The following is a 72,089-nucleotide window of genomic DNA, read 5'->3' as shown; positions in this document are numbered from 1 at the left end:
TTGATTACGTAAATATCACTGAAACATTTGTTAAAATGGTATTTATTAACAGAAAGAAATAGAAATCATTGCTTAGAGTAAAAGAGAAACGAAGTTAATTTACAATTCGCAACTCCAATAAACTAAAGGGGGCGCTGCAGTCAATGTCTAATGGCGGATGAAAAAGGTAAAAGAAACCAATGCCGTAACGTATAACTTACTTTGAAGCTTAGTGACTGGCAGTAATTTTTCGTCATGTTTCTGGGAAGCTTTCTTTTCTATTGCTTTAAAATTACATTACATAACAAACTGTCTGAAGCCTCTATTTCACCCCATAGAAAACACTTGGAATGGAACGTTTTACCTTTTTCAGTTGTATTGTTAATCTCCGCATGGTAGCGTATTCGCAACTCCAACAAACTGTAGGGGGCACTGCAGTCACCGTCTAATGGCGGATGAAAAAGGTAAAACAAACGCACGCCGTAGCTTAAAAAATGCTCATATGCCTAGTAAATTTTGTTCTTATGCATGATTTTTTCGCTTTATTCTTCTCAAATTAATTGTCAATGTCTTGTGGTTATTCTGGCCCGCGTAGAAAGAAATGAGAATTCAAGAAGCATTACTAAACGTCAAAAATTAATGCAAACCACGTAGTTCGTAGTTCTAAGCAGCCATTTCCACGATGTTGAATTCGATGTTTATCAATTCTTGATGAAACTAAATAATAATTATGGCCTGACAAGAATAGCAATTATTGCTAGATAATTTAATTATATGAAATTACTAATTATTATCAAAAGAAGATGATACTTCTTTGCCTTGCTTGGCTAGCACTAATTATTTTGCATTTGTAGCTGAGTTATTTTTCTCAAAATGCCGAATCGGTTAATTTTAAATTTTTCTGTTTCGTATTTTTCTAACTTCTGCGTTATAACCTAATGATGTCATGCCATGCAAATCATCACCAAACATTCTTACGGATATATGGTGGTAGTTTTCTTTTCAATTGATCCAACATTATTTCTTTAAACTTATCGAATTCTGTTAATATTTCTACCATTTTATTCCACTCATGATAAAAAATAAAAATGGTTTAACCGACATGCGAAATCTCGCCAAGTGTCGCCTTTGCTCGCACAATACTAAAACTATAACACTAAACAAATTTGGCGAAACCTTTTAGCTGAGAATGCAAGCAAAATAAAGTAAATTCTTTTTCGGTTAAACATTTTTCATTTCGTTCTACGATAATATATTCAAGAAAAGATTTTTGCATACTGTCCATTCCAACTAAATGCTGCTGTAAAATATGGTTAGTTAAATAAATTTAAGATTAAAAAAAAAAACATATACTTACAAATTCACACAAAACAATAAAAAATTTTACCTGGTATAACGTTATCCAAGTTTGTTAACCCAGAGTTTTATTGTGTTTACGCTTTCACCATTTACGACAATCATTACACTTTTTAGAGGGAAATAATGAAAACTAACATTATTTTGAGAAGATCGAGGATACCATTAAGGGACGAAACAATTTCTGTTGCTGAAAGCAATCTAAGACACATCGAATGCGAATAAATACTCAGAACAAACTGCCTGTGTTTACGTCAACAGACACACATGGAACGCAACGTGGCAATGTTTTAGTTTTTTCGGCAGTTTTGTAAATCACCGCAAGGTAGCGTATTCGAGCGCTGGAGTTGCGAATTCGAGCTCCGGAGTTGCGAATATGTTTCTAAACGAAAAAATTCCTTTAAAGAGTAGTTTTGAGATTTATGTATCAGAATGAAAGAGAAATTAAACTTTTTTAAAATAAAATTTTAAATGGAAACATTGTTGTAAGATTTGGACAGCAGCCAAAAAAAACCTCTTTTAAAACAATTATTAGAATTTTATTTGCTCACCCATATGCAAAATGGCAACAGGAAAGAAATAAAAATTCCTGAATAACGTAATATTAATTAACGTTTTAATTAATATCTCCGCTAATTAAAGTCGTACAATTACGAGATTGGTCCTATTGTTTTCGTTGAAAAATTTCGAATTGATCGGTATCCCGTTCGACTCTTGATTCGCAACGATTCTCAAGAAGATCGATCCTCAGATGGACAGACAGACGGACGCAAACATATTTTAATAGTATGGACTATAGGTACATCATATTTTAAAATATCACTATCGAAATGTTAATCTTTTCCTAATATTGAATGAAACTGGCTGAGGTGGTAGCTGTCAGAGATATAGCTAGGATGTTTCAGGTAGTGAAAATATTCCTTGACATTTTTGGGAAATGTGAAATTTATTTTAAAAGAATGAAACACGAAAACAGAGAAAACCATTTTAGAACCAACTCAAACTACACTCAAGTGGCTATTCCAATCAGTTAATTCAGTTTTATTTTGTTTGTATGTATAAGTAGCTAAGCTTGACGTGATCCACTCTGCTCATGCTGCGAGCGGAAAGAAAAATTACACACTTCCTATTTTCTCATACATTAAACAACAGAGTGGAACTGAAAAGAAAACATTTTGACTATAATTATACCAGACAATTTAAATTTGATTCATTAAATCACGAAGAATCTTCCTTGCTCTATAATTGAAATGTTTAGCGAAAAACAGTCAAAAACTTTTTAGCAGTCATTGACAATCTCGTGTCTCACATTATAAACTAACTACAAATATTTCAAGCTGAAAAGGTATTGAAAAGCAACTATAAGTACTGAATAGACAGTTAACTTAATTTTCTAGGCAACAAATAGTGTCCGTGACACAAATTCTTACATGATACTTTTACTTAGTTTTTCACAATCTCATTATTAGTTGGATAAAGAAGCAATTATTATGAAAGAGAATAACAGTTTTATCAATGAAATAGTGGAAGCGACGTCAATAACGTGCTCCATTAATACTCAAACAAAAATCATGATACTAACAAGTGGGAGTGATGTCACCAAAGTACTCCACTAACATTCTGACATTAACCAAGACATTGTCTATGGGGAGTAATGTCACCAAATTTTACTCCAGTAATACTCAGGAAAAATCAAAACATTGACAAATGGAAGTGATGTCACCGAATTTTACTTCAGTAATACACGGGAAAAACCAAGACATTAGTAAATGGAAGTAATGTCACCAACATCTTTATTAATGCTCTGAGAAAAACCAAGACAAGGAGGGGAGGAATGAGGAATGTCAACAACGTACTCAATAATAGGATAAACATTGACAAGCGAGAATTATATCACCAACATACTCCGTTAATACTCTGAGAAAAACCAAGATATTGTCAAGTAGGAGTAATGTCACCAACGTAATCCATCAATACGCAGACAAGAACCAACACACTGATTGCCAATTCAAAAACACAGAAAGGCCTACACTCAGGGTCCTCCGTTTGAAGGTCACCGGAGGTGACAATGAACTCCAAAACAATTTTCTTCCTCGCAAATTTTGCTGATTATTCGGTAAATCTGGAGACAATATCGGAATTTTGAGATTCTTTTTATTTTAGTTTTTAATTTTTTGAATGATACCGTAGGTTCCTCCTCACATGTTGTGTATGAATAATCTACGATAATGCTCGTATTTTATCGTTCGGTAAAATTGGAATTTCATTCGGAAATTTGAGAATTTTTCCTATCCCAAAAATTTTAGTTCGAGGAGTCCGTGCCTACACATATGATGGGTCGCAGTTTGCATTGAACAGAAAAGATTGAGCTTCCTCATTTAATAAAAATGTAAACTTTTCGTTTTAAAGGGGATCACCAAAATGGAGTTCATGCGTGACCCTGCATCTGCGGGCTTTTTAGTTGGCGTTAGCTCATAGCAGCAATCTGAACAAGTTCGGGTTACCAAGTAAAGCAAGATTTACACAACTGCGCCGCGGGCGGTGTTTCGGAAGAGGACCGAAATTGATTATTCCAGGCCAATTACGCAGAAACACTCGGAGAGAAAGTGTTTACAGCTATTTTGCTATGTAAACGTGATTATGATTCGACTCCCGTTGAGATGGGTGATGCGATATCGAAATCAATTAGTTTCATGTTGGTCCTTTGCGAATGACGGGGGATTTGAGAATATCATTATCCGACATCGCATTTCGTTTTCAATTTAACCAAAAATTGAATACCGATGAGAGCTCTTCAAAATTGAGGATTTTTCGGCATAATGCTGTCTTGAAAAGAAGTTTAAGCAGTACCGTAAAATACTGTCTTGAAAAGAAGTTTAAGCATAGCGTAACATGGGGTGGCCCCTAATAAGCGTAAAATGGGGTGGGTTAATGCATAAAACACACACAAACACATAAATATATTGAAGTTTTTTTTTAATTATCATTATTATTATTACTATTATTATTATTTATTTATTTTTTTGGAGTAAAAGTTATTTTTTTGTTTCTGCATTTTTGAGCGACAACAAAATATTTCGAGCAGTTTTTATTTTTATTTAGTGTACTTTTTTAGTAGTGTTTCGCTTCACACACAGGTGAAGGTGAATCGGAAAACATGTTAAAATCGTTTTTCTATCTGATTTTGCCTTTAATATGGCTAATTAAAGCAACTAATAATGATGGGGGCGAATAAATAGGGAGTTCCTATTAAACAAAACCTTTATTTGTGATACAAGCGGGGCTTAATTTGCACGGGAGCTCACGGGAGCTAAGCTCGTGCACTCCTTTTTAAATTTCTGTGAATTCTGGCATATTGGACAAGATTTAGAATATTTGCGCATTAAAATAAGTTTTGAACACTAGAAAACTTTCGCCAGCACTTCTTTTGTTAGTAACTAAGCCCTGAATACAAGCAAATACGTACATAATTTATCAAACATTCGGTAGCAATTTTAATTTAATAAATAGTGAACATTTTTCGTTTTAAAACTGTTTAAAATGACAAGTTTGAAGATTTAATTCACTCACATTTCTCGAACAGTTATCATGTCCTTGAAATGAGCAGATGCTTGGATGCTGTCATTTGACTGAAGTTTCTGTATGAGAGTTCTTCTGGAAAGAACGCTGCCTTATTCTCCGTTTCTTGAAATCTACAGGTTTTGAAGAGCCTATAGTAAAAATTGTCCGCATATTAGTCAGCGTCACTCTATAGTCCGTCAACAAGAGCACTTTGTAACTCTAGAAACGAAAAATTATTGTTGAAACCCTTGAATGATTGACTTTGATTTGCACCAATAAATAAAACCAACAATAACATTCTTGACCAGGCTCCCTACTGTTCTGATAAATTCGTAATCAAATAACATTTTCTGCTTTTGACACGTTCCTCTCGAACTCATTATTCTATAATTAAGCTAAAGATCATATGAGGCACCGAGAAATAAAGTGACCGTAGTGGACTTATTTAAATTTTGACTTAAACGCGTGCAAAGTTCAAACCTTACTTTTTTTAAGGTATACTTTCATTGAGAAAACTTTTCCGAACCATGCTCTGCAGCAGTACCCACCAGAGGGCTACCAGTAACATCTCTTACCCAAAACACAAGAGAGTTACGTGTACCATTTGTGGCAGTGAAAAGCAATGGGAACTTTTTTTTAAGTGGAGGACATTTGTAAGTGGTCTTTTTTTAGGTTTTGAGAAAAACGCATTTGAAGTTCAGATCTGAAGCAGACTTTCATTATTTTTTCTACCAGGGCTACTAGTACTACATCCCTTGCACAAGCACAGAGGAGAATTTCTTCTGCCATTTGTACAGGTTATCTCGAAATTTTAAATTTTGGTACTTGCATTCCTTTTCCCTCTCACTGCCTTATTTGAGGTAATTATTTCCAAATTTTTAACTTTGGCACTTACATCTCTTTGCTGCCAGGCATTTCATATGCTGTTAAGACTCCATGGGAAAATACCGCTTGCAAGTATTTACTTTGTCTTGTTTATTTACTTACATATTACTTTTTTTTTGGCAATGGAGTGGAATGTTTTCGCAAACTGTCATTGCATTACGTTGAAATCAGTGAAACAAAAATGAAACCTGGAATTTGTTTAAAGTTTTGAAACTTTGAAACGCAGCCCACTTCAACAGAGAAGGCAAACATTGAATGAAAACAAGTCAAGATCACCAGCGTATAGAAAACAGAGGTTATTTAGAAATCTAAAACAGTGCTTCGAAAAATCGTAAACAGTGCTCGTTCACACGGTTAACTTTTTACTTGCATTTTCCTGCCCTCCCGCAAGAATACCAACAACATCTCGAAAACGAATTGTAAAGCTACCAATTTTAAGAGCAGCGCGCCCGCCCTTGAGTAACTGGGAGTTTTATTTTTCTTTAATTGTTATTTAGTCTGAGATTTAGTTCTTTTGCTTCTTGCATTCGCGTTTAGAAGCGGTTTTTCTTTTTCTTCTTCTTTTTTTCTTTCCTTTTGTGGCCTGCACCCTATACTTTTCGCAAAGCGCTATGTCGCTGATTTTTTTTTTTTTGCTTTTTAATATTGGCGATCTTTCTTTTCGCCAAAAAAAGCTCTCGAACTAAAAAATCTTTTATCTTAAATGGTGGAAGCAGGGATGAATGACTTAAGTAATACAAGTAACACAGAAATAAATAAACAGCGGATGCACTAAAGGGGTGTATTTTACAACCTCGCAAAAAGTTACCTTTTCTGCATATTTTTTAAAATTTATTTTTTAAACTGGAAATGTGAATCGATGGAAATCTACGTAAACAGATATTAAACAGATTTAAACACATATGGCAAAAAAAAAAGAAAAAAAAAACAGTTAAAGGATTAACCAGCCAGAAAATAGCACTCACGGGTCATTCCATAGTGACTAACGTAACATTCGCAGGTGATTTTCAAATTCTTTTTACTTACACCGGGAGTAAAAATAAATGTGTTTTCGTTTAATATGCAGATTTAAAATGTACAAGGTGACTATTTTTCATTTCTACCAAGAATTTGAAGAAAAATAAGCGCTGGCAGGTGTTTTTTCACCAAAAAAGGCATCGTGACTAACGTAACATTTTTGCAACCCTTAGAAACAATGCTTATGTTACGAGACAAATTTTTCTGAAACTTACGCAGACATTTAAAATTGGCCGTTATATTTGTAAGAGGTAAACAATCTATTTTTTAAATCGTACTACAGATTTGTTACAGACGAATCTTTTCTGGCCCTAAATGGTACTTTTCCGAAAAACTGTGTGTGACTAACGTAACGTGACTAACGTAACCATCGAATAACAAGCAATAAATGCATATAAAAAACTTTTTATTATTAATTTTTTGCTCTTATATTACTTTTACACTTTTTAGGAACCTTCTTTGTGTTGTATTATGGTTCTTTCTTTACTTTTTTTTCTATATTAGTGTAAAAAATTGAATGGAAGGATTCAGTTCAATTAACTCGATTTGAATGTGCGAAAAAAATAATAAACAAATAAAAAAAACTGCTTTTACAAACTGAATAACATCATTCTTGGACTAATTAAATCCTAAATATCTATCTTTTACAAAATTAATTTTTTGCAAGTTGGTAGTTTCACTGAATTCTAGTTTTCTGCTGATATACTAGTTACCGTTATAAGAAACTCCGTAGTACTTTTCAATGGCATATTATTTTTTAAGGTTTACTGATTCATCGAACGAATAGTGTTGTGCATCCTTTTGAATTAAAATGTAATATTGAGAAAAAAATATTCGAACGTTTTTGCAGAATGCCGAGAATGCATTTAAATTCCAGATATCACCGCAAATGTTTGAATTTCTAAATGATCATTCTTGTATTTTCTGAAATATATGGCAGCAGCGCTTATCGTCACTGTATCATGTGACATCTTCAAATGTTTTCCAACGAGCAGCCGTTACTTCATTTTAATAATAGGTGGAGATGTATTTTCTAAAAAATAGAGACGTTCTCCTTTGTTAAGACTGTATTTCTATTATCTTAATTCTTAAGCTTGGATTCTTGTGTTGAATGCACATTCAGCAGAGTACTCATTTTGCTTTACTCACTTTTTTTTCTTTTTAAATAATTCTTAAAATTGGAAGTATCTTTATGAAGACCTTTAAAAATGTATTTTTCTAAGTAAACAGAAGGTCTACAATGTAATATTACTGGTATTTTTCACCCTTTATATTTTTAATCAATATAGAATGTCTACATAATCAAAATTGTTGATGAAAATTTACATTAAATTAATTAAGTTTTAAATATTAGCAGTCATTTTAAAAATGTTACGTTAGTCACATGCAAACTGTTACGTTAGTCACAGCTCAAATGTTACGTTAGTCACACTAATTATTTTATATCTACTGATACTAAAATAAATATTTTGCACTTTTTAAGTAGATATGACACAGATGTAAGAAAATAAAAAGTACTGTTTTGTTCAATCATCTGGTTTAGTTTTTAAGCAGAAAATAGTACATTTTCGTGACTAACGCAACGTAAATATTTTCATTGAAATAACCAAACTAATTAAAAGACTTATCTTATAATGTATGCAAAAAGAACAGTCAATTTTATTGGGCCAACATCTAATCATTTAGAATAAACATAGTTCTTTTAAAAATTTGCAAAAAATTTTATATTACACAAGAAAACGTAGACGCATGTTTTTTGCACATGCTAAGCCTTTTCTACAACTTCGCACGTTTAGAGCCAGAAGAAAAACACCGAATGAAATTTTTGCAAACTGTTATTGGATTTGTGTACTAGAAAGTATGCTGAATGAAAGGATAGGTCACAATTAAGGCTTTGTGGGAAAAAAATTTCGAAGGTTGAGGTTGACATATCTATGGAATGACCCTCACTTCCCAGGAAATAAACAATTCGCAATTAAAAAATAACTAGAGAATATGGCGGATGAAAATTGCTTCTGCATTTGTTAGAATGATTTGCTGCTGTGTGGTGATATTTTAATAGTTTTAACCGTAACTCCGGGGGATTAACCCTAAACTGCAGTTGATAATGTTCATTATTGACCACATATTCATTTCTTCATTCCCCTGAAATGACAGTCTTACTGTAAAACAGTTACCGGATCCAGTTCTGCCTCGTCACATTAAAGCCTTTCTCTGCATCTTAAACATTATCAAAACATTTCATCAAATTATCATGCCGTTCGGCGAGTTTCATTGTTGATGACGGCAGGAGCGTTACTCGATCATTGGCTATTATCTACATGATGATAATGAAAAATAAATTTTAAAATGTGCTCCTGAGATGAACAGATAACAGTAACTTTCTTTTATACAAATCGGAAAAGAAAATGACTGCAAAGTTTTGTGTTCGTACTGGGTCATTCCATACGAAATGAGCAAAATTCGCAAAAAAGTGGTGGCCGCATGGTAACAGATTTTTATGAAATTTGGTATACAGGTTCCTTTTACGCCTATATAAAAATATCTAAAATATTTTTGCTTAAAATTTTTTATTTGAATAGTTACATGCGATTGAAAATTGGTCAAATTGAACAGCATTCTTATAAATGCTAAATTTTGCACTTTTAAAGGCTTGTATCTTATTAACTATTCAATGAAAGCATAAAAGTTATATGTTGTTGCAATCTATGGAGTAGGATAATTAATCTGATATCAGTAAAATTTTCAAAGTTAGTATAGTTAACTTTTAACCGAGTTTCAAAAACGGAAAATATTTCAATTTTCTCATAATTAAGCATTTTATTTTTTAATCTCAATCTTTAAGGAATGCATTAGCTTTGATGAAATTAATATCCAATAATGTGCTAAGTATCATAAAAGAAATACCTAACTTTTGAAGTTGTATTTTAACTCCTTTGTCTTCAAAATCAGTTTTAAATTTAGTGATATTTTGTAAAATGATGATTTTCCCCTTCACATAGACACAAAAATTCAAATGAGGGAAAATTCAGACAACTTTAAAATTTTACAAGAATATAGAGCTGTGTTTCTACTATTTACTTGAAGAAACTTGAAATTGATTTTTGATTTCCAAACGTAAAATAAAATTCAGACAAATAGCATTTTCTTTCGGTTTTATGGGTCAATCCATAAAGGTTCAACGGATGGGTGCGCTTGACCTTTTTAATTTTTTTGAAATTCATATCCCTAAAAGCTGGATATGAAAGATGTTTAAAACCACTTTGATTTTTTCTCTCAACTGGACCTTTGATTTTTTAGAGGTCATCAAAAGTGATTTTCGTAGTCAAAAATAGGACTTTTAGACCTTTTAATTTTGTCCAAAATCTATTTGAATTACATTTATGACAGTTAATTTAACGCTTTGATGTTAAAGTGCATAAGTTGATAGTCTTACATACTGAGTTACGTAGCCGTAAGTTAATAATTAAATAACTGGCAACAGGTTAAAGTTCAAGGCCAAATGTAAAAATTTTACTCATTTCAAAGGAGAATAACTCACGTAGGGGATGGAAACACAAATTGAAATACGGCAAAAACTAATCACTGGAACCATGGTAAAAAGAATATGTAACTTGCTGTGTGTTTGTGTACCCTTTATAGATTACAGCACCTCAAAAATCGGAAAAATGACATTTTTAGACCCCTATAAGCCAAAAGGGGATGGAATTAAAAATAAAATTTCCTGGCCAATTGAATATTCCATTGAAATACTATACATGTTATACATATTGTTTTTGTATTTTGTTTGTAAAAAAGATACAGGTCTTTGAAATTAAGCAATTTTGCTAGTCAATTCACACACAAACAGAAATATAGTGTGAAAACTTCATGGTACCTTCTTAAATTACGTATTTTGTGCCCTATATAATACATTATACTGAAAAAACATATCGAAATTTTCAAAATAATTATTTTAATTTGATAACTTAGAAATATTTGGACATGAATGAGTAAGATAAATTTTCTTAATAATTAATCCTTTGTGCTGATCAGTAAAATAAGAAAAACAACGTTTTTAAAAAAAAGCACAAATTTGCCAATTACAGATGTAATTAGCAAGTTTATGAATGAGTAGTTTATACTGTATGGAACCAGTACGGATTGACCCTTCTGTGAAATTACGAGAATGCAAAGAACTAGATAAATGACTAAATGATGCAAAAGCGAGTAAAACTAACATTGATTTCATTAAAAAAAATGTACATTTCAGCATGAACTTCATAAACATGCTTTTGAGAAAATGAAACACGAAAGAAATGATTAGTTTTGCTAAACTTATAAAATAAAAAGAAGTAACTAATGAAATTTTACCTTAGTTCAAGTTACTCTTGTAACAAAAATACGCTGATACCAATGATTAAAATTAAGTAGCATCTAAAAGACACTTCAGTATGTTACGTAAAAAAATTGAGTAAATTTAGAGCTTTCCCTCATCTTCAAAAAAATATCTGAAATAGAGAAAAAAATGAAATTTTTGGAAATTTTCGATTTTTTTAAGTACAATTTCGTCATTTAGAAATTCATAAACAGTTACTAAATAAGAGCAGATAGTTAGTTATAGATAGTTTTTCAATCTGAATCATTTTTACTCTTATTTTTTTTATTAAAAGAACTAGAGGAGTGATTTAAAATCTGAAGTAAATTGGCAAAATTTCAATCTTTGTTAATATCTCAGATTCAAAAAAAGATGCGAATAAATTTTACTTTGCTCTTTCTCAATAGAGATTTGTTTGGAGAATGCGGAAATATTTATTTTTTAAGTGTACGTTTGTAACTTATGAAGTAATTGAGTCACAAACTGGCAGCAATGGACTCTGAAAATTTAGGTTTAGCGTAAGCATCAACTTCTAATTTCAATAACAAAGCAACAAACAGTTTTTAAACTTTCATACTTTGCCTTCCCTCATATATATGCATGGTTTACCTAAATAAAAATTTTCATTGAAATCTGTGACATGTCAGCCACAGCTGATTTGCTCATTTCGCATGGAATGACCCTACTCTGTTTGGCCGTTTTCATTCACAATCCCACTCTCTCTTCTTTTTTTTTTTTTTAACTCCTCAAAAAACCAGGTGACGAAGCAAGAATGAGATTCCAACTGCTTTTAAAGGTATAAATTACACACTTTCACGATATTAATAAAAGGTTTTCATCAAATGCTAGTTGTGCTTAAGCAATCGCTTACTGGTCACATTACCTTACTTCAGATTCCGAACATAGGATAATAATAATAATAATAATAATAATAATAGAACGAAAGAAAGAATAACGAAAAAAGAAAGAGAGAAGAGAGAGTAAAAAGGAGAAAAAGAAAGAAAGAAAAAGAAAAAATAAAAGAAAAGAGAAGAAAAAAGTGAATTTCCGAAAATATTCTTTTTTTGCACCATTTCTCAATCCTAGAATACAGAAAGTAGATAATTTGAAAATTCGAATTAATAAATGCTTATGGCTAATTGAACATTGCTGACAATAAACACTCTTTGCATTTCACAATTTATTAGTAAAAATTTAACTACTGGAAATTCACTCAAGGTTGAAATAAATAAGCAAAAATTAAAATCAGTGCGTAGTACTTCACTACTTTCAGAAACTTTTTAAAACTCTTGCTTTCTTTTTACTTCCTTTTACAAAAAAGGAAGTATTGTATTCACGAAAAAATTTTTACTCAAAAATCGACCTTAATTTCCATTTTACTCACCCCCAAATGAATATTGAGTTTTTTTTTTTTGACTCGACCACACGTGGATATGCCTAAGAACGTATAGACACGCAAAATATCCATAATGACGAGATTCCCGAGTTCATTACAACGAATTTTCTCGTGACGTCTGTTTGTACGTATGTATGTATGTGCGTATCTACGTATGTGCGTATGTATGTCGCATAACTCAAGAACGGTCCTAGAAAGTTGAAATTTGGTACGTAAATTCCTAGTGGGGTGTAATTGTGCACCTCCCCTTTTGGTTGCATTCGGGTGTTTTTAAAGGGGTCTTTTGCCTCTTTTGGGGGGAAATCATTGTTAATTTCGATGTAAACTCAAGTGGTGTTATAATTTGGCGGACACTTGGCGATATATCGCCAGTCTTTTGGTTGCCAAGTTTGGCGACCGATTTGGCGTTTTTGTTTTTTTTAAATCTTTATTTTATGATTTTTTAAGCTATTTCAATTTGGCCACTGTTGGTGATATTTCGAGAGTAAACTATTGAATCACATTAAAATTGCCAGTAATGGGGAAATGACATTAAATTGGAGCAAAAGGAAGTCATGTGATGCACACATCAGCTCGTTTATATTAAGACAAATAATATATTATTTTATTTTAAAACATTTAACTTGAAGAACATAAAAGTAATTCTTAAACAAGAGCATTCTTTTAATTTGCATCACTGACGGTTAATTATAACAGTGAAAGTTTCTTCATTCGAGCAAATAACGAGCAATAAAATCACGTTTCATTTTTTTGCTTTGTAAAAATCAAAACAATACCAAAGCGCTTACTATTACATGTTCTGTAATTGAGAATGATATTTTCTCACGTTCTTTAATAATAGAAGCTTGAGGTACGATTACTGTTAAATTACTTAATCACTTGGTCTAACAATAAACATCTAAACAAAGCATGATCATTGGAAATGAGAGCCAATTGTTATCTTCACTAGAGCATGTTTGAAGAAGATATAATTAAAAGTTAACGAGTCTTGCTTTGAAAGATTACGATTTAAGACTAAATGCAATTGCTCTTCCATTTTTTTTTTTTTTTTTTTTTTTTTTTTTTTTTTTTTGTGCACAAAATATATTTAATTTATTTTTATGTTTCAAAATATTTAACTTTGTACTAATAAAAGGAAGGTTGTTTGAAAATATTTGTCGCATCTTTAAATGTTGGGTAAAAATGGATACGTATACTGAGGGCCGTCCCGAAGGGAGGGGGGGCGAGCGAGGCAACCGCCCTGGGCGCCACGAAATAAGAGGGCGCCGCAAGGCATCCCTCGTTTCGACGGAACACGACGACATTCACACGAAATGAGGGGCGCTTTGCGGTGCCTCTCTTCGTATAAAATGTCCCGATTGTATAAAATTAGGGGCGTCTTGCGGCGCCCCCTCATTTTAGGTATCATAGATACGCAGCGATAGACACACAAAATAGAGAATCATTGCAATGGTTCTCTATTTTGTTCTATGGCACTAAAATATCCCTGTCTCTCAGTCTCCAAAGCATTCCTTTCCTTTGTATCATTGAAACAGATACAATTTCTGAGAATATCTTCTTCTTCTTACTTATCTCTCTGTTCTGAATCAGATCAGATCCATGAGGTTGTTCGCCTTAATCAACTTCAAGACAAAAGCAGGTCTCTTCAGTAGGTCCTCGCGTACCAAACTAACACAAAAAATCAGATGTTCTGCAGTGGTCTCTTCAGTATGACATTTGGTGCAAATTGGGAAAGTCCTATTACCATGGGAAAATCTGAGGGTTTTTAGATGACCTGTTGTTCTCAGGCGAGTCAAAGCAGTTAGATCTCTCCTGTCACCCTCAAATCCAAGGGAAGCAAAAGGACATTCGCAAAAATACCATGGATGCTCAGGAGGACATCTCCAAGAGCTGTTTATAGTAGCCTTACATCTAGAGTATAGTTCAAGGTATATCAGAGGATCCCCACTATTATGAGTCATAGTAGAGCCCTCTTTCGCCAGTCCATCCGCAATATCGTTATATCTCAAATTCACATGAAATGGAATCCATTGTAAATGGAGGTCACAAAAACCGGACAGACTCGAGTTATTTAACAATTCTTATTACCTTTTGATCTGTAATGAATCTCCAATTTTGCAAGTAATGGATTGAACTGCGACTGTCTGATAAGATCCATGTCTCTCTAGGGAAACGTTGCTCAGCAATATAATCCAGAGCCATGTCAATGGTGATCAATTCAGAGCAGAACACGGAGCAGTAATCAGTATTTCTACTTTTAAGAGATATTTCTTCATCTCCAAACTTAACAACAACTTCACTTCCAATGTTCCCTTCAATTCTGCTGCCGTCTGTGTAAATCAGTACAGTCGCAGTAGGAATACTATTAATCACTTCTAAAGCAACCTGTCTTGAGCATTCAGGATGTTGAGTTGTCTTATTTGTGCGGATAAATAACTCTGTATGAAAATAAACCCCAGGCATCTGGTCCAATGGGGATTCGATGGGCTTTAAAGAATTGAATTCCACAGTAAGTTTTAATGCGTTTAACTTCTCAGCACTGCTGAGAGGACTATTCCTTTTCAATCTTTGGTTATTTTGCCATCCACATACAAAGTTTGCAGTACGATGCTGATCACAGTAACTACTGAGCTTGCTGAAGTATTTAATTGAGAATATAACTGTTTAGAACCAAACAAAAGGCACTTCTCTTTTGTCTAGTTCTCACCAAATTTGCTTGAGTTCTGCCCCTGCATGCAGTGACGTAACGATAAAATTTTTTTAAGGAGTCACTTTAATTTTTTTTTTATATTGATCGGATAGGAAAAAAGGTCAAAAGGTGTCCGGTCAAAATTTTTGAAACTTTTAGTTTTAAAAACGCAATTTCAGCCTTAAAACGCGATTATAGGCCATGTTTATTGACGTTAGGGTAAGGGAGGGAGTTCAGAGACTGTTTCCGATCGATTATTTTTTTAAATAGATTGAAATCAATTACTTCTCCCCCTGAAATTTTCGAAATTGAAGTTTCAAAAACGCAGCTTTCGACAAACTTTGAAGATTTGATGGATATGAGAATCTGGAGTATCTCTCAGGAAAATTGTTCAAAATTATGGTCAAAAAATTTAAGCAGTGTTTTATTTTCAGGAGCTATCCCACTTAAATTTTTTGTAACTGTCGTTTGAAAAACCCATTGCTTGTGATATTAAAGAAAGGCGTCATGGGGGGGGGGATATTTTCTTAAACTCAATTCTTAGGAGCAATTCGTAAGGCCATATTTTGTAATATTAGGGCCAGTGATTTTTCGAAATTATAGCTCCAAAAACGCAATTCTGAGCGATTTTTGGTGTTGTTGAGTATTTGTGGGCTTCTCCCTAAAACTTACAAATATTTGATGCAAAAGAATAACACCTTTGTTTATAACAAATAAGAAAGCTAATATTAAATTAGTACAAGTAAAACCAAAAAACTCTTGAAAAGAATCATTGGATGAGTTCAGATCGAAATTTAATTTTGATGTAATTTACTTCGATAAATACATTTTCTCTTTATAATCAGCAAATTATATTCGTGTTCTTAGTTTGATCAATATGAATAACCAATTCAGTTTTAATTGCTTGTATTTTATCTTGTGGGATAACATTTTACTAGATAAATATTAGGATTATTTACATTTCCGTTTTTCGAAAAGTTTTTGGGCATTAATGTTTCACAAATATTATTGCTTGTGTTTTAATTTGTACCATGCATAGCCCTTTGATTGTTCTGTTTATCAATATGTAAAATATTCAAGTATGTACTATGCACTGATGTTATAACTAACTTGATTTTTCTCTGTGTAAAGGGGGGGGGGCGCCAGGAAATTTTCGCCCCGGACGCCGTTAGCTCTTCGGACGGCCCTGCGTATACTATAAACTATATAACTATCTATTTGAATAGCTGAAAACTTTTAGTAAGAAGAAATTTTAATCCATCCAAATTCGAGTTCATCTAAATCTGAATAACACAAAATGATACCTGCATTTTACGGCATTATTATTTTTATAATATGTCTCCTATTTTGTAAGTAGAAATTGTAGAACAATTTACAATGTTAATACCCAAGGGTTCCGCTTATCTATCCCAAGAGCAATGGCGCACTGCCTCCCTCAAATACTACCCTCCCCCTCCAAGAACAAAACCCCTAAGAAGAGACCAATGACAAAACGTCCTTCCAAATTTTCTCAATTGCGCAGGCTGCATTTTGACCTCCCTCCCTCTCCGCCTTCGACATACATCTTTTATTGTTCCATGGAAATTATGACGACTAATGATAGTTAGCTCGATGCAGACACGCAATACTATTAACACTGTGATAAATTTTGACAATATTTTTAATAGGGTCAAAATGCACCGTTTTTTAAAACTTTTTGAACTGTTTAATCATACCTCAATGTTTCTACACTTTGAAAACAAACATGCTGAATGTTGTGTATTTAACGTTAATTGAAGTTCCGCTACTTAAGTTTAGCCTTGCTCTGAATTGAATAATAACGCAGACGATTTTTTATCAGCAGACGATTTTTTAAAGCATGCATTTTTCATTCTGTCTTTTTGTTTAAGTTCGCAATAAATGGTGGAACAAAGATGATGTGTTGTCAGTTGTCTTATTTTATATATTATATCGCATAAATTTCATTATATCGCATAAATATGGACATCCCCGCATCTACCAGCACCTTACTGCATAAAAATACAGTCCGCTATCGCAAATTATACTTCTCGTTTCAGAGCTGAGCTTCGTTATGGTGTCTTGGATAAAGATTAATAAAATGTAGTGGAATTTCTTTCACAGAGAGACTAAATTTTAAGAAAATGTCAACGTTTAGATTGCAATGATCTTCATATCAGCTAAAAGCTTCTGTTCATTCGAAAGAATATAAAAATATGATTGAGAACGTTATTTACTAGTTTGTCCCAAAAGTTTGTAAACACTTGATAACAATGGAATTTTTTTGCATCCAAGAAAACTTTATGTTATTTTTGTTGTTATTTGCCAAGTAAAATTTCATTTTTTTTTTCAAGTGTTTATGAGTTTTTGGGACATTCCTAGCAATATGCTCCAGTCAATTCATTCAAAAAATTTCTGTAGTAATTACTAGCTGCTGTTATATTTGTTCTGTCGTTGATCGATGGGACAAACTTTTTTATCGTTGTCAACAACATAAATGAATAACAATAATTGAAAAGCTAATTTTTAAAAACTTAAACAAGTTCATTTCAAGGTTGAACGTATGTAAGCAAAGATATGTGGATTTTGAGCATTTGAAAAATTTTCAGATAATCTGCTCCGAAGTTCTCTCAAAGTTTACCCTGATGTTTAAGAGCATTATTAAAATGGTGTGAAGAAGTTTTCTTTTAAATTTTCCATTGATTTTTTCTTTAAAAAGTTGTTGACGACGTTTTACTAAAGACCATAACGCATCGCTCTTTTTTGGCTTCTTTCTATAAAACGGCAACCCCACTGGCAAGAAAATGCGAACGCTTTTTTACTTTTTTTGTGACTTCACCTTGTTGACTGTCATCCAGGTAAAAGATTTAGAGAGGCGGTAGGCTACTGCACATTTGATGGAGAGCACTAAAATGAGAGTTTAACGACTTAAAGAGGGGTGTTCCGCTCAGGGAGGAGGTCGACATACCCCCACCGCACTAAGATTTTTTCTTTTTTTTCGCTAGGGGGTGGCAACACCGCTACTGGTCGCATTCCGGTATTTGGATAAGTTTCTAGCTAGGTAATACATCAGAATAACTGTCGTCGTCTGTGGACAAGAAAGGGGGATTTTTTTCCCCTTTTCTTTTTATTCCTGTTATGTAATTTAGCTCGGCGTTTGAGTTTTATTCTGCTGTGGAGTACGTTTATTTAGTTTTATTGCTTATTAATTCAAAGCATTAACACCGAAAACGCATAACTGTGGTTATAATAATGTGAATGAAGGTTTGCATTAGGAGAGATTATCTGAGTTCAATGGATAATGGTTGGTGGGTTCAAGCAACAAGATTAGAATCATCAGTTCTCCGTCTCAAGAAAATTACCATTTGCTCATCTTAAGCAAAATGGTAAACTAATGGTAAATACAAATTCCACTACACAAACTACGCGTTATTAATATTAATGTTTGTCTTTACATTAAATCAGTATTTCAACACTACAAATACAGAGTCAGAGATTAGTAATTTGTTTACAAGTTTTTCAGCTTCATCCAAAGTTTTTTTTTTTTTTTTTTTTTTTGAGGGAGGGGGAGAAGCATTTTATTCTGAAGTAGCGTAATGATTTATAAAGAGTTTATTGTGGAATAAAAAATAAATAAACAATTTTAAATACACAAATATCAAAAAACGAATAAATAAATAAGAAATATCCGTACAGGTGCTTTGAAAATACAAGAAATCTCTTTTCCAATGTGTAAAGATGTGAAAAGGTGAAAACGTCGTGTGTGTGTTTTTATTGCTGTTTGCACGTTAAAGTTTTTTTTTTTTTTTTTTTTTTTTTAATGTAAGGAATTCCTGTTTATGAAAAGACAATAAAAAGTAAAGTATTTCTAAGATTTTCCTAAGCTGCATCAAAAGGTGTTAATGTAAATTATTAAATTTCTGCCAAAGTCTTTTCAAGTGTAACTATGTAACTTGTTCACGCTTTTGAAGCTGCACAATTGCGAAATTGTGAATAATTTTCTGTAGTCACATGATAATTACTTGTTTCCTTTAGTTTTTTAAGAAAATACATAATTATAGTTTAAGTAATTTCGACAGTTTCCTTGGAAACATGAAAACGTTAAAGTTAATTGTTATATATCTGTACGTGTATAATCAAGTACAGCTCATTCATGCTTTCGTAATTATGTGAAAACAAAATTATGAATATGTAACACAACGCGATTTTAATTGCATTTATTTCGTTTTACCAGTTTCTGAAAGAAAATAAATAATAATTATAATTAAAGCACTTCTTTTTTCCCATCATGAGAGTGTTATTATTAACCTTTTAAGCTATTGCATAAATAAGTACGGTTTATTACACATTTTGTAGATTATCCGCTCCACAAAATTTATGTATTCGTGACTACTGTGCCACCCTGCTCCGCGAATAATCAGAAGTTTATCGTTTTGCTTTCTCCTATGTTTACTCATTTACATTTGTTCAAATAAAACACAATAATACGAGGGTCGATCCAAAAGTAAGGTTCCCTTCGATTTCATATATACAGCACTGTCTATTCTCATTGAAATTTGCATCCTTGGAAAGAAAAAACGTTTCTCCTTTTTTATATATAATCGCCATCTTTTCCTCCGCATTGTTGTCGACGGTGCTCTAACTTCTGTATCGAGAGTCACAAAAATCCACCGCCAACCCGTTGAGGAGGCGTTTGCGTTTCACCTCTTTTTTGACTTCGTCGTCGCTCCGAAAACGTTGGACATCAAACTTAGGAAACAAGTGGTAATCACTACACTCGAACTCCGGACAGCAATCAAGAACGGGGTGATTTCTTGAATGTCATGTCCCACTCTGGCGATGGAATTCTGTGACACTCGATACAGAAGTTACGGCACTGTCGACAATAATGCGCAGAAAAAGATGACGATTATGTATAAAAATAGAGAAACGTTTTCTCTTTTCAACGATGTAAATTTCAATGAGAATAGACAGTGAAGTTTATTTGTAAAATTGATGGGATCTTTATTTTTGGATCGACCCTCGTGTGATCGATTTTTATTTCGAGCAGGAAAAGGCTGCTTAATGCTTAAAACTTATCTCAAACTAAATCTGCATTTATCTGAAAGTGCATTATGAATCAAGCGACCTTCCATGCCAAAAAAAAAAAAAAAGATGTTGCGGAATTTTCTCTGTAAAGAGGTGGTAGAACTAACAACTCACGATGAATGCCCATATTCCGAGACATGCCTAATTTCATCAATTATATACGATATAGGTCAGCGATATTGCCTTGTAATAAGAGGAGATAGAAATAATTTTATAAATTATATGGGCAAAAATTAACGAAGTGTTTTGCAATACTTGGTTCTCTTTTTCTAGAATTTTTAAAAAATAGATGCGATAATTATGTTCGTAAAAAGGGCAGTATTTTTTAGCCTACTTTCCTGTAAAGGACTTTCTAAAGTGATATAGTTAAGTGTGAAAAAAAGCTAAATGACTCAAAAAAGGCCGCAAACAACAAAAAGGAGTGAAAAAAAAAAAAAATTGGATGAATGCTGAAAACTAATAATTTTAATTTGTGTTTATAACATGGTGTAATGCATGTCGGGAAATTTGTCAGTCTGTCCCCACTAATTTAAAGGATCCGATTCTAATGCAACTTTTTTGTCCCAAAATCTTTGCCAGAAAACCTGCATTCCATATTTCATTATTTGGTTTGTGTAATTTTTTGTTCAATTTTGAACAGGTAGCAGAAAAAAAAAAGAATAGAAAAAGAGAAAGCTTAACCTTAACATTAAGCTTTAATGAAAAATAATAATCGTGATATAATAGGAGAATTTTCTTCAAAGAAACTTTATCGAAGATAGCTTCTGATGTAAAAAATAAACGAGAAGGATTTCCTTTTTAATTGATGGTTTCAGCCTATTTTTTAAGCGATTCTTAAATATTTAATGTAACTGCCAATTAAAGAAATTTAACACTTTTTATATATAATATGCATAAAATACAACACACACATATATATAATAACGTCTAACAGATAATTAGCCATATGGTGTGTGCATCAGATTTTTTAGTCATACATCCTGTCATCAAAGCAGGTTAACACTTTTCTGCAAACGATTTTTATACCCTGTGCCCCCTGATTTTTATACCTTTTATACCCTGTCAATAAAATTGATGAAAGCTAAATTATTGTGGGAGCGTTTCTGATAATATTATCTTTTGCTTTTTTTCCATGCAAAAATACTATTTTATTGCTTCCTGTTTTTCTTTTTTCCCTTCTTCTTTCTTACATTCTTTTTTCTCTCTTCTTTTCCTTTCGTACTTACTTAATTTTTTTGGAAATTTCTTTTACATGGAATATTATTTCTACTTGTAAAGTAAGATGATGAACTATTACATTCATTACGATTTATTTTGTTATTTTTGTACTATATTTAGGTGAAAAAACCTAAACAAAATTTATGGAAAACTACCACTTGAAGAAACACTGAGCAATTAATTATAAAACATAGAATTTCGAAATAAATAAATAAACAAAAACAACTAAATTCAAAAATAAATAATTAAAGTATGAAAAGCAATGTTTCTAACTCTTACTTCAATCTTCGCAAAAACGTTAATCTGTCAGAGTCAAACTCGATACTTTTCTTATTATTACAATTTAATTCCATCATTTTTGGTGCCCAATTTGAAGTCTGAAAAGCGGGTTGAGGAATTTTTAAAGAGAAATAAAACTGATAGATCATCGAATATAAATAGATAAAAGTCAGTTAATGATGGAAAACTTTGGCACAGGCGCTGAAAAGCGAATCCAAACAGAGTAAATCTTGAAAAAAAAAAAAAGAGAGAGAGAGAGTTGGGGGGGGGGGGGAGTTTATTGCCACACGGCAGCGATAAAAGAGCACAAAGCCAATACTGTTAAGATCAATCGTCATGTTTACATATTTGAACAGATGTAGCGAACTTCACAAATAAACAGATCGGGAAAAGAAAAACGCGAGTTCATGGGCAGAAAATCGATATCATATTGACCCTGATTCATCGATTAAACGTCGGCAATCGAGCATCAAAGAAGGCACTCGAAAAACGGAAATGGCTCTTTAGATTATAATGTGACAGGAAACGTGTTTGTTATCAGTTACCGACATTTTTATTTGTTTTGATTTATTTATATTTTTCGCAGAGTTTTAATAAATTACTTTTTTTGAAGACACAATCTTGCATTAAAATGAGGCAGTTTTCTGTAAGTAAGAATGTAATGAAGTAATGAAAGGGGAAAATGCTTTAGCAGCGCTACTGCATTTACTTAAACTCTGCTACAGGTGCGGGTGCTAATCTTTTGTAATAAAATAAACTGAGGGGTTTTTTAATTAAAAAGTTAAATGAAAATGTTTTCAATGTTATAATACTTAAATATTTTTTGGTTATAAGTTGTGCAAAAAATCCCAGTAGATAGAAATCATTCTATGTAAAATGTTACTTTGAACTCAATCTTTTCGGCTCAACGCCTCCCTATGAACACTGACATGAGGTCAGTGTTAACCCCTCCTCATTCCTATCTTACCATAGTTATGTCTTGTTTATCCATCGCTAATTCAAGTTGTACAATAGGAAACTGAAGCTTATTACGATGATTCAAGATTTATTTAGTAGTTTAGTACACACCTAGTTCTGAACCTCAGAATCAGAATGGGGTAAAGTCACATTATGATAATTTTGCAGGATAGAGGAAAAACTTTTCTCTGGCGCATGCAAAGTTTGGGACGCGCGCTGTTTTAACCCTTTTTAAAAATTAAAAAGGATTTTGTTTTAAGGGAATTACGTTCACATGGCTCGATGCGGTTTCGACATACAATGCATTAATAAATTGAAAATCGCAATTTTTGGACTTACGTCACTCTGGCTCTGAGGTACTGAGTTGATTTCACACACCAAGTTTAACATTAGGTACAACACAAAACTGTATTTTTAACATACGAGTATTATTGTTAGAAAATATGAGACCCAAAAAGCAAAGGAATAAGTACAAAAAAATTTGAGGTAATCTGGAACCTAGGTGAGGTGTGTGTGTACATCAATCACTTTAACAACATTTATGAGAGGGATGAAACTGTCATTTAATATTCCCAAGGGACCAGATAATTTCGCAAATTATTGTCTGCTTTACTTTTTACTCCATCTTTTACACGTTCACGCCTTGATTGAAATTCTTCTACGCCCGCCAGGTTGAGAGCCACTGACTTGACACATTCCATTTATAACCACGCCATTTGAAGGAGTGAGAAGCAAAGGGATGTAAGTGAGAAAATCAAAAATTTAGAGATAACCAGTACAAATGGTAGGTGAACCTCTCCTCTGCTCTGGTGCCAGAGATGGTGCTAATAGCCCTGGTAGGCACTGCTATACAACATGATTTAGAAAAACTTTTCAATAAAAGCCTACCTAGGACCACAGCTTTAAACGCGTTTTACTTAAAAATTGAAAATATGAACTTTCATTCTTTTGCTTCTCTGTGCCTCATTTAAACTTGGTGCATGAGATTTTTTTTTTTTTTTTTCACGTTCTTCTTCTTTTTCAGACGATGTCATGAACCACGATTGTGCAGCAAGCCTTCACTTGACCGCCATGTAAGCGTTGGCTGAAGGATGCTCGTGATGTGTGGGGACAAAAGGGGGCGCCCGGGGTGCGAGGCGCCCCCTTCTTGCGCTGGTTGTGGATCGGGAATCTCAGACAGATACTACCTGTTGGCTGTGGACCGGCAGTGGCACGCCCGCTGTCTCACCTGTTGCCAGTGCAAAGTGCCACTCGACTCGGAACTCACTTGCTTCGCCAGAGAGGGACACATTTACTGCAAGGAGGATTACTACAGGTTAGTTCCTTCTACGTTCACAACACACTTTTCGACCCCGTAAATCTCCACTCCGACTCCGCAAAAAAAAAAAAAGATTGAAAAATTTCCCGTTTCCACGTAAAAAGAGGTTTCCCATTGTACTAGAGAAAGTGGTTTCTACATAGCATCCTTAACGGCTATACCCAGCAAGATTACGAACTCGTTTAGCTTAATGCATTCTGGGTAAAAACTCCGCTTTGACTCCAGAAGGAAGCAGGAGGAGAAAAATTCCACATATACCCCGCGAATAACCAGACCCCTGCCCAGGGCAAAATTAAATCCCTAGTGCAGTTTTGCATCGAAGAGAGCTCAGATGCCTCCACCTGGTAGAAACTGGGCGTCAAAACTAGCTGTGCGATTGACATCAAGCGCTTTAATGGTTTCACATGAAAGACAGTAAGCATTATCGGGGATCGCACTCTGCCTGCAAAATATTTATGCCGAAGCGGCTTCTTTTTGTGATACGTTACATATTTTCAGTGTTCTTGGTTTGTGTATTTTTTTTTATTACACCTGTTGGTATGTCTCAGGTAGCTACTATAGGTAAACTGTGAATTGACAGTTACAGTTAGCTATAACACTGAATCATTTGAAAATTTAGAAATTAGAGTATTATTTGACCTCTTTTAAGTCTTAAATTATTTTGTGCTGTTGGAAATTGTTCTTAAAATTATATTTTGCTATACAACTTGTGGGAATTACTGATGTCAAATTCTAACATATCTTTCCCCATCCACTCTCTTCAACTTCAACTCAACTCTGCACTTGGTGGTATGGGGGTGAGATTTTTGGAAAGGGGTTTTTTCCTTGGTGGTTTGGCAACAGGAGGCAGAAAAAAGAAAAAAGACAAGGTGAGATAGAGGCTGGAAGAAGGGAAAAAGGAGAAATGAGGCAGCCATGTGGAGAGTGTGATAAAAATCCCAAGATTTGAGAAATGGAAGTGTCCTAACAAGAAAAATGTGGTAGAGGCTAGCATATACATGAGATAAGAAGGTTGAATAAGAACTAGAAAGGCCCCCTTGAAATGGAATTGTCCTGATGCAGGCAGATTACAGTGTGGAACGTAGAGCTAGGGTGGCCATTGTGTGGAAAGTCACACAGGAAAGTATTCTGGAATAACCTACCAAGTTGCCTCCTTACCCAAGCTGAACCTTCCTCATAAGGTATGTCATAATTATTAATATCAAGAAAAAATGACAGAACTGCCATAGACTTGAATCATGATTTATATACCCCCTTTGTAAAATTTGTGTAGGGTTGAGACTTCTTTGACTTCCTTTTTTTTAATTAAAAATCAATGCAAGATGAAAAAAATAAATGTTTGATGGATTCCCTCATCTTGATGATCCTGTTTGTTTTTTTTTAATAATGGAAACACAACGCAAGGTTTTTTTTTTTTTGTAAATTTGTAATATAATATTGCTTAGAATTAGAACAAAATGGTGCCATGTGACCAGGATATGGTGAGTGAGTTCATCAAATGTTTTGTATAATTGGTGGTAGAAGGTGACCATATTTTGATATATTTTTTTTTAATGCATACTGATTTTAATAATTTTCTTGAATCATGTCTTTAAATAACACCGAAGTTAATAATGCTGTAATTGAGACTCCTGGGAATGACCAGGTACTGCAAAATCCTGGGCTGATAGCCTTGTTACCTGATCTTACCAAACAGAATGTATCAGATTTTTTCTCTAAGCTTGATATTTTCAAAAATTTAGCCAAATGGAATGAAGTACATCTAGTAAATATAGTAAGATTGAAAGCTGACATAAATGTGAGGCTGGTACTAAATTCAAATGAATTGTGGCTAAGTTTAGTCAATTATGAGGAGTTAAAGAGCAAACTAATTGCTCATTTTAGTGTAGATAAGTCTGGTGCGGATATCCTAAACGAGTTTACATCTGCATGCCAGGCGCCTACTGAATCGGTACAAGATTTTATAACTCGGGTAGAGAGTTTGGCTTTAAAATGCTTCAAGAAAGAGGACGGGGAGGATGTAGTCACACCCAGCTTTAAAAGCAAACTGCTTCTAAATCAAGTAATTAACGGGGTGAGGCATGAGATAAAGGCAGAATTAATAGTGCATAACCCAAAAGATTTCACGCAGGCCAAAGAACAGGCCTTGCTAATCGAGAAATCCCTAAGGTTGCAAAACTCTCACATTAATGTGGTTCAAGGAGCAGAGGTTGGGCTTACACATGCACTTGTCGAGCACACATCTAAGTATGCTCAAATTGTTGAAAATCTTGGTAAGCAAGTTGAAGCACTGCAGAAGCAGTTTCAAGAATTTTCTGTGGGTAACCAAGGTGCTGGACAACAGCAGAGTTTTCGCCCAACACATGGAGGGGATAACCGTAGATTCTATCGTAAACATGAAGGTCAACGAAGGCCCATAGTTTGTTACCGATGTAATCAGGAGGGGCACATTGCTCGTTATTGTAATCAACAGCAAAACTTCAGGAGGGATCAGGAAATGGATAGGGAACTAGAAAGAAATAAACCAAATTTAAACATGTAAAGGGGCAAAGTGGTGGAAGACAGCCAGTTTTGGAAGAAACCCCATATGTCTTCGGTCTTTTCGACGAAATAAGTTTTTCATTGCCAATTATTGAATTAGAAATAAATAGGCTTAGTACCAGAATTTTATTGGATAGTGGGGCAAGCAGAAGTCTGATCGATATGGAAACATGTTCTGCTTTAAAATTAGAAATTCAGAGAAATGGTACAAATAATTTGACTGCAATTGGGGGTGTGAATATTAAAGTTTGTGGGAAGGCCAGTTTAAAGATGTACTTACAAAAGAAATCTTTTGAAATAGAAGTATATGTCTTAGAAAATAAATTGTCTCATTCGTTCAATGTGTTGCTAGGCGTTGATTTTCTTACAAAATTCCATTTCGTACTGGATTTTGAAAGACAGTTGGTGACAGATGGGGAGACAGAAATTTCCTGGTCGGATGAAAGTAGAAGCCCTCGGTTACGTTACCTAGTAAATTCTAATTCTCATCAATATAATACTGATATTTTTGGCATATTGTTTAATAAGGTTGAAATACCACCTAATTCAGAAAAAGTGTTTTCGGTTAGAGTCTCAAGTCCGTATAGTGACAATAACAAAAAAGAAATATTTATAGAGCCAAATGATAATTTTGTTGATAAAAATATCTTGGTCGCTAATTCCCTGTCAGTCATAACCCCTGACAACACATGTTTAGTGCAGGTAATAAATGTCTCAGACAAAATGGTGGTCTTAAATAAAAATTTAAAATTGGTGAAGGTAGTACCTGATATAAATGAGTCGGTTATTAATCATATACTTGAAAATGATGATAGCTTAGAGCCTGATTTCACGGCTTGGGGAGGCAGTATTGATCTATCTCATCTTTCCTTATCCCAACAACAAGAGATTAATAACCTTTTGGGGAAATACACCGATATATTTGCGAAGAATGTATCAGAGCTTGGTTGTTGTGATTTAATCAAACATAGAATTAGACTCACTGACGACCTTATCGATAATGACGAAATTCGTAAGCGTCAAGAACGCGATGAGTATTGCAAGAACATTTTGGGGAAACTAGAAAATAAGGAAGACACAAATGATTTGCACCCTAAATTTCAATTTTTTAAGAACAACGACAATCTTTTAATGTGTCTTCCCAAAGGTGCTAAGTATGATACGTACTACAATAGAAAACCCAAGTTGGTTGTACCTGCATCCTTAAGATATGAAATTTTATTTTTATGTCATGACAGCAAATGTGTAGCTCATCCGGGGTTATCTAGAACCTTAAGCCGGATCAGACAGTCTTTTTATTGGCCAGGCTACTTCAATGAAATCAAAAGCTATGTGGCATCATGCCATTCTTGCATTTGTCGACGGGGATTTAAGCGGAACCAAAAGGCTCCCCTGCAGCATATACCCGTGCCAAATCGTCCGTTTCAGAAGGTCTCAATGGATGCGGTTGGTCCCCTAGTGACCTCCAGTCAGGGTAATAAGTGGATTTTGGTGTTAACCGACTATTTTACACGTTGGCCAGAGGCTTACCCTGTACCTGACATAAAGAGTAGCACTGTGGCTAAGGTTCTTATTGATTTCATATCACGTCATGGAATAATGGACATGCTTTATACGGATAGGGGACAGAATTTTATTTCTGAAGCCATGCTTGATGTGTGTAAGGTGTTGGGAATTCAAAAGAGACAGACTGTTAGTTACAACCCGCAGGGAAATGGGGTGGTTGAAAAGCTAAATGCTACGTTAATTAATAACCTTTCGCATTTAGTGGAGAAAAATCAGGCGGACTGGTGTCAGTGTCTTCCACTTGCACTTTTTGCTCACAGAACAAGTAGACACGGTGCACTTTCAGATAGTCCGGCATTTGTAACCTATGGTCGGGATTTGAGAACTCCGTCGGATCTGTTGTTAAATTCACCGATTAGGTCCTATTCCGATGTTCAGACGTACTCGCAGGTTCTAAGTAATAGATTGCATTCTGTGTATGCTAATATTAAGGAAAATTTAGAAAATGCTGCCAAAAGGCAGGAGGAGACATCAAATGCAAGGGATTCTTTTAAGAATATAGCTGTAGGAAATTTAGTGTACCTACACTCCGAGGTAATTCCGGTGGGGCTTTCAAAGAAATTGGTAAAACAAAATGTAGGACCTTACCGCGTTATTGCTCAGAAGTCTCCCGTTTTATTTGAAATTGCCCTAATGGACAATGTAAAGAAAATCCAAACTGTGCACATGAACCGACTCATTCCGTATGCAGGTCGTAATAGTTATGACACGACAGCACCCTTAGTGGTAGATGTTAATCAAAATCTGGTTGAAAGGAAAAGTCCTGTCGAGTCTGACAAGTCAACTATAGTGTCCGAGCATACTGTACAAGCTCAACCTTCTGTAGATCTTTTTCACCCAATTTGGTCAAATGATAACTGTGCTCTACCTTCATCGCAGACTGTTACAAACTCTCAAACTGGTGAAAGTCAAATAGACGATGACCTAAATGTAGGAGCAAATGTAGAGGTATCAACCTCTTCCGACAATGACATATCGCAAGTACGTAACACGCGATACAATTTGAGGCAGCGAAACAATCAAGGATTCGTTGCACACTCTTGAACTGTCCTAATTGTATAGTTTCTCTGTTTATTCAAGAATTATGTTGTATTCTATTTGGTAATCCATATGTATTATTCATCTTACTATGTAAACCCTTAGTGTTTATCCTTATGATATTGTGTATTTGTATGTATATGTGCTTGTTTGGTAATTTTGGAAATTGGTTCTGGCTGATGATATTTTTGTGTATTTCAACAAAGCTCAGAGTAATAGAAGTGCATCTTATAAATTGTTGTGTTCACAAAATAGAAATATGTGACCATGCTGTACATAATTGTCATATGAGGTTATTACTTAATATTTAAAATGTTTGTTGGTCACTTTTGCCACTGGTTATACTATTTCAAATCAATGCCACATTTGTGCCATCCTTCTTGTGTTTTCCTTTTTTCGTAGCAGGTTAAATTTTCTCGCAAACGTATTCCATTTTGACATAACGTGTTTAATTAAGTTCCGCAACGGTGTTTATCATGGGGCCCCGATTTACACTTTGTGGTGTTAACCACAGTGTGAATACATGCTTGGTGTTCCATGTTGGGCTGGTGTTTAGCTTGTTTGGAATCCTGGGTATGTGCTTACATTTGTGTTTGATACTTCCGCGGTTAAATTTGGTTATCTGTTTTTGTTTTTTGGGATTGTGTATTCAATGGGGAAAAGATTCTGTGTCGAATTTAGTACTAATTATCTTTACGCGCATTCAAATTTTTGCACAATGAAAGACTGGCACATCTGTTTTAAAAAAAAAATGTTATTTTTTTTTCTTTCTGTGGGGGAAGATATGTTGGTATGTCTCAGGTAGCTACTATAGGTAAACTGTGAATTGACAGTTACAGTTAGCTATAACACTGAATCATTTGAAAATTTAGAAATTAGAGTATTATTTGACCTCTTTTAAGTCTTAAATTATTTTGTGCTGTTGGAAATTGTTCTTAAAATTATATTTTGCTATACAACTTGTGGGAATTACTGATGTCAAATTCTAACATATCTTTCCCCATCCACTCTCTTCAACTTCAACTCAACTCTGCACTTGGTGGTATGGGGGTGAGATTTTTGGAAAGGGGTTTTTTCCTTGGTGGTTTGGCAACAGGAGGCAGAAAAAAGAAAAAAGACAAGGTGAGATAGAGGCTGGAAGAAGGGAAAAAGGAGAAATGAGGCAGCCATGTGGAGAGTGTGATAAAAATCCCAAGATTTGAGAAATGGAAGTGTCCTAACAAGAAAAATGTGGTAGAGGCTAGCATATACATGAGATAAGAAGGTTGAATAAGAACTAGAAAGGCCCCCTTGAAATGGAATTGTCCTGATGCAGGCAGATTACAGTGTGGAACGTAGAGCTAGGGTGGCCATTGTGTGGAAAGTCACACAGGAAAGTATTCTGGAATAACCTACCAAGTTGCCTCCTTACCCAAGCTGAACCTTCCTCATAAGGTATGTCATAATTATTAATATCAAGAAAAAATGACAGAACTGCCATAGACTTGAATCATGATTTATATACCCCCTTTGTAAAATTTGTGTAGGGTTGAGACTTCTTTGACTTCCTTTTTTTTAATTAAAAATCAATGCAAGATGAAAAAAATAAATGTTTGATGGATTCCCTCATCTTGATGATCCTGTTTGTTTTTTTTTAATAATGGAAACACAACGCAAGGTTTTTTTTTTTTGTAAATTTGTAATATAATATTGCTTAGAATTAGAACACACCAATGAAAGATCAGTTTTGACGTAAGGGGTAAGCGTGACATTTGCTCGAGGCAAATAGCAATATCCACTACCTATCCCGTGGTGCTTTCTACTGACTGTTATTACTCGATTCCAGTGTTGCCAGATGGTCAAATCCAGATTTCCCCAATTTCCTTCCAGCTTTTCCCCAAAAAGCGATGTTTTCTATCAAAATTCCCCAAATTCAAAAATTATTTTTCCACTAATATTTTCTTCAAATGAATCGACTTCCTTTAATATTTTTGTCTCTTGAAAAATTTTTTTTTACCCAAATAACCAAATTTTCTTATAAAATTCCCCAACACTTTTTTTTTCTTCCCATTTTCGCTTTTTTTTTTCCCTCATCTTTATCTTTCTTTATCTTTATCTTTACTAATAATAAAGCTGAAAGTCTCTCTGTCTGAATATCTCTCTGTATGTCAGGATCTCTGTGACGCGCAAAGTGCCTAGACCGTTCCGCCGATTTTCATGAAATTTGGCACAAAATTAGTTTGTAGCATATGGGTATGCACCTCGCAGCGATTTTTCGAAAATTCGATTTTGTTCTTTTTCTATTCCAATTTTAAGAACATTTTCTCGAGCAAAATTATCATACGATGGACGAGTAAATTACCAAGCTATCATAATGTGGAACCGTAACGTGGGCAAGCCAATTGGCGAGAAATTCATCATGCATTATTTGTAAATATACAGGGGAACCAAAACACTTTTTAATTTTCTACTGCGGGCAAAGCCGTGCGGGTGCCGCTATTCATAAATACAAGCGCCTGAATGAAAGATAAGAAATAGCCAAATGTTTATTTTTCTACTTGCATTTACTACTCTGTTTCTGTATGTACATTTAAACTACGATTTTTGTATATATTTATCTAAGAACATTCTTCACCACACTTATTTGTACCTGTTTCACGTATCAACTAGTTACTCACGCAGAACATTAATGCGAATTCCGTAGCATAATATTCCACATAATGCGAAATGCGAATTCCATAAAGTTGACAAAGCTAAACCAACGCTATTTGATACAAACAATGTAACTACTACTTCTTGTCGTGAATCTAAACACGAAAAAAATTATTTTTTCCCCGAGGTTTTTTCTTTCCCCAGGTTTTTCCCAAGAAAAAAAAAATTCCCCAAAGAATTCCCCTCAAAACTCATTTCCCCAAAATTTCCCCAGAGAGCACCAGATTTCCCCAAAATGGGGACATTTTCCCCAATCTGGCAACACTGCTCGATTCCCTCAAAAGACTGGCTCTCTCTGAGTCAAAAGCTTAATTTATATTATAACAGTCGCTGGCTTTAGAAAAAAACCTTATTCACAAAAAATGTACGGGATACAATACTATAGAAGAAGCTGTTTCACGACTCTGAAGATCAGAATTTTTATCTAATACGTTGTGAACCGTTTCCAGAGTGCTGAGGAATGGATACAGTGTGTTGTTTGTAAGAAATGGTCATACGTGTGACCGTGTGAGACGTGCTGAAGAAAATGTATCTTACGTGTGCTTGACTTGTAAAAGTAACTTTTCAGACTATGTGCTTTAATTTTATTTCATTAATTTTTTTTCCCCTAAAAGTGGGAAAAATTTTATGTTTCATTGACAAGGCATGTATTTTATGTTATATTAATTGTATAAAGTTTTTTTTCTACATAATTAAGATTTTGTACATCTTTAAATTTAGAAGTTACCTATTTGATGTTTTTATGAGGAATAAGTAAACAAATACTTGCTTCAATGAGGCACGATACTACTGCTCCATAAAATATGTAACTATTTAAAAACTGGGTTTTTTAATTTAAATTAAGAAAAGAAACTGTGATTGTTCATAATTAAGAAATCTTAGACTCAGTTCGTTTTTGCTGTCACAATTAACCCCCGGTATTGCAAACAACCAAGCCCGGTGGCGGAGTTAAAAGCTACACCACACTTTTCCTCGAAATCATTTCCTCATACGTAATGTTCTTTTTAAATTAAAAAAAATAGAATAATTATTTATTCAAACAAACCTTTATTTACTTAAATCGATCGATTACACGAAAAGTTATTTCGATTTGTTTAGAAAATGTCATAACCAATCCCTGTCTCCTCTATTATCTAAGTATTTTGAAGTTTTGAAAGATTGTCTGGAATGCTGATTTCAAGTTGATAATATCTCTGTCATTATACATTGTAACGTTCTATGCAACTTATAATGAAGCTATGAAATAAAAATGGGAGCTTTCAAACACTTGCAGTTTTTTTTTTTTTATCTACTTGAAGGGTGCAACCGCGCATTAAAATAATTTAGCTTACATCCTATTTGTCATATGATTTTAAGTGATCCTGGTGACCTAAGTTTCATGCTAACTTTTAACCAGATCAATAATTAGTTTTAAATGAATTTAAGAATTATTTAATTTTTGTTTCAGATAACTATTCAAAAAAATTAGGAATTACTAAACCAAAACATGTACTCATCCAATGTGTTCTGAACAAGAAAAAATATGCATGAGAACATACATTATTGACACGAAATGACACGGTTATTTCACTTGATACAGTGTAATGTAAAAATAAAGCAACAAACAGAAGCAAAACAAATCATACATAATTGAAAGACGAAGACAAGCGAAATAAGACAGAAGGCGATATATCTCATTGCAGTGTTTTTCTTTCCGTCCCGCAGCATAACGTATCAACAAATTAGGATAGACTTCTCAATAAACCAAAATCTAGGCTAGCCTCAGTCACATATATCACTCATCTCTCGACAAGGGTTGGCGGTTAAAGTTGTGATTAATAAGACAGAATTAATTTTTTCTGGCGAGAGGCACAGTCGCGGAGAAAAATTGAAAAAGAAAAGACAAAAAATGTCGCCAACCAGATACAACATTCGCATTCATCAAACATTTCTGATCTTTATCTGCCTGTCGTAAAGTTCCTTTTTTTTTTCTTCGTTCGTTTGACTGAAAAGGGAAGTTTGGAATATGCCTCGGTCAAGAAGCCACTTTGGACTGACGGGAAGTGTTATTTATTATTTGTTGTCGAGTGTTTATGCTCATATTTCGACCTGAGGGTCCGAGATGAGAAGGGACATTTGAAACAGGACGACGTATCGTTGTCTTTGTCTTTAGTTGTGCTGCTGGGATAGTCATTTCGATTGCTGCTATTACGCGGTTTTTTGTGTTGTATTGAATCTAATTATCTCTACAGGCCATTTTGAATAAGATAGTCTGGCAAGATTTTTTTTTTATTGGAGAATGAGATTTATCGTGAAGCGCCTTTCAATGAAAATAATAATATCTTACCACCCTTTTAATTCTAACTTATTTTATGAACTTCGCCAAAATGATTGTTTATGAACCAAAAGAAGTGCTGTAGTGAATAGTTATTTGACCAAAGACTGAATGTTTAACTTTTCAAGTCATACGTTATCTCTCTCTGATCAACAAAACTTTGTAAGGGAGAAGTGACATTTTATCCAGACTCCAGAGTTCCTAATAAACTGACATATTTCATATGAGTATCCAGTGTAAAGGGGATGCAAAAGAAACAGCGTTTCGGTTTTTGTTTGTCTCTGGTTTGGAGACGTTTTCACACCAGTTATTTTATTTTTTAACTTTTTTTGAACTTATTTAACTTTAAATACTTAAATACGGTAATTACGAATGATTTTCATTTACCAAACTTAAGAATTCTTTATCTGAAAGATGTTTGAATAAATTCATTTAAGGTAGGTTTTTCATTTTTATTTTGTCTCCTTTAAAACAACAAGTTTTTTTTTGTAATACAGCAATTTTTTAAGAGTATCTATTTTTTAACATAAGATCAACGCTTTTTTTTTGGTGAATAGATCATTTATTTTTTAATGAATTAATGTTCATTTCGTATAATATTTAGCATGAATAAAAAATCTGAATAGATAAACAGAAATGCATACACAATTACAAGTTTTAAAATAACGAAGCAACAGTGAGTAAAAATGGGGGGGGGGAATCAAAAAGGATATTTATAATAAATTAGAAAAATAAAAGAAAACAGAAATGAATGAGTAAATAAATTAAAATACAATAAATAAAATAAAATAAAGGAATTAATAAGTTAAAAAATAATAAGAAATAAAATGTATAAATAGATAAAAATAACAAGGTCTCAAAATCGGTCTGAAATCCTCGATAGCGAAAATTTTCATTGCTCAGAAACGATTCCAAGTTATTTTTATTTATTTTTTTCTTTGACCACAGGCTCTTTTCGGTGAAGCAATGCACGCGCTGCCACCTGAGCATCAGTCCGAGCGAGCTGGTGATGCGGGCGCGCGAACACGTCTACCACCTGCACTGCTTCACGTGCGCCGCCTGCAACAAGCCCCTGACCAAGGGCGAGTACTTTGGACTGCGAGAGGACGTCACCTACTGCAGGGTGCACTACGAAATGCTGCAGCAATACGAGCGACCCTACCTCAAAGAGGAGGAAGAGGACCTCGACGAAGACAAGGACGACCAGGACGTCAGTGGGACGTCCGTGGGCAGCCAGTCGACTCTGCATCTTCCAGATATTCCGGCGTTCCCTCAGCAAAGGCCTGGTAGCAGTGGACCCGTCATGCCGAAGACCCCCGGACAGAAGGGACGACCCAGGAAACAGAAGAGTTTCTTGTCGGCCTCACTTTTGCTGCCGCATAGGGGTAAGTTGTTATTGTTCTTTCTCGTCCTTCTGCAAGAAAGCCTTCACCAAGTTCAAAACCAAAAAGCTGCAAAATTCAATTGTAGACCTTTTCTTGTTCATCCGTTTATCGACTTATAACGTAGTACCAGCATAGTGTATCTCTGATAAGTTGAACCACAAACATTTTCTTCTTTTTCTTCTAACGGCAGATTATGAACAGTTACAGCAAAAAAAAAAAAAAAAAGGTTACAAAACACAGAATGCAATTTTTAAAAAAATCTGAAACCAAGTTCATTAATCTAACACATCAGAGATCTACCTCCTCGCGGCGCACCCTGGAAGCACTTTAAAGTGGCTAAAAGATCTACAGCTGGCACTATGTTTCTGCCTCCTCAGATCTACGACCTTGACAATGTTTAATTCTTTTGGGGGTGATAGGGGTAACCCCAAATACAAGGGTAATTGTACTGCGTTGAGTTGGGCAACTTTTGCAATAATGTTGCGAAAGCATTCCAACCAAATCCGCTCAATAACAGCTCCTTTTTTTTCCTGAACTCCAGATTTGGTAGTAATATTTTAGCCAGATTTAAAGAAATTGATTGAAACTTCTAATATTTCTAAGTATCCAATTTTACCAGTCTTCTTAGGTTAATGAGCGAAATCATGTGCTTTATTAATTGTTGCAATTTCTGCCCGTAAAAACCGAGCAATAATTCGAGCCCCTAACACTACAGTTAACTTCACCTCTTTATCTCTGAGGAAGGGTTCCTCTGCCTGTTCGCTCCGAATCCGTCTCGCTTCCATCATCTTTAGTGAGGGGCTGAGTTTACAATTAATATAATTTTTAAAAAATAAAGAAAAAACTAAAATGCTGAGCTAGAACTCAATTCCACGCAGCGATTGCTATGAAATCAGATTTTTAGGTAATGGAGTCACTTATTCCGGCAGCATAACACGACGTTTCGGACCCCTACCTTGAAAAATACAACCGTAAAAATTAGAATGAGTGCTCGTTTCGAAAGATTTAGATACTCGGTTTGCGTTTGTACTCCAAAAAATGTGTTCGAGGAACTTCAAGGATGGAAGAGTAAATTTTTTCTAGATTTTACTTCGAAAAAAATAAAATGCTCGACTGGAATTCAGTTTCACGCAGTGAATACCACCAAGCCAGTTTTTCAAAGGATGGAGTCATTTATCCTGGCAACGGAACAGAGTATTTTTGAACTCTGGCGTTGAAAAATACAGCAGCAAAAATCAAAATCATAGCTTTTAAAAAGAAATTTTAGGAATTATACTTGCTTTTGTACATTTATACCGGCCACGGAAAAGGTCATTTTGAACACTGGGCGTTGAAAAATATAGCAGCAAAATATCAAAACCATAGCTTTAAAATTTAAGAAAAAAAAGGAAGAAACTCTACTTTGTACATCTTAGAAAATTGTTTAGAACGTCAAAAACGTCACGGAAGAGTATAATTTCTGATAAGATTCTTCTCAAAAAGAAATAAGATCAGGATTATGGACTGGAGCTAGTCCCACCACTGACTGCTATGAAACCAGATTTTTAGAGAACGGAGTCACACTTGTCCCGGCAAGTGGAAAAAGACGTTTTGGACGCTGGGTGTAGAAAAATACAGCAGCAAAAATCAAAACCACAGCTTTAAAAAAAAAAAAAGCTTTGTTTGCTTTTTCACATTTTAGAAAATTATTTATGACATTAAAAACGTCACGGAACAGCATAATTTCTGGCAGATTCATCTCAAAAGGAAAGAAAACAAGATGAGAACGATGGACTGGAGCTTAATTCCACCAGCGATTGCAATGAAACCAGATTTTTAGAGAGCGTAATCATTTACCCCGGCAACGGCAAAGAGAATTTTGAACACAGGGCGTTGAAAAATACAGTAAAAATCAATATCATAGCTTTAAAATAATGAAAAATAGAAATTATACTTTGCTTTTGTATCATCTTAGAAAATTGTTTAGGAGATCAAGGACGTCACGGAAAAGTAATTTCTGGCAGATTTATCTCAAAAGAAAAAAAAGCAAGATTAGGACAATGGACTGGAGCTCAATTCCACCAGCAGTTGCAATGAAACCAGATTTTTAGAGAATGGAATCACTTATCTCGGCAACGGAAAAGGGTATTTTGCACACTGGGCGTTGAAAAATACGGCATCAAAAACCAAAAGTTATAGCTTTAAAAAAATGTATATCTAGAAACTCTGCTTTCGTACAGCTTAAAAAATTGTTTGGAACGTCAAAAACGTCACGGAAAAATATAATTTCGGGCAGATTCATCTCAAAAGGAAAGAAAACAAGATGAGGACAATGAACTGGTGCTTAATTCCCCCAGCGCTTGCAATGAAACCAGATTTTTAGAGAGCGGAATCACTTATCACGGCAACGGAAAAGGGAATTTTGGACACTGGGCGTTGAAAAATACGGCATCAAAAACCAAAATCATAGCTTTAAAAAAATGTATATATAGAAACTCTGCTTTCGTACATCTTAGAAAATTGTTTAGAACGTCAAAAACGTCACGGAAAAATATAATTTCGGGCAGATTCATCTCAAAAGGAAAAAAAGTAAGATTAGGATGATGGACTGGAGCTCAATTCCACCAGCGATTGCTATGAAACCAAATTTTTAGAGAACAGAATCACTTATCCCAGCAACGGAAGAGGGCATTTTCATTCGTGAAACAAAAAGATGAGTTCCATCCTTTCAGTTCGGATGATTCACCGGAGTGCTTTCTGTCACGCTGCGTAGAGCAAACTCGGGCGACAAATTAGCCTTTTCCTCCAAAGATTGGCTAAAGAAGGGGGTGGGGGGTCCTCCTATCCGAAATAAGTTGTCATCTTCTCCAGGAGCGGCTCCGAATCCGATTACGACGCCCTACCCTTCCAGGAATTAAATTTTATCTCAGCAGATAAATCTTCCTAAATCCGGGAGCGCCGCTCTCTGTAATTGGGACTCCGGGCTCTGCACATTTTGTCGGCGTCAGTTCCCCGCTTTTCTTTTTAACTTCTTTCTTTTTTTTTTCTCGACCTGTTTCTCTGTTGCTGTCTGTGCTCTGAGCGCCTGTTTTTCATGCCATAAAGCGAAAAACAGGAGTTGGCTGATGCTCCGTCGGTGTTTTTCTTTTGACTGGATAAAGGAGGGAAAGGATTAGATTTTGTCTGCTTATTATTGGATGGGTTGCTGGGAGCTGAACGGTGTGAGGGCATTTAAATCGGAAATTAGCGATTCCGTTTCGATCGAGTTTTTCAATTAGTTTCGACTGCTGATTCGTATTACAATTCCATTATTTTTCTATCTGATTTTTTTTGCGAGTATAGTCAAGTGAAAGGGATTATCACAGATTAACCAATATTTGGGGTGCAATCGAAGATAATTTTAACGATTTCAGCAAGTGTATTTAAAATTTTGCAAATCGGAAATACGCCTCAAAAAAGCTTTTGTCAAACATATTTTCAGTTTTATTTACTTAAAAAGTTATCAACATGGGTGGAGGGGGGGGATAACAATTGGAATTTTAAAGATTATAACATTTGATTTTTTTTTCAGATACAAAGTGTCAAACATTCTAAATGTCAAAAACGAAAATAGAACCTTTCCCAACCATCTTCCAGCTCATTTTTAGAAAGTTAGTGCAATTGTGAAAAAATTTCGCTTGTTTACATTTTCATCGATGGTAGCAAAAGTATTTTTGTGTTTCAGACGCCAATCAAGGAGATGAGATCAAATTTAAGCAAGAGAACAAATGACATAGATTGATTCTTTTTGATCGATGTATCGATCCCGAGCCTACTAAAGCTGGTTCTTAAAAACAAAGTATGCCTCTCTCACTTAAAACAAAAACATGTGAAATATGTATGTGACAAATAAATAAACAAACATACAAAGTAGCAGCACCCCTAAACGATGCAAATGCAGCTAATTCCTTAGTCTTCCCCGAAAAAATTCTTCAACCGTTTTCAAAAAATGAAATAAATAAATAAATAAAAATAAAATTAAATTAAATTAAAAATAAATAAATAAATAAAATTAAAATAAACACATGGAATTAATAAATTTATGTTGAATGAATATATTTTGTCAAGATAAATAAATAAATAAATAAAATCGCTTGCAACTCTTTCTTTTGCGTAAAAAAAAAAGCGCTTCGAGTTTTACTTCCCTTCGATGCAAAAAATTAAAATAAATAAATAATCTTTTTAAAGTACGGAAAAAAAAAACAAGCATAAGTAAAAACTTTTTTAAATAAATAATTTTCATTTAAAAAAAAAGAAAATTGTTTGCAGCTCTTTCTATCTTTTAAAATATAAAGCACTCCACGTTTCCTTTTATTGTCCGTTGCCAAAAAAAAAAAATAAAAATTTCATAAATGAAAACAAAAACAAAACGTCTTAAGTGTTTTTTCACTGTAAAAACCACGGCTGTGGATTCGGGATCGGAGTGGGGTTTGGAGTCGAAAGCTTTAAAATTCTAACTATCGGATTCAGTCAATTTCTCTCCGAGTCAGCATATCCGCTAAGGCTACGGAGTTAGAGTCAGAGTTATGGAGTTGGAATCGGAAGTCGATGGATTTAAAATTTCCTTCCAAGTCCACTTTTCTGCCGAGGCTGCGGAGGCAGAATCGGAGTCACGGAGTGGAAGTCGTACTGATTATGGGGAGTAGGAGTCGGAGTCGGGAGCTGGTCATTTTCCCACCGACTCTGCATCCCCAATAAAGACACTAGCACTTTGAGTTTATTTCACTTTGATTGAGCCATATTTATCTCTATCTTGCGTGAATGCTAAATCTACGAGATATGTTAATTCGGTTCTTAATAATAACTTTTTTCATTTCTAGAAACCAAAAATTGAGAATATATTCAGAATCTGCATAATTTTTTGGTGCCAAAAAATAAATGTTCCTTTTGTCGTTAATGTCAAAAATATATTGTTCAAAAATATCCTTAAATAGCTTAACCAAAATATTTTTTTCTATATATGTTCTTCATCAAGAACTTTTTCCAACGAAGTTATTTGACGCAAATCTGCCTCCAAGTTCTGGATCTACACTGCTCAAAACAATTAAAGGATATTGATGTTTTGGGTTGATTTTAAACCTGGAAAACTTTTTGGATGATTGATACATTATCGACAGGCGTTAGTAAACACAGACCATTGGTCGACGAGCATACAGACTTACAGCGAAAAGGCAATTTCGGACAGTTTGTGTCAAAATTGTGGTGCCAGTACCCGAGCGAAGGTGTCGTTCTAGTGGGGTGGTATCCATACTTCGGTGCCTCGGAGCTGTTAAAGCTAAATAACGGTCTTCGTTGAACGTTGTTGACCGTCTGCGACCTTGCCCTGATCTTCGGCCAGCATTTCCAGTCTCTAAAAACCGTTTCCATCTCGCAGAAATCATACTTCCAAAACTCCAATAGCTTCTGCTCCGTTGGCTTGTGTTTGGCTTCCCTCTACACTGTTAAAACTACAGGATGCATTCGGCACCTTTCAGGGGAGAAACGCTTGTTCACCAACGATACCCAATACGGAGCCGAAATCGCACCTCTAAATAGGGTGAAAAACAGGCACCTTTTAAAAAATAGACAGCCGGAGTGAAAAAAAGGAACCTTTGGAGAGAGAAATGGCACCCTTACTACAGATCTTCCTCCCCCCTCCCCCGTATTGTGTGCGTTTTTGAATACAGTTGTGGTTTTTTTTTAAAGTTTTGTTTTGATTTATGATATTCTTCGTTTTGGATATTTTTCACATTGAACTCGATACTGGAAATGATTAAAACATGTAATTACAGCATTTGATCATATTTCAGAGTTTTCAACATAGTTAAGAAGTGCTCATTGCTCTAACTCAGTGTTTCTCAACCTCTTTTGACTCACGGGCGCGGTAAAAGCAAATGAAAAACTTTGCGAACCAGTGAAATCTTTATCGTTTTCTTTCAAATTCTTAAAATAAATAATATTAATAATAACTCTGGGGCCGTTAAAAACATGTGAAAAATTCAGAGTTCTGACGAGGTTTTTTTTTCACAAAAAGTATAATGTTAAGCATTAATAAAACAATAAATATCTACCCCTTTACTTGGTATCAAAGATCTGTCACAAATCGTTATAATTTAAAGACGAGTAATTATTTAAATAATGTGAGAAATTATACATTTACTAAAACCTTGACGCATTCCGAAAATGAAGCATAGCTGTACTCATGGATTATTTACATGAAGATCCAAAAATATTCAGGGATATTACAGTTACGGAAAAACAAAATCGTTTCATAAACGTTAATCAAGAGTAACAAAATAAAATGCACATGAAGTTTTTCGATAGTTAAAAAACCAAACGAAATTTATAACGCTATCCGGACATTAATCGCTAACAGGAAATGATTCTAACACTTGAATGAAAAAGCTAGACTGAGAGAGATTTTTTTTTCGCTAGCTTTCTGTTATAATCTACGTAGCACAAGAATCATTTTTAATAAGATTCTCACTTGTTGATTATTGATATCTTATAGATTTTTTTTTTTTGGTGATTAATAAAAGCTGCTTATCTAGTACTCAAGAAAATAATGACAGATATTTTTAGTAGCGTTTTGAATGATGGAAATTTCACGATAGTAACGGTTAACGGAAACTAAAAGACAGTAACGGTAACTGAAAAGCAATAAATGTACTTTTAACCACTTAACTATGTTTGAAAGCCCTAAAAGCTACAAAGTGATCAAAAGCTGTACTTACTTGTAATTTCGGATAATTAATCCAAGAAAAATTGTGTTTAAATCCAATAGTGTACTTCATTCAATGTGAAAGACACACAAACGCAATCATCATTTGTCCGCCATATTGAGGTGCTTGAATGTATGTCTAAGGCAAAAGCGCATGCGCAATGAGTCTTTTTTGTGATTGCATGCTGTTTCGGCTCCTCTGCTCTATTTTCTAACTTGCATTGCACCTTCAGGCACTGTGCTTTCACCTTAGAGGGAATATTTTCACTCGTCTGGAACCCCTGGTTATAACAGTGTAGATTGACAACCACTTCACAAGCTTCTGATTCCGTTAAATGAGTTCGTTGAGGCATCGCATTCATCGAAACAACGCGTTTACTGAATGTCGATCATTATTTTTTGCTTTGTCTTACAATAAGTTAAGGGCGAAATCTCATTCGCCGCCACTGAAACGTCGGCTTCGACGTCAAACTCAAAATCTGCATACTGCGAGGCTTGAAATTAAGAAGAATTTGCATTTGTAACTCCCTTCTTTGATTCTATGCAAAAAAATATTTGCTAATACCTTTTGTTGTACAAAAACTTACAATATCCTTTAATTGTTTTGAGCAGTGTATATTGGGACGAAATTTCTCCGAGGCGCTATTGTTGTTTTTTTGAACTGTTCAAAATTGACGAAAAATTGTTCAAGTCCAAAAGTTAACTATAGGAATGAGGTGTCCTTGACAAGATCTTTCGAACGAAAAAAAAATTTTTTTTATTCGAATCGGACTATTCACTCAAAAGTTATTAAGGGGGACAGACCGATGGACCGACATTTTCTCCATCTCAAAACCCTTCTTTCCAATTATTAATTTTTCAATACGTATTTAATTGTTTTATTTATTTCTGACTTTTTTTCGTTTTTAGCTATATTTTTGGGTGGTATTTTAAGTCTTCTCTCATGCTTTTTTTTACTTCCTTTTACAAAAAAGGAAGTATTGTATTCGCGAAAAAAATTTCACCCAAAAATCGGCCTTGATTTCCGTTTTGCTCACCCCCAAATCAACGTTGATTTTTTTTTTTTTCAACCCGACCACACGTGGATAGGTGCCTAGGAACGTAGGAACGTACAGACACTCGAAATATCCATTTTGACGATCGCCGAGTTAATTACGACGAGTTTTCTCGTGACGTCTGTATATACGTATGTATGTGCGTATGTGCGTATGTGTGTATGCATGTCGCATAACTCAAGAACGAAATGTACTAGAAAGTTGAAATTTGGTACGTAGACTCCTAGTGGAGTCTAGTTGTGCACCTTCCTTTTTGGTTGCATTAGTATGCTCCAAAGGGGCCTTTGGCCCCTTTTGGGGGGAAATCATTGTTAATTTCGATGTAAACTCACGTGGTGTTATAATTTGGCTGACACTTGGCCATATATCACCAGTCTTTTGCTCGCCAAGTTTTGTCGCCAACTTGGCGACAAATCTGGGGATTTTTTTAATTTTTTTTAAATTTGGTTTTAATTAGGCCACTGTTGTTGATATTTAGAGAGTAAACTATTGAATCATATTAAAACTGCCAATAATGAGAAAATGACATTAAATTGGAGTAAAAGGAAGTCATGTGATGCACACATCAGCTCGTTTTCTTTGAGTTTTACGGGAAAGTAGGCCAAAAACTGGTAAAAACGTTTTGAGCTCAAAGATTTATACCGTTAATACGACACGTTTCGGAATTATTTTATCTATTTTTAAAGCATCACGATACTTTCCAAGCATAAAATGCCCAAATATGCTGTTTTAGGTTAATATTTCATTACAAAAGTATTTTCGTTCTAAATTTCATCAGCCATCAAAGTATTTTGCAAACACCAGTTTAAAAGCACCAAGTAATGTTTTGTACTTAGGGTTGTTTATACTGCCGTGGTCAAGTAAAGGGCAGTTACTGCAAATTTTTCATTTTTTTAAATTTTTTGCCATCTATTGAACATAAGCTTTGTTGTACAAGCTTTCTTGTTTTGTTTCCACTGAAAAAAAGGAGGGAATAAACCGTGTAATTTCAACATTTACTATTGTTCGCATTGCATCCAACGCACATTTCTTCAACTATTTCGAATACTCATTTCTGCAGATACTGCTGTATACCTACCCCCCATGGCAGTATAACAAACTACATCAACATAAGTAAAAAATATTAGAGCATGCATAAAAAAGCACAAATCGTTGAACATGCTTATAAAATTAGATTTTTGCTCAAGGCATTTAAAAAATAAATTATTTCGTCTTCACAAGGTATGCGCAGCAACAAAACAAATCTACGTTTTTTTAAATCTGTACGCTGATTTTATAAGGATGATATGATCCCGGAAAATGCTTTTTTCTGCAACAGATTTCTGGCGGCGTTATCATTGGCAAGCAGAGAGGAGCACCTCCATTTTTTTCCTTTCTCCTCTCCTACTGCTTGTTTTTTCCCCCTCTTGCCCGTAAGATGCTGAGATGGTGATGCGGGAGGAGGAGGATGAGGAGGAGAGATACGGTGTAGGGAATGGGCGTTACCCTGTGGGTGGGGCTGGAGCAATCCGTGCCGAATCGATATCAGCAGAGTTAGGAGCACTCAATAGCGTTGCGTGGAACTGCAATATATAAAAAAAATAGGAACAAACAATTTTTGCAGTTGCTTTTGCTAAAATAAGTTCATTAAGACAACAGTGGTTTTTATCATTCATTATATTTCACTCTTCATTTTACCAATCTTGTATTTTACTCTCAGTTTCAATGTGTGAACGAACAGTGAGCTAGAGGTAACGGAACGAATACTCATGTCAGATGATACAGTTGTTAAAAGCTGAAAGATTGTGTTAAAAAATGTAGACGAAGTGACTGAATCAAAAAAAAAAAAAAAAAAAATTCATTTGAACTTTGATATCTTGAATTCAAATTATGTTTTTCGCGCGCGTGTGTGTGTATGTGTATGTAGGCGTGTGTGTTTGTTTGTGTGTGTGGGGTATGTGTATGTGTGTGTAGGCAAGTGTATTTGTGTGTGTGTGTGTGGGTGATTGTGTGTATGTGTGTTTGTGTGCGGGGGGTATGTGTATGTGTGGGTAGTTGTGTGTATGTGTAGGTGTCTGTATGTACGCACGTGGTGTCTGTATGTATGTACGTGTGTGTATGTGTTTGTGTGTAGGTGTATGTGTGTGTATGTGTGTGTGTGTGTATGTGTGTGTGTGTTTAAGGTGTATGTGTAAAGGTAGGCAAGTAAGTGACGCAATCTGGAGACGGTTTTCGCTAGAGGAGCAGCATCGTGAGGCAGACGGTCGACGGTGGTGCTGCAGAGGGAGGCGGGGGGGGGGTTAATAAAATCATAGGAATTCAAAACTGTCAAGTGAGAACAATAAGCAATGTGATTGCTCAAAAAAAGCTATTCAAAAACACTTTTAAACCCCAATTTCTTTGTGTATCTTATCCGAAAACTCTTTTCGAATTTATGATTTTGCAAATATTATTGTATTAAGGTGAAAGGATAAATTTCAACGAAAAGGAATTTGTACTCTCTTGTAAACCACGAAAGTTTACAAAAGCCCGCATAAGGATGGTACCGTCATAAGTATGTCACGACTTATTTTCAACATTTTCGTCAAACTGGTCAAATCACAGCGCTTAGTGGCTCATCAAACGTGCCAATATCAATATTGCTAAAATTCAGCGTTTAATTTTTAAAGCAATAAATTAAATAAAACTAATAGTTACATTAAATAAGACTAACATTTACATCAAAATGAAAAAAAATGAACAAATGACAGTGGGCTAATTGTTTTGTAAACCATTTAAAGACCATGGGATATTTGTGTCCCATTATTTCAAAAATCACTTTATAAATCATCGAATAAGAATATTTCTAAACTAAATTTTTTTTAATGGCATCTAGGTATCAGAAACTCAATATTGGCAAGGAAATTTGACTGTTCTTTCCAAAAGTTTTTCTATTTCTTGGTCAATGTAATTGATTTCTCGGAATTAAGATCTTTCCCTATAGTACAGTAAAATTAAGGGTCGGACCCAAACATACAAAAAAAAAAAAAAAGTTAAAAGTCAAATAAGAACAGGTAAAAAGTCCCACCCCATTGTGCGTCGGGTTTCAAAATGGAGGGTATCTAAAAATTGCTATTTTGGGTATTTTTTCCGAAATTTTAGAGAAAATTTCAAGTGTCAAAACTATGTCATACTAAATTTAAAAGCATTAAATTAAAGGTGTTTACACCCAAGAGGGATGACAAAACCCACCAATACTACATAGCCCCCCCTATCCCCGTAAAACGAAGCACCCCAAACCCTTCCCCCTCCATACATTTCAAGTGGAAATATTATTTTATGCAAAGTTAAAGTTAGAAACCAAGTGTGTCCAGCCTCCAAGTGTGATTGTGCACCTCCTCCCAAAGTTACAGCACCCTCCCAAATAATACCCCAATCCCCTCCCCCTCCTTTCCATTTCAAGTAAGTATAATTTAATGCAAATTTAAAATGCATTAAATCTGGACCGTTCACCCCACAAGAACAGTAGCTACCCTCCCAAAACGAAATAATATATTTAAAGATTACCGCCTCCCCCCTCTCTGATTGCACATTTGATTAAAGGGTCAGAAAAATTACGCTGAATCGTTTTTTCCCCCATTTATCTATATTGCTTTTTTACAGTATTTAAAATCAAAATTTTTAGTTTGCGTTATAACATGCATGCCTTAAATGCGTCATCAGATTGAGATAAACTCTCCGTCAGAGCTGAAGTTTTCAAATGATTTCTCCCCTCAGCTTGTAACAAAAAGTCTTCTTTATCAGGATCTTTTTTGGAATCTAGATCCTCGGCAAAATTGTTTATGGTGCAACTATGTCTAACACAGTTTGTGCGTATACGTAGATGAACACTTCAATCCATTTTTAGACTTTTCAAACATTCACTATGTCCAATGAACCCTTCAGAGCAAGCACAAGATATGATGCGCAGAAAATCTTCTGGAGCAGAAGGCTTGGCTGTTGTAATACGACGCAGATGATATTTCTGTGGTGCTTTCTCCTTCTTTGTACCCATCAAAAATGACACTAGCTTTCCCGTACTTACAAGTGACATATACCGTCAGTGTATTCACGCATATACACTGCATTGATAGCATATTTAATTGAAGCTTGCAGATCATTACCGAAAAAAAAAACATTTTTTTTTTACTTCGGAAAAGTTTAAAATCAGTGGAATTTTATCGTGAATTTCTCTGCAATCGCTGATTTTAGAATGCAAATTCAGGGTCCTTCCCCCCCTAATACCCTACCCCCCCCCCCCCCCCCCCCCCCCCCCCAAAGCGACGACGCACTCCTCAAGTGTGACAGAATCCCCATCCAGAATAAAAGCCCTCAAAAAAAAAAAAAAAAAGAAAAGAAATACCCTTTGAAAAAACTGCCTTAAAAATTCTAATGACGCAATCTGTGCCATGGAACCCCCCCCCCCCCCCCCGCCTGTGCAGCCCGGTTAATTAGCATTTTTTTTCTATGAGAGTTTATTATTTTACTATTATAGAGTGGTTTCTGAGATTTTAAGTATTTTTTTAAGTAATAGAAATTATTTTTATTTTAAAAGAGGATCATTTCGCCCCCCCCCCTTTCCTCCAAAACCCGACCAAAAAGTGCTGGGACTTTTTACTCCTTCTTGCTGGAAGGGTAAAAAGTAATTCGCAACAGATTTCAAAGGTTTTTTTTTTTGGACGTTTGGGTTTGGCCATTTTTTGGCCTATTTTTATTGTACTACTACACTGATGCCTTTATTTGCATGCATCTTTTAGTAATGTTTGAAGCATCCTAGACAAAATAAAATATGTAATTGCTCCCTCTCTTCCTGATGAGTTTGTAATGTCCTTGATAAGTGCATTAAATTATTTTGAACGTAGAAGGCCTCCTTGTGGTGCACCTTGGGTAACGCAAAATCCGCTACAGCTTTGCCACTTCTCCAGTGTTCTTTGATCATGTGCTTTAATCGCAAACCAACTTAGTTCTGTTGAAAAGTATTGGAGAGCACGTACACTAATGGCATAAGTGTTATCTTTAGTGTGTGGCATTTGCAAAATAAATAAAAATAAATAAACAATAATCTTGAAGATAATAATGTAAATGCGGAAAATGTTTCAAGCGATTTAAGACAGATGTAACGCGAAAACAGAGCAATTTCACAATATTTTCCAACTTGTACGTATTGTCTCAAGTAGAGATCCGTTTCTGCAAGTGATTTCTGACGTAAGCAAGACAAAATTAAATGTTTAATTGGCCTCTCTTCCCTCGACTTATGATGTCCTAGGGATCGAATATCTGCATTGCCTAGTCTTGCAAAGAATAATAACGCAAATGCAAAAAACTTCTTCTAACTATTTGAGTTAAACAGGCAGGTATAATGCAAAAGTAGAGTAATTTTAGAGTTTTAACTCACTTTCACTTGGTAAAGATAATTTCCTGCATGAAAACCTTTATAAATAAACTTTTTTAAGTAGTCTTTAAAGTATTCTAGGCAAAAATAATTATTTAATCGGTCCCTGTCCACTCTGCGATGTATTTAAAATTATCTGCACTAAACATTCTTGCAGAGAATAAATTTAATTACGGATAACGTCTTAAAAACATTTACTTGAAAGAAGCAGATATAATGGGGAAGGAGAGCAATTTTGCAATCCAACTTGCACGTGATGTTTTGAATAGATGTCAACGAAAACCTCCATATGCAAACTTCTGCAGGATCTTCGAAGCATCCAAGCAGAAACGGAATTGCTGCTCTTTCCCTCAAACAGTCATAAACAAACATAAACATTAAACAGTCTTACAGAGAATAATTTAAATGTGAATAACTTCTTTAAACGATTAAACAAGATATAATGCCGAAACAGAGCGACTTTACAACATGCTCTCGTTGCACGCAATGTCTCGGGCAGAGATAAACGAAAACCTTCATTTGCAAACTTCCGCAAGTAATCTTTGATCTAATAAAATTCGCAACAATCATCTTTTGAGTGTGGATGTGGAGCAGAGAGAATCGATGAAATGAGAACGAAGAGGGATTAAGAATGCTCTGTTCCATTCTGAGCTGATTTAGAAATTTTACCCCACGAGCAGAGAGAGGACAAAGGCAGAAATCCTTCCAATTAAACTCGCTGACAGTTCTCGAAAACTTTCGGATCGGGTCAGCAGAAAATGAAGCTAAGGGAACTAAAAGAGAGTCTGTAATGAGATTAACAGCGGGCTGCTGAACGCTGTCCTGCAAATTGCATACCAATGCGCGAATTTCAGCCTTTTATCTGATGCATTTCGATAACGTGAACTTGGACTGAGCAATGAAAATGTGAGATGGTGAGGATTTATTCTAAATCCTTTTCAATCATTTAGTGATTCAAACGCAAAGGGAATCGACAATGGCGATTTAAAAAATTGAAAATAATTTCATGTGAAATCTTTTTTCTCTTCTTTTCTCCGTATTTTACCCTTATTCCCTCATTCACAAATAGCCATTGCCAGACACATTTTCTGGCGCAGTATAGCCCTTGAGGGCTCTTGCGCCATTAAAACCATATAAACCAACCAACCAGACGCATTTAAGGGAAATTGATTTTTTTTTTTTTGAAATTTATTTATCGGGAAATTATAATTTCTAAATAGACGATAAAATATAAACATATTCTTTCTACTAGAATATTTTACTATTTACTGCGCGTCTTTTTTTTTTCCTGGAAATCATATTTTCAAATGAGCGAGTAATCTCGGATCAGAAAAATAGTTTTACGGGAATATTTTTATGTCAGACAAAAAAAAAAAAAAAAAGTCTCGAAAAATTATATTTGCATATAAATACTCTACAATCAATTTACTATTATTTTACCATCGTTTTACTAAAATTATCAAATATAATTATGACAAAATCTCGATGCAGATACATTGTTTTACGAGAATATTTTACTGTTTATTACAGGGAAAATATTCTTAAGGAAATTTTATTTTTAACTAAGTAATTGATCATAAGTAATTGATCATACGATCAATGCACATTGTTTTATGAAAATATTTAACTGTTTATTACGGGACTTTTTTTTGCGAGATAATATATTTCTTATTAGGCGCGAGATCATGGATGTGCAGACACATTGTTTTTACTGGGTGTAAAAATATTTTGTCCACTAATTAAGAAATTACGAAATAGTTCTTCAGAATCTAACTTGAATTATTTACACCTCTCCTCTCTTCGTGCAGTGGCTCCCAAAAGTGTTCGCACACTTTGAAATTTTTTAGTAAAACCAAAATAACGCGTAACTGAATTCGAATATGAAGTAAAATATTTTTTCACATCATTCCTATGTCATTCTAAATAAAACCCTGTAGTTTTTTCAAAATATTGACGGATCTTCTTTTTGAAATGAGTTAAAAAAGGAAGGGACAGAGAAACAATTCGCCACAAAAGTCATCGTACACTCAAATATTTTCGAATAAATTCATGATTAAAATTATCATATGTCGTTTGTTTTGTCATTTTTGCATTGTGTTGACCCTTAAAAGTCATTCGGCTTCAATTTTTTGTTTATTTATCCCTTAATATTGTGCTTATTACTTTAAAATGGCTGGTATTCCTAAGAAACTAATAACAGCATTCGAAATTTGAATTTTTTCCTCATGGTACGTTAAATTGGTTTGAAATGTCTCTAAATTAGTTAATTTATTCCATTCTATAGTGAAGTGCTTGATAAAATGCTTTAAAGAAAAGAATGGGACCGAAAACAAGGTAAGAAAAAGTCAACCGGCAAAGTTGAAAAAACGTGATCAGAGATTTACAGTTAAAAATTTATGAAAAATAAACATTTAAGTGCTGTAAAAATTTCTGTAAAGTTAAATTAAAATTTTTACATTTAATTTTCAACTAAAATTGTTCGCCAAGTTCTCTGATTTGCTAGATTAAATGGGACCTCTTTCCGCAGAAATTTTCTTGGCCGTTCGAAAAACAGAAAGCTTGCGCTTTTCGTCGCAAAATCAGTGATAAATAAGCTCAAAGCGTTATGGAATTACGTCTTACTTACAGATAAAAATGAATTCAACATTTTTGGTTAAATTGTTGTATAGTTGTAAATAGAAAAAAAATTAGGAACTTAATCATAAGAACTTAGTTGAACCAGTTAATCAGGATGCTGAAGATGTTCTTGTGCATATCAGCATCAGGACTTGGAAGTTTGGAATTTTTTGATGAAATAATAAATCATGCTGTTCATTTAAATATTTTAAAAACCAATTTTAAACTCTCAGCCCAAAATTTGGTTATCGGAAACACTTTGTTTTTTATCAAGATAAGGATAAGAAGCACACGGTTTTCAACGTTTGCGTCTAGTGCCTCAAAAATTGTCCTAAAGTTTAGAAAATACCCCTTCAATCTCCACATTTGAACTTAATGTAATATATTTAGATTTATCTGGAGGCTAGATTACGAAAATACGACTTTGAAACGAAAATAGAGCTAGAAACAGTAAGAATCGAAGTGTGGTTGAACACTTACTCAGAAATTCCGCAAAGAAAGAAAGAAAAAAAGAATGAAATCAATTCCCAGACGTTTAAGAGCCATTGTCTGTAAGAATCAGGCAGTTTAAAGCATTTGTGATTGTTGACATTTTTAATTTTTTTTATTTTCACATATGTTGTTCCTTATCATAAATGTAATGTAAATCCGAAATTTGAGCTTTGTCTGACTCACCGTTTTTGAGAAAACAATTTTTTTTGTTTAGGGGACGTGGCATATTTTTGCCAGTTTTTCAAATTTGCAGAATTTAATGTGCTTGTTGCTTGAAGCGCCCTTATAATGACATGGATTTTTTAATTCCATACTACTATATGGTCTTGTTAGATACTGTTACAGCTGTCAAATCGGTGACACTACGAGGGCGACACACACAAACTCCGTTTAAAAATGACCGAAAATGAATTTTTTTTCTATATTCAAGGCCAATTTTCTCAAAGCGCCTTCATGATGACACCAACATTTTTAGATCATTTTCTAGCCACACTTACATGCATCAAAAATATGTATCAAAATCGGTGTCACTATAAAGGCGCCAGAAGATATTGGAACTTTTATTCAATAAATTTCACAAAAACACAAATATTTAGAATCAAATTACAACTGTCGCCCTCATAGCAGATAACTGATACTACATTAGGTTGATAACCAATATGTTTGTCTAACATTTGCACAAAAAAATCGGTGTCACTCCTATTATTTTTGGAAATATAATCGTTCCAAGTTAGTACGTTATGGCGTTTTTTTATATTTATTTATTTAATATTTTCACACCCGGATTTTTTTTTTTTTGAACATATTCATTTTTAATTTAATACAAAGAAGTGTACCTTATAACATAAACAGCTTTGGGCAGCAAGAGAGTCTTTTTCTTGAATAAAAATAACCGTTTTGATATAGGTACCAGATGGATCTATTGTGCATAACATGTCTAGACTATTATACCAATACTCGTCTTGTTTTTTCCGGCCAAACAAATTTATTTATTCAAATTGCTCTTGACATGCATTTGACCTAAACTTGCAAATGGTCAACTTCTACTACTTTTCTGCGATACGATGTTTTCCCATGCTTTAGTGCTACAAAATTAGCAGTTTTCAATATGAGGTGACCGTCTTTCTGAAATTGGTTTGATTTGATTCTTAATGTTTTCTTCGTTTTAATCTACGTTATCCTCAAATTCAGTTTCAGATTCTGAATGTTCGCTTTCTTCAATATTCTCATTTGATGTATTGAGAATGCATTCTTTTTTTTTTTTTTTTTTGTTTCTTCCATCGAAAAAAAAGGGATAGGATTTGTTTCATAGTACAATACTCTGAAGCAACGAACAGTTTTTTCCCCGTTACGAACTGCATTTCTCATCTAGTGTGCAACCTGACAGGGATGTTGTTTTTTCCCAGTATTTTCATCAATCGTAAATTGTTCTTATAAATACTTCTTCTACTTTGAAGTGAACTTGGACTGAGCTCTTAAAGATAGGGCCCATCCAATTTCATTAATTTGAACTTTTGACAATGCAGGGGTATTTATTAGTTGAAAATTTGAAGCATTTATATAAGATGTTTGTAAGCGCTTCTCTCTATACATCTTTCGTATAAAATCCATTTGCAAGTTGAGGTCAAATGTATGTCAAGAACAATTGGAATAAATAGATTTGTTGGACCGAAAAAACAAGATGAGTATTGGTATGATAATCTAGACATATTATGCACAATACATCCGCCTATATCAAAACGGGCATTTTCTGTTCAAGAAAAAGACGCTCTTACTGCCCAAAGCTGTTTATGTTGAAATATACACATTTTTGTATTAAATTAAAAATAAATATGTTCAAAAAAACTATCTGGAGGTGAAACGATAAAATAAATAAATATAAAAAAAACGCCATAACGTACTAACTTCGAACGATTATATTTCCAAAAATAATAGGAGTGACACCGATTTTTTTTGTGCAAATGTTAGACAAACATGTTGGTTATCAACCAAATTTAGTATCAGATCTCTGCTATGAGGGCGACAGTTGTAGTTAAATTTTAAATATTTGTGTTTTTGTGAAATTTATCAATAAAAGTTCCAATATCTTCTGGCGCCCTTATAGTGATACCGATTTGACAGCTGTAACAGTATCTAACAAGACCATATAGTAATATGGAATTAAAAAATCCATGTCATTATAAGGGCGCTTCAAGCAAGAAGCACATTAAAATCTGCAAATTTGAAAAACCAGCAAAAATATGCCACGCCCCCTAAACAAAAAAAATTGTTTTCTCAAAAACGGTGAGTCAGACAAAGCTCAAATTTCGGATTTACATTACATTCATGATAAGAAACAACCTATGTTAAAATAAAGAAAATTAAAAATCCCAACAATCACAACCTGCCTGATCCTTACAGATAATGGCTCTTAAAAGGTGTTGTTGACACTGCATGATATTCTACTAAATAATAATTTAATAAAAAGTTACATTATTCAATAATATATAGACATTTTGTAAAGTGTACGATGACTTGTGTGAAATAAAATTTCTGGCACTTTTTGGTTTTTGAGTTTTAAAAAAAATAAGTTTTAATATTTTAAAAAAAATTTTCATGTAGTTCTGTTGAAAATTGATCATAGATCTTGTAATTAAATACTTATTCAGAAATATTAATTCTAGCCAATGGATAGGGTCCGATTCCATTGAACTAGTAAGACTCGAAGTGCGGTTGAACACTTATTCAGAAATTGCATAAAAAAAGAAAGAAAAAACAATGAAAGCTATTCCCAGACGTTTAAAAGCTGTTGTTGATACTGCATGATATTCTACTAAATAATAATTTTGTAAAAAGTTAGATTATTTACTAATTTTTTGACATTTTTTCAAAGTGTACGAAGACTTTTGTGAGATAAAATTTCCGGCACTTTTTGGTTTTTGGTTTTTAAAAAATTAAGTTTTAATGTTTTATTAAACATTTTCATGTAGTTTTGTTAAAAAAAGATCATAAATCTTATAATTAAATACCTATTCCGAAATATTAATTCTAACCAATGCATAGGGGCCTATTTCGTTGAAAGTCGTAGATGTACGAACACTTTTGGGAGCCACTGTACTTATTTTTTGAGCAATTGTGCCTTGTTGTTGAAAAGTTCTCAAAAGATTTTAGTCAGATTTTATGCTACATAAAAGTAACTGGCACCAAGCTAAAAGTTTCTAGGAACCTAAAAGTTCGTCGTGTTTTTCTGAAATAGTCAAAGTATGCCATTTCGCCATTATATTTACGATAAGTGAGTTTAATTTTTTATAAAATGAATTTGAACTGAATATTAATAGTGAAAATGTGATCTGTTGAGGTTTCATTCAAACTTATTTTCAATTATTTAATGATTTAGGCAGATAGGAAATCGACAATGACATTAAAATCTAAAATCAAGAAAAAAAGTATTTATAATTTTTTTATGCTTTATTTTTTCTTTATCTCTCACGCCCGCGCTCTTATCGTTTACATACTGTCTTTTTCCTGATGTGCAATTTTGGAAAATACAGCTATTTTTTAGGGGACATTATATTTTTATTTGGCGATTAATGATGGATGTGCCATTACATGTGAAATGAATTTTTGTAAAACATCCCTTGATTGAAAAAAAATTGAATTGTATGGTATAAATTTGAAATTTCTTCTGATGATTTCATTTTATTTGTTTTTGAAACTCTTCTTTTGACGCGATAATTTCAACATGCGTCAGAATTTTCGAGCTGTGTACGACACTGTGGACTGAATGTACGTTCGTGTTCGTTAGGATTGGCGTTATAGATTGGAACTGTCAAATTGCTTTTGATGTTTCTTGTAAATTATTATTTTTATCGAGTAAAACTGCAATTTAAACCTGGTTTGTGTTTCTATTTCGCGATATTTCTAACCACTATTATGTGGGCGCTTGTTTGACGTTCTGAATATTTGTTTTAAGTTAGTTACAAAGTAATAATCATAATGCAATAGCAAAAAATGAGGTTAAATCGAATGATTCAATGATATATTATGTTTTGTACTTTATTTTCCCATATTTTCAAACTCTGGTTAAGCATTAACTTCACAGTGTCGTACACTTCGCACAAAATTTCCGTTTGCAAGGTTAAAATTACACCCTAAATTAATTGAAATTCATCCAAGTTATTCATAATAATATTAGAAACAAAATTCTTCAAAAAGCACGTGTACATTCGGAAAATCAACCATTTATTATTTGTTTATTTTTAATGACATTTATGAACCCATAACTACACCGAAATTCAATCAATCAGAAATTGGCAGCATTTAGTCGCATAAAATCACATGCGTTATATATTATTCACTTGAAAGTTTGAGTGCTATTTTGCTCCCAAACGCACAGTTTCACCCCGACAAAGTTCTAATTTTTTTCTGTGCAACAGGTCTTCCAAGCGACGACCACTGTTCGCTGTCGGGCGACCCCCGGAACAGCCCTTTGCAGCAGCACGGTTCGAACAACAGCCTGGGCGGTGTGTGCAGCGACAGCAGCACCTCGAGTGAGCACCATCTGACGCGGCCGAAGCGCATGCGCACCTCCTTCAAGCACCACCAGCTGAGAGCCATGAAGTCCTACTTCGCCATCAACCACAATCCAGATGCCAAAGACCTCAAGCAGCTCTCGCAGAAGACCGGACTCTCCAAAAGGGTGCTCCAGGTATTAATTATACTTATGCATATAAATGTAAGGTCGCCATGTGCGCTAACGGTGACAGGCACACGTTAAATCTGTCGTGGTCAAAAAGTCCTCTGAGTTCTCATTCCCAATCGATGTCTCTAGCCCTCTAGGGGTGCTGGATCAGGGGTTGCACTGCTCCTGGTCTGGATAAAAAAACACAACTGTCTTCCGGTCCCCATCCAGTCCGTTAAACTACTTGTAGCGGTAGGTACAGGGGACCCCAGAGTGTATTGTTTGTTACTCTACACTCAAAGGTCATCCGTACTTTTCCTACCCCTGCCTTTGGTGTCTTGTCGAAGGTACGAAACACAAAACTTCAAAAGTTTGATCTTAATGAAAAGAGTTTATGACGATGCAGCTGTCTCAGCCCAGAACATTTTATTGAACGAAGCATAGTAAAACATAACGGAGACTCTGGAGTGTAGTGTTTGTTACGCTACACTCTAGGGTCTTTCGTACTTTTCCTAACCCTGAGTTTAGTGTATTGTCGAATGTGCAAAGCACAAAACTTTCCGAGTTTGGTCTGAATGACAAAAGGCTATGACAAATCAATATCTCAGCCCAGAATATTTTGCGAAGCGTCGAAAGTTGAAATGGAAAAAAATTCTTGCCCCCGTATAAACTTATAGGTAGGTTACGAAGCAATATCTGCCTTTACTGTCTTGTCATGTGGTTTTGAATATACTGAATACAAAACCACATGAATTTTGTGTTAAAGATTTAGTTCTGTTAGGACTCGCTTGTCGATGCTGGCGGCTCAGCAGAAATTTTTTTTCGAACATTTAACGGAAGAAATCTTATCAAAGCGTAAGAGAAAAGCTCGGATGACCACAGACTTGCTGTTTGAGTCTTGTCGAATTTACGAAATACAAAGCCCCATGACTTTTGCATTAATCCCTCAAAGCTACCAGAATTCAACTGTCGCACTCAAAAGCATTTTAAAAAACATTTATCGGAAGAAATTTCAGCAAACCTTTGGGGATTCAAGTATTGTGTCTTGTCTTTATTATTTTATCGAATATCTTTACTAATAATAAAGCTGAAATCCTCTCTCTCTCTGGATTTTCGGAGGATGTCTGGATCTCTGTGACGCGCATAGCGCCTAAACCGTTCGACCGATTTTCATGAACTTTGGCACAAAGTTAGTTTGTAGCATGGGGGTGTGCACCTCGAAGCGATTTTTCGAAAATTCGATGTGGTTCTTTTTCTATTCCAATTTTAAGAACAAAATTATCATAAGATGAACGAGTAAATTACGAAATTATCATAACGTGGAATCGCAACATGGGCACAAGCCAATTGGCGAGATGCGAAATTATCATAACGTGGAACCGTAACAAGGGTATAAGTCAACTGGCGAGAAATTCACCATACATTATTTGTAAATATACAGGCGAACCAAAAGACCTTTTAATTTTCAACTACGGGCAAAGCCGTGCGGGTACCACTAGTACGGAATATAACAATACAGGACTTTTATTTTTAATGACTCCTCATGTTTCACTTGACGCGTGGCAAAAATGGTTTGTGAAGCAGTGAAAGGAAGAAATTTTACCGAACTTACGGGAGTGGTGCTTATCACTTCTCGCTTGTACGGAACGCAGAACCTCAAGACTTCATCCAAATGCCTCAACGCTTTTTCGTTTCTCTTGTCATAGCTAAGGAAATTGATCAAACATTTAATGGAATCCTTTGATTTAGAGATTTAGACCAAACTGGAAAGAAGTTACCCCAAAACTTATATTACGGATGTGGTGCACACAAATCACATCCTTTTCTCTCTGCTATTAACCACTATATTTTAGAAGTAATCTTTAAGACTATTAAATAGCCAGGATGTCCACCTGTTGGGTCATGGCGTAGACTGCGCCGTGTAAATTTTTAGGGGAGTTGCTTTTAGGGGTATTTTTCTCCTTTTTTGCAGGGGCTCTACCTCTTGGAGGGTCTTTATGGTACTTAAAGAGGTGTGTCCTTACGCTTGAAATGGGCAGGGCACCCCAGTATGTGGCAAAAGAGAATTTATAGGCGCAGGGTGCCCATCACTCTCAAAAACAATGGCGAACATCTTTCAAATACTACGGAGTATCCCCAAGAATGAGACCCCAAAAGTGACGTCAAATACCTCTGAGATGCTCCCCCCCCCCCTTCTAAAAATTTCAATGGCGCAGTCTGCGGCAAATTGTGTTTTTCTTTGTGAATCACTTTGAGTACCAAAAAGCACAAAGTGGTGCAAAATTAATCCAGATTGTTCAAAGTTACCGTATTACATTAATCAAATTGAAATGGAATTTGACAGAAATGATATTAAATTCAATTAATGGCATGAATTTATTCATCACCGACTTCAATTTTTCCAGGTATGGTTTCAAAACGCCCGCGCTAAGTGGCGCCGCAATCTCCTCCGGCAGCAGAGTCAAGGCCCCGAAATTGCGCAAGACTGCAAACCACTCTCTGAGCTAGCGTCCCAGCCTCAGTTCTGTGATCCTTTCCGTCTGGGCTCCTCCGCCCTGCTGGACGTACAGCCCACACCCATCACCCAAGAAGAACAGAATATTCAGACTTTCACCAACCTTCTCTAAGAAATGAAACTTGGTAACTTCAAGTAATAGAGTATGATTATAATAAACCTTGGCTGCGGCTTCTTTACAAGCACAAGGGCATGCGTAATAATTTCATGTTCCCTAAAGAATGACTTATATTTTTTTCAATTTTTACAATTATGTATTACTCCGAGTCTGATTTCTAATTAATGCGTACCAGGGTATAGTACAGAGTGAGTCGAACATGTAAAATTTCTCACGTAAAGCTTTGGAAGCTCTCATTGTACATACAAAAATGCATTTTAAATCGTTTTTAATTTCAAAAGTTTACTATGTTTATGATCAATTTTAACAATTAAAAGGTGAATATGGAAGTTATTTTGGCAGGACGGGAAGGGAAGGGGTCATAATATTAATGTTACAATTAAAAGTATCTAGTTAACAATTAACATCTGTTACAATTAGATTATTTTATCTCATTAAGAAATTATTGCCCTTAACTCTGTAAATGCATAGCAATGGATCAAGAAAAATGCTTGAAAATAGGGTATTCTTTGTAAAAAATTGTAAATATATATTCGCGCATAATATATATGCTTTAAAAATTTTTTAACTAACAATATTTAATTTGCAATAAAAATTATTACAGAAACAAGTAATAACGTCTTTAATAACGTTCATTAAAATTAATTTGAGTATTTGTTGCGAAAATAATAATTTCAAACGCTTCTAAACTACTGAGAAATATTGTCTTACCTATGTATCTCTGATGCCATTTTATCAAATTAAATTTCTTGCAAAGTTAGAACAGTAAGGAAGTTAAAAAAACGAAGAATAAAAAAATATGTGTTCATCATTAATTATCTTGGATGATTAATAATGATCACACATTGATGATCACAAATGGCAGCTACAGAAATTTTTGTTTTGTTCCTATTTTTTTTTTCATTGTTATCTCTTATCCATTATTTTCACTTCATTACATGTTGAAAACCAACAATGTAATTTTGTTCATAAAATGAAGATTTTTGTTTTGCCTCTCAGATGATAATAATTTTATCATCGTAGTCAACCCTATATATGTTTTCTTCCATAACTTGCAGAAATTTATGAACATTTTTTAATAATAAAGCCATTGGAAGCAATAGTAATGGTAGGTAAATATAAAAGCTATAAAAACCAAAACTTTTCTTAACCGTTTAAAATCATATCCCAAAATGCTGTGAAAAAACTCAATTTCATGTAAAAGAATTCTATTTCAAACATCAGTATTTCTGTAAATAATTGCTAAGTACAGTATAGAATGTATCAAAAGGTTAAACGAGCACTAAACATAAAGAACACAGAAAAAACTTTGATCTTTAACTTAAATAGTAATGCATTACTTGAAGACAATCTTAAGTATTACATAAATGCTTACAATTATCTATTGTGCAAAAAGTACGCTTAAAGCTAAAACAAGTGTAATACAACTATGTACACAATTACATAATACTTATATATATATATATATATATATATATATATATATATATATATATATATATATATATATATATATATATATATATATATATATATATATATATATATATATATATATATATATATATATATATATATATATATATATATATATATATATATATATATATATATATATATATATATATATATATATATATATATATATACAGTCGGACCTCCATATATCGAAGTAGCAAATTGCCGGAAAAAAATTCGATATATAGAAACAATATTATTTTATCCTAAAAATCTCCTAAAATATTAAAATTAAAGCTAATTTTCGTGTATGAAACCTAATTTCTAATTTATACGAGCATTGGATTAAATGAAAGTTAATAATTAAAAAAAATAACAGAAATTACATTTTTGTGCCTTCATAGATCTTCATTTTTCGGCAATTCAACTTGATCTCCAAAAGGGATTTTCGTTTTGACAAATCGAGAGAAAAGTAAAAAATTAATCTCTTGAACTTGAATGATTTTTGCTGCAACTAAAACGACTAGGAACGATAATCAACAGACAAAAGGAATGACTTGAAACTGATTTTACAATGTTATTGGTTACAACTAAGATATTTGAAATAAACTTGAGGGAATTTAAGAATTCTAGAACGAAACAACGACCTATCTACACACCCCTCAACCCCAGATTCCTTATAAGTTTCGTAACGACCTTTAGTGAACATAATTTTCTCTCCCAACCTTTATTTTTCATGAGACAAACAGTCTAAGGAGGAAAAAAAATCTACGAATGTCTCGAAAACAATTTCGATATATAGAGATTTTTTTCGATATATAGAAACAGTTTTTCTATGTAATGAACATAGAAATTTGCCAGGATTTCGATATGTAGAAAATTTCGATATGTGGAAGTTCGATATATGGAGGTTCGACTGTATATATATATATATGCTTTACCTTAAATCAATGTTGTACAAATTTACTGAAATAGTGTTATAGTGTTTGACTTTATAATTGTCAAAGTTTCAAGAATAAACTAAGTTATTCCTCGTTCAAAACAGAAAATTTTTGCATTACATTATTGATACTTTCCTTTTAATATTTCGTTAGTTTATTTTCAGATAATTTCGTGTTACAGTAGAATGTTGCACGAAATTATCTGAAAATGAACTAACGAAATATTAAAAGAAAAGTATCAATAATGTAATGCAAAAATACTTTCAGTTTTTTGCGTCATAAGTTTCGAATCTCTAATGTAAAGAATTATTTCGTTGTTTATCACATTATGCATTACAATGAAGAACTTTCCTTGTTATATACGTATAGGGGTTCGGGAAAAGAAAATTTCACAAAATTCGCCAAGTAATTTTATCAAAAGTAAATTTAACAACATTAAATGTTCCATTGGAATGTAAAATAATTTGCCAAATAAAGATATCAAGCCATTAAAAAAAACATTAAAAGTTAAACCATAAAACTAAAGAAAAAGAGCAAAATGGTGGCAAGGTGATGGATATTTTTTCTGCTTCCCCCAAGTAAGGATAGCAAACTACTAATTTCCAATGCTCATTCTTTAACCAAAATTAGAAACAAAAAGAGTCCAAAAAGAAAGAAAACGATAATCATGTTAATAATTTTCTTATTTTTGTTAACGCGTAACTGAAAAATTTCAGTCATGCATAGGGCTTTCTGCATTTCATTTCTGTTAAATGTCTCGTCCTCTTTGTGTTTTGACAATCTGCTGTCTAGACAAGCAGTGCTCCAAGTTGTAAATAAATATATTTTGGTCCGGTTTTTCATGTCATTTTTATACCTGTGCCATAAATATTGACGAAACACTTACTGGTGTTATCTTTGTGTTATTATTGTTCCTTGTTTTAATTTCCAATAAGAGAAATAATAAAGTCACCAGAGTTTGAAGATGCAAAACATAGTGGGTTGTCCATACATGATGTTACGCTTTTTTTCTACTTATCTGATCCCCCCTTCCCCCCTTTTGTCACAAAGTGTCACACTTCACCGTCCTCCTTCCCCTTTCTCTTGTTACACGCCACGTTGTTTTTAAGAAAGCAACGCTCTTTTTCTACATATCCGACCCCCTCCCCTCTTTTGTCACAAAGTGTCACACCTCAGCATCCTCCTTCCTCTTCTCTTGTCACACGTCACGTTGTTTTTAAGAAAGCATAATGTTATTTTTAAAAAAATGCGTGATATCACCATTCTTTCCCCTTCCCGTCTCAAACTGTCACAGTTTCACGAAAGTCTCCCCCCCCCCCCTTAAAGCGCATCATAATTCTTGGTCGACCCCATGTTAGTAAAGTACGATTTTTTACTACTTTTGATTTCATTGTTTTTTAAAGCTTTGAAAAATGTACACTAGCTCTGAGTCTAAAATTACAGATTCAAAGTGTTTTTTTTTTTTTTTTTTTTCTCTAAATTATAATAAACTTGGTTGGAAAAAAAAAAATCATATCAAATTGAGTGAAAATAAAGTTATAAACTTCAAGGAAAATGTCTCTGATAGTTTTTTACTACCTCATTCGTACTTGAGTTAAATAATAAATTGCTTAAAACAATCCTGCGCAGTTTTATTCTTCTAGTAAAAAACAAACTTTGGAACACTATATTTTTTTAGAGATCAATGTAAGAGATTAAACTTTGATAGTTAAATAAAGAAATCATAATTCTCTTAATTTATATTATTGCTTGTATGACAAAAGTTATGTGATTAAAAGACTTTATACTTCATGGCCAAAGTTAAATTTGTGCAGTACAACTGTTAAACTACTGAGTTCTTAATTACATAAAATGAAATTAAAAATCCAATTCATTTGTTCAATTAATAGTTTTTCTTTACTAATCATAAACTAAAATGAAAGGATGTCGTTATACCGAAAGAAAAATTTTTTCGAATGATATGGATCTTTCTTTTCTTTTAATTCAAAAAAATTGAGTTTTGGATGAAAGGACAGATTTGTTCATTGCACCTTCACTTCTTCTGCATTTATTTTGAAAAAAAATCTTTTAATACTAAAATACGTGCCTACAATAACTTCAATATTTTGAGACTTACTTTCTCCCTATCATTTAAATCATTAGCTTCTTTAGTGCCATTGATTTCTGGGATAAAGTATAAGGCACGCTATATTAGTAAAGACTTGATGTGGAAAAACACACTAATTCCCTTAATATTTGTCTCCCAGTGCCATATAAATCAGTGGCATTTTAAACGGCCAGCGCTCCTAAAGAGATAAAATAGATCGATGTGGAAAAGTCATTTTATTATTGATTGCAATTTGAAATCAATTGCTAATTTGTACTTCTTGAACGTTGTATTTCATACTGTTAAATTTGCTGCACAAAGTTATTTGTTCACTACGTTTGATTCACGCATCATGTTTGATTCAAGTTTTACTTCACAGCAAAAATTTCAGAATATCTCAATTAAATTAACATGTGCATTTTCAAACCTTGCAACACTTTTTTTATTATTTGTCTTATTGGTTCTGTTCTTGTATTTGTACTTAAAATGTTATTTTGTTTTACAAATCTTCGAAGTTTAATGTTGGAATTTTCTTTGATCAAAATTTAAAAAAACGTTTCCCAGTGATTAAATGTTTAGAGTTAAGTATTTTTTTTTACAACAAAATGAACACAATGTTTTCTTCTATCTGCATAAAAATCTCAAGATTTCAACTGTAAATTATTTTACCCATTCTTGTTTATGTGTCACTTTTGAATCAAAATTCTTTTTATTAATCACAAGCAGATATTTTCCTCAAGTTCCAATGATACATAGTTATGTGTTGTACTGATCATTTTGTTTTAAAATGTTTAATAAATTATTTGTTAAAAGGATTTAAGTGTGTTTTAGAAGATAAAACTAACGTGTCTGCAAACGTTTCATGCTAATCAATAAATGGATGCCTCAATTGCCAAATCGAATAACTCTACTTAAAAACAAAACCTCACTTCTGCTTTAATAGTTCATTATCAATGCTTAGCATGTGAATTTATACTAAAGTTTTGGGTCGGTTACATTTGTGACCGTATGATAGGGACTCGACCGATGCATCGGCCTGGCCGATGGTTCAACAATCTAGCCATCGGCATCGGCATCGGCGGCCGATGCTAACTTGCAGAAAACATCGGCCCATCGGCCTTAAACAACATCGAAAAGCCGATGGAACTGGTCGATGTTTTAGAAAAAAAAAAGGACCTTTGTTGTTCTACTTTTTTAATACGAAGTAAAGGGAGTTATTGTTTTCATATAAAATTTTTTACTTAAATTTCAGTATGAATTTCTATTTTAGTCAGCCCTGAAAGGGTTTTTAATACTGCATTCAGATACCAAACAAGTTAATTATTGCGTTGTTTCTTGCTGCTGGATGTATGTATGTATGTATCTCTCTAAGTCATAACTCAAAAATGGTAAGCTGCAGAAGTCTAAATTTTCGCATGTGGGGTGTGTGTACGTTCCAGTTGTGCACTTCCCTTTTTGTTTTCGATCGAGTGTTCTAAAAAGTCGATTTACTCATTTTTTGTGGCTATTAATTACTTATTTCAACGGAAAACTAATATAGCGTCTCAGACTGACGATCTCTTGGTGATATATTGCCGAATTGGAGACCATGGAAACAAATATGAGATGGCGGAACCGATTTTGTTTCATTTTGTTAGATTCCCGTTGAACCGATGGTAATTCTTAATTTTTCGATACTTGTAGTATGAATCACAGTAATGCAGTCTTTTCTGTATCGCTTCGGCGGAGCTACAAGTTTAGGGCTCGTCGAAATACATTTTGGGGCCCTATTTCTCTATCACAGAAGTAATTTATCTGTTACCTTTTTGTTTAATTTGATGACTAAAAAATGTCTGCGTGCAATCTTTCCACTTTAATTGCGTAATTGGTTGACGGTTTCATAGTTTGATTCTTAATTTTTTTTTTTTTTTTTTTGAATGATTAAACAACATAATTTAATGTTTTTTAACTATGTTTAGTGCAACTAAATCCATACATTATTACAATATTACTGAAATCTTAGTTATATGTTCTATTTAAAAAGCAAATCAATTGGTTATTAAACAATCTCTTTGTTTTTCTTCCTTTTTTCTTCCTGTCTTTCTTTCCTTCTTTTTCTTTTCTTTTCTTTCTTTTTTTTTTGTCTCTTGTTTGTTTTTCATCATACAGCAGTCAAAAAAGGAGAAGCATAGCTACATCCTAGACAGATTGTACGTAGTACGATCCAAAAGTTCGGGGAACAAGCTGTATATAACACCTTACCCAGAATAGTTCACATTACCGAAGCACATCCACCTTCAAAAGGTCACCTTGAGGGACTATGTACTACTTCTGCCAGTGTTCATATAACTTTTGGAAACACTCCTGGAAGCCATTTTTTGCTACCTTCTGTGATGCAGCTTTATCTTCTCCTGACGGAAGAAAGCGGCGTCCATTCAAATGTTTTTTTGCTGGGAACTGGTAAAAGTCACACGGAGCTAAGTCCGACGAAACGTTATGTTATTTGTTTGTAATATCAGAGTATTGACCCATCGAACCGTGCATCCTTAACATGAAAGTTGCCTTGTTCCCCATGATGAAATTAAAGCAGCAGCGCAAGAGGTCTTACAGGAGGTTGCGATAAATGTCTTACAGGAGTTCTTCTAAAAGCTATACGAGCGTTGGCAGAAGTGCATAGTCGTTAAAGGTGACTATTTGGTAGATAGATGTACTTCGGTAATGTGAACTATTCAGGGTAAGGTTTTATACAACTTGTCCTCGAACTTTTAGATCATACTACGTACGTATGAGCTTTCATAACGTTTTTCAGTGACGCAAGTTTACGCGCATGAAGAGATCACAAGAGAATTTGCAATAATTAACTAAGGAGGAGTTCAAAATGGATATTTCGATCATCTATATGTTCTTAGGTACATATGCATGTACAGATGTGCCGAAAAAACTTCTGACGTTTAAATTGGGTGATCGTAAAATAAAAATTTAGGTCGAAATCTGATTTTTTTTTTTTTTTTTGATTACAACTCCTTATTCGTAGAAAGGAAACAAAGTGAATTGAATCAATGATCCTTTAAATCCCTGACAATCTTATCAATTTATTTCTGTTAGATTTTTCTGAGCAATCACGATTGCTTATTGTTCTCATTTGACTGTCCTTGACGTTACGCTGATTTTATTCCCCCCCCCCCCCCTCGCCTTCCTCTGCAGCATTCCCGCTCATCGTCCTCTGCAGGCGAGGTTCCTCCGGTCCTGAGCAATGTCCCCCCAAATCTGCTTCTCCTGGTCGGAGACGTCCATGTCCTACACACGCTCAGACTCACACACACACACACACACGCCTATGTGCATAGCAAGTTTATGCACACACAAGCCTACACATGCACAAGCACCTACACACACTGAGACACACACGCCTACGTGTATGCACAGGTCTACGCACACGCAAGCCTACACATGCATGCGCGCCTACACACACACAACTATGCACACGAAACCGCCCAAGAGAAAGGGCAGGTTTGGGGGGACAGGAACAGTTTCTAGAAACAAATACTCCAATGAGTACGGTCCTGTCGCAACTCGTGATTGCGAAAAACATAATTTGAGTTAAAAATATTAGAATTCAAATTAATTTATTTTTACACTTTTTTTTTTGCCATCGGCCAACGGCATCGGCCATCGGCAATCGGCCATTTTGAGGAAAACAATCGGCCATCGGCCATCTTTGAACAATCAGCCAACAATCGGCATCGGCCCATCGGTCAAAAAATGCCATCGGTCGAGCCCTACCGTATGATGGCGGAAAATGTAACACGAGTGCCTATTTACTCCTATGGATAACACCATCTTCATAACTATTCTCTACTTTTTGTTTTAGTCAATTTTGCAGGTGAGGCATCCAAATAGCAAATGCTGCTCGCATTCCTAAAACAAACAAAAGTTTTTATTTTTTGAAAGCTTTAAGGCAATGCACTCCTTACATACATCTTAACCTACTAAGATACTAAGACTGACAATATCACTTATAAACAAGAGTTCTGAAGATTTAATCAATGTTTCCTCGCTGCTCCTCTGCCTTCTGCCATCGATTGTTAAAATAGAAAAGAACAGCGTTTGATACAAATTAGTAGTAACTTGGTGGTTTTGTTTTCAAAAATGAAGAAAAAAAAATTAAGATTCTCTTCTGTTAACTCTTCTGTTCAAACAGAAAAAAAAATTTCATGCAAAAATACTTTTTTTTCCTTACTATTCTGCGTTAGTTTTCTTCTTCTACTTATTTTTTTTTCTTTTATTTTCCACTAGAAGAAAATAGTCGAATCAAGAGTCGTCACTAAAGTGCTTTGGTCGACATTATTAGTTGGATCTTTACAGGATACTACAGCAAAACGTAATACAAATGTAACAAAGTAAAGTTCAAAAAAAAAACTTGGACTTGACTATTACGAATTGTAGAAGAAACTTCCGTTTGTTTCAGAATAAGAGATGGTAAATGTAATGGCAGGTGCTGCTATTCAGCATGATTTAGAAAAACTTTTCAATGACACCCTATCTAGGCTCTGAACTTAGCACAGATTTTACTCAAAACTTAAAAAAGTCCATTTGTATCCCTTTTGCTTCTCACTGTCAAAAAATATAGTTAAAATATATTAGTTTATAGTATGTTTCATAGTAAATTATTTAGTAGCATTTTTTTAATGAACATAAAATAAGTAAGGATTTCAACTTTCTTTTCTAATCAGTTGCTGAAAATATTTCACAAAAAGTTTTTCGTGCTTTAATAATTAACCACCTGACTTAATTTCATATTTTTTCTATGAGACATTTTTGAGGATAAAATGTATTTTCTAATGCAAAAATTCACGTATTTAGTTTTGAAATTTTGAATTGACCTTTAAACCTAAATTCCACACGATTTCAAAGACTGGTTTGAGATGAACTTCAAAATATGATTACTACAGTAACTTTAAGTCGCCCTCGTCTTATCCACATTGCAAGACCCTATTATCCGTCATGACTGCTTGTGCGAACATATTCGCTCTTATGAGTCAGCTAGACCTAATCATTAATTTTAAAGAAAAGGGTCAAATTTCCTCGTGACTGTTTCTAGTTAAATCACTAGAATAGCAAAATATTGCTTGCAAATATTATTTTGTTCTTTTTCATAAAGCGTCAACAATTCAGCATTCCTTCGAATGAAAGGCCTACAACTTGATTTATTTATTTATTTTACTTATTTATTTACTTATTTATTTATTTATTTTATTTATTTATTTTTTGTTGAAAAACTCGGCACATTCTAATAATATGTATATTGCACTGAATAAATAGAAAAAAGTGAATGTCAAACAAGGACAATGTACAAGGGAGGAGCGATGGGGGTGATCGCCCCTCCCTTGAGAGGCTCTACAGACAACTTTTCGACGCTAAAATTCCCAAAACATTTTTTCGTCAATCAACTGGGAAATCTTCTGAATATTTCACGCTTGAGGTTTCAAAAACGCGGTTTTAAATCATCTTTGGTAACGTTAGAGGAAGGAATGAGGTTCTAGCTCTTTCCTCTGCTAATTTTTAAAAACTGCAGCTCCAAAAATACAATTTTAAAGGACATTGGATTATGTTAGGGAGGGGGGATGGTTTCAAAACTTGGTAATTTTTTCAAAATTGAAGTTCTAAAAACGCAATTTTGGATCCGTCCTTGATGTCATAAAACCAATTACTCACGGTTATTAGCAGTGGTTATTAATCACTTTTTTATCAATTGCCAGAAGAACAGGAAAAAAAAAACATTCCAAAAAATGCCTTTAAAATATTAAAATCAAATAGACGCTGCTGCGTTCCATATGGTTATCTACCTGTTTTAAAAAATAACACTTACATCAAGATTACATTTCAAACTTTTCCCACAGGATCAGAATGTAAATTTAAAAAAAAAAAGCTGTTCCGGCTGATGTATGGGTTTAAACTATTACTCAGTTTTTTTTTTCGAGAGAAAAAAAAAATCCTTACTTGCTTTATCCTTAGGGTCGAAGTGGTATTTACAGCAAAACGTTTTAGAGCTACACCTTGAAGTTGCCATATTTTCCTCGCGCTCTAGTGGTTTTCGATAAATATTTACCTAACATCGGTAGTTATATCAAGGAACTCAAAACAGGTATTCAAAGGCTAATAAGGTTGGAATGGAAAATATTTTTCTTTAATGTCACTATTTTTTGGTGCTTATTTTTCTGCTTATTTTTAAAAGAAACTGGATCGACAATAATGAGGCATTTGATACAATACGACCGTTTAAGTCCTTGCTCGTTAAAATTCAAATATTTGTTTTTCCTTGTAATAATTTAAAGACTGCATATTTTTCATACTTCATTACTGTACTGAAAAAGTAATATTAGATGTTTTTCAAGTAAATGTTTGGAAAAATGTGTTATCTGCTGATTAAAAATCTACTATTAAATTGTTTTCATTGACGTCGTTTTCAAAAGTCAGAGTTTTTTTCTCTTTTTCGTGTTGTTGAGCCTTTCTAGGTCTGAATTTCGTCGTGCTTTGTCGATAAAATCATACAGAAAAAATTGTCGTGTTTCAGAGGATTGAATTTGCTTACGTTCTTTCTTCTTAACAAATATCTATTCAGATTTCTATAAATTTTCCACGTCAGATCATATAAAGTATTTACAATTATTCTACTCTAACTGAGTCTGTATACTATGTATTCTAGCCAACCAACTTTATATTAAAACTAGTGGTATTCAGACGGCTTTGCCCGTAATAGAAAATTAAAAGCTCTTTCGGTTCGCCTGTATTTACAAATAATGTATGGTGAATTTTCTCGCCAATTGGCTTGTGCCCATGTTACGGTTCCACGTTATGATAATTTCGTAGTTTACTCGTCCATCTTATGAGAATTTCGTTCTTAAAATTGAAATAGAAAAAGAACCACATCGAATTTTTGAAAAATCGCTTCGAGGTGCCCACTCCCATTCTACAAACTAACTTTGTGATAAATTTCATGATAATCGGCCGAACGTTCTAGACACTATGCGCGTCACAGAGATCCTGACAGACAGAGAGAGAAAGAGATCTGGACCGAGATAGACTTTCAGCGTAAAATATGTTGAAATTTGCATTGGTGAAGCAGTTACATTTCTCCAAATATTTCTGACAGCTTTCACTCTTTTTGCTACTTTTACACCTTTTATACATAGATACATATAAGGGGGGAGGGCTCCACTCGATGTTCGGTTTTGCTCGACCCACCTCTTCGTGGTGTCTATGATTCGCTTCACGAACTACACTTTAAATTGACAAAGTATTCAAACCTTTTATTTTTAAAGTTGTGTGTGTGAAGTCAGCCTTTTTAGGTAATCACCCGACTACGGCGAAGCCAAAAGAAAGGGTTATGAACTTAGTAATCTATCCATGTTTGTATTCACGCATGTTCCACCGTAACGCTTAAACTATTCATTCGATTTTGATGAATAAGAAGTCAATCGATTCGCTATTTTGACCCGAGTAACATAGGCCACATTTTAACCGACTTCAATAATAGGAAGAGTTGATTTTATCTAGTAAAGCCCGATTTTAACCCATTTTATTGTTATTTTCTTTTTCAGCGCGGGTTTTAAATAAATTTATTCATTTGATGATTTAACCATGATTTGTTTTTGTAAATGTATACTCATTTGATCTGTTAATATTTACTAGAGTATCATATTTTTTAAAAATTATGTACAGCAAGATTAAATGCATCTAATCTACACTACATACAATCACACAACTCCCTTATATCCTCACATTTTCTTAAAAACTTTCACCTTTACTACTAAGCTTGCATTTCACAAATACCAGCGGTAGATAAAAGGTAGGGTAATGACCCCCCCCCCCCCCCCCACACACACAAACCTCCGACAATATTATCCATTCGTATTGTGTTTCGATACATTATGAATTTAATGTAAACGATTACAATAAAGTACTGATCGTAAATTCCGCCACTACTCTGAAAAATATCAAGGAGTAGTTTCAAACTTTGAAATGCCTTTCGCTATATCTGCACACAGAAATGCAGTGAACTCACACTACAGTGAGATGCGACGTATACGAAATGGATGTAGCACGAGTAACGTATCTCAAGGATAACGCGAACTCCTTGCCCAAAACACTAGGGCTCGACCGATGGCATTTTTTGGCCGATGGGCCGATGCCGATTGTTGGCCGATTGTTCTAGGATGGCCGATGGCCGATGGCCGATTGTTTTCCTCCAAATGGCCGATTGCCGATGGCCGATGGCCGATGCCGTTGGCCGATGGCAAAAAAAAAAAAAAAAATCAAACAGAAGTAAATTGATAAGAGTGTCAGGGATTTAAAGGATCATTGATTCATTTCACTTTACTTCCTTTCTACAAATAAAGAATTGTAATCACAAAAAAAAAATCAGATTTC

The 72,089-nt window shown here is 34.1% G+C and overlaps 1 protein-coding gene across 1 annotated transcript; it reads left to right on the top strand.

Annotated features, from left to right (window-relative positions):
* The first annotated feature begins 23,879 nt into the window (after positions 1-23,879).
* LOC129222990 (LIM/homeobox protein Lhx9-like) lies at positions 23,880-59,189 on the top strand. The gene is made up of 4 exons (XM_054857554.1): positions 23,880-24,094; positions 35,196-35,632; positions 56,318-56,589; positions 58,968-59,189. Exons 1-4 carry the CDS (start codon positions 23,880-23,882, stop codon positions 59,187-59,189), a joined length of 1,146 nt encoding a protein of 381 aa, XP_054713529.1.
* The last annotated feature ends 12,900 nt before the right edge of the window (positions 59,190-72,089 follow it).

This window comes from Uloborus diversus, chromosome 5 (assembly GCF_026930045.1).
Source record: "Uloborus diversus isolate 005 chromosome 5, Udiv.v.3.1, whole genome shotgun sequence".
In the NCBI taxonomy this organism is placed as follows: Eukaryota; Metazoa; Arthropoda; class Arachnida; order Araneae; family Uloboridae; genus Uloborus; species Uloborus diversus.
The sequence above is the reverse complement of the archived record's forward strand: the minus strand, read 5'-3'. Positions and strand labels throughout refer to the sequence as shown.

Excerpts from the sequence above, each read along its gene's own strand:
- LOC129222990 (XM_054857554.1), top strand. The coding sequence starts at position 23,880 with ATGTGTGGGGACAAAAGGGGGCGCCCGGGGTGCGAGGCGCCCCCTTCT. Across the intron at positions 35,633-56,317 it reads ACTTTTGCTGCCGCATAGGG|GTCTTCCAAGCGACGACCAC; the intron begins GTAAGTTGTTAT and ends TCTGTGCAACAG. Across the intron at positions 56,590-58,967 it reads TCTCCAAAAGGGTGCTCCAG|GTATGGTTTCAAAACGCCCG; the intron begins GTATTAATTATA and ends CAATTTTTCCAG.